The 72,089-nt window shown below is 42.1% G+C and overlaps 1 protein-coding gene across 2 annotated transcripts; it reads right to left on the bottom strand.

Moving 5' to 3' along the window:
• Positions 1-14,343: 14,343 nt before the first annotated feature.
• On the bottom strand, positions 14,344-67,777 carry UMODL1 (uromodulin like 1). Of its 2 annotated transcripts, XM_074929312.1 has the most exons (22): positions 67,689-67,777; positions 62,662-62,904; positions 56,969-57,130; positions 56,454-56,560; positions 54,332-54,524; positions 53,261-53,398; positions 52,344-52,454; positions 50,380-50,634; positions 48,835-48,947; positions 46,510-46,729; positions 42,467-42,604; positions 41,181-41,915; positions 37,961-38,073; positions 30,848-31,061; positions 29,195-29,332; positions 27,132-27,589; positions 26,291-26,433; positions 24,894-25,130; positions 23,889-24,048; positions 20,746-20,830; positions 17,833-18,040; positions 14,344-16,260 (listed from the first exon to the last, which is right to left on the bottom strand). In XM_074929312.1, exons 1-21 carry the CDS (start codon positions 67,762-67,764, stop codon positions 17,853-17,855), a joined length of 4,227 nt encoding a protein of 1,408 aa, XP_074785413.1. In that variant the 5' UTR covers positions 67,765-67,777; the 3' UTR covers positions 14,344-16,260; positions 17,833-17,852. The 2 variants fall into 2 exon arrangements, with proteins under 2 accessions (XP_074785413.1, XP_074785423.1); XM_074929322.1 differs by lacking the exon at positions 29,195-29,332.
• Between the last annotated feature and the right edge of the window lie 4,312 nt (positions 67,778-72,089).

The raw sequence follows: 72,089 nt of genomic DNA, 5'->3' as shown, positions 1-72,089 counted from the left end.
TGCCCTAGCTCATCCAATTAATTACGTAAAGAGAGCAGGTGAGGGGGGAGTTTGGGCAGGCCCAGATAAGCAGTTTTGAACTGCCAAAAACGTGAAGCTCCTCTTCAAAAAACAGTAAGGAAGAGGATCCAGAGAACTTCAGGCTGGTCAGCTGCTTTTCAGTTTCTAGGAAGTTTATGGACCAAACCCCCCTGGATATCTTTTATTCCAGACATATGAAGGAAAAGAAAGTGATTGGGAATAGCCAGCATGGATTTACTGTTTAGGTTGCAGACTGTGCCTGACCAGCCTGAATGCCTTCTATAATGAAATATCTGGCTCTGTAGACAGGGAGAGAAGAGCAAATGTCATTAACCTGAGCCTCAGCAAGGCTTTTGACAATTTCTTTCACAGCATCCTTGTACCCAGCCTGGGGATGTATGGACAAGACGCATCAAGACAAGCAACTTTTTCCTCTAACTGGAAGTTGTGAGGCCATGGTAGGAGTCTTGTGTTCAGTTTCAGAACTCACAAATAAAAAAAGAGATATTTTGAGACGGAAGAAAGTTCAGCAAAAGGTTACCAAAACAGTTAAAAGGCTGTGCACATGACATTTTGGGGGCTTGAGAGTGTCCCTGGTCAGTATGCACAGAGTCCTCCCAACAGTCTGTCAATAAATTAGTTGTTAGTATAATATATTTACACACTGTCCCAAGGTGCTTTCCCCACAGGTCTGTAGACAGTGCTTTGATTTGGGTGCTTCAGGCAGGGAAAGGGAGATGGAAACCGTGTCCTCCTGTGCTGCTAGAAGACATTGGCCTAGTCCATGCTTTGTTCTTATACTGGTAAATGATGCCAACTCAAGGTGTCTCCTTTTTCACCAGGAGAGATGTACGCGAGTAGCCTACAGTGCAAGTGGTTAGAAGAACATGAAGGTGCCTTAAGCCGGAAAAGTTTCTGCCCTTTCCCATAGACCTCACTAATTCTAGTTTGAGTGCCTCCTGCTCAGTGGACTTCTGCTTTCACTACTTCAATACAATGAAAGATGACAATACTAGTATATAGGAAAAGGGCATTTTTGTGTTTAAGGAAGCCTTAGTGAGTGTCTTCACTAAGACCATTAAAAGTTCCAGGAAATGAGTGATTGCTATTCAGAAACAACTACGTTGTTTGCCAAACACCATTACTCTCCAATTGGACATGTTTTTGTGAGATCCACTACCCCTTCCTTCCTCCCTGTTCCCCCATGTTCACCTGGGACTGACATCAGAATGGAAGTCATACTTACTCACACAAAGAGCCTATGAGAAGAGATGTCACCAGCATGAAGATTAGGTATGACTCAGCAAAAAAAAAAGTCTGTTTTTCTGGATCAGTCAGTGCACACATGAATCAAACTTATAAATATGTACTCATATTTCTTCTTTATTTGTTCACAAACTGGCTATTTGATTTGGTGTGTTAAAGCAGATAGCTTAATCCACACTGGCACTACTTAGTCCATGCCAATTTGTGTTCATGTTTACATATAAATTTATTCTTTACAGGACAATTAACTGTCTATATCTATAGACAGGCTTCTGGTTTTGCTTGGTTCCTGCATAATAACCCTGGTAAGCAACACTTCACAAAACCTTGTTTGACTTGTGTCACTTGAAATTAATGATTATTAATACTGTTGCCAATACAGAAATAGAAGGAAATGGGCAGGGGGGAGGGGCAGTTTCTGACTGAAAAAGCATGTTTTCTTTCTTGGGCTGGTCTCCTCTCTGTAAGTTATTCACCCAAAGACATCTTTCATAGGATCCAAGAAAGGACCCACTCTTATGCCACAAAGCCTGAGATTTGACTCATTTTGATTGGCTCCCCAAACTCTTAACATCCCAAAGCTTTCCCCCCTTTCTCCAAGTAAACAAAACCTTTGCTTCTCCAAGAGTGTCTCTATGGATAAGAGAACAAAATCATGGAGAGTTCTGGTGAGATTTACCACCCAGATCGTCATTTCTTCCCACCACGAGTGGGTTCATTTGGTTGGTGTAGTGAATTTACCTGCCACATTCCAGCATTGCCAGAAGCTCAGTATACTAGCTTTTCAAAGTATTTTCATCCCAACTATTGTTGGCTGAAAGGAGAGATGAGTTGGTCCACTCCAAGAGAAAGGGGGGGGGAGAAAGTGAAGAGCTTTGAATCAGGAATAAAAAAGCAGTTTTCAACAGTGATACAATCACACAGCAAGACATCTCAAAAAGGTAGGACTATAAATGCATTCCAGTTTTAATTAAGAAATTTCCTGCTCACCTTCTAGTTGGTCAAAACCAGGAAAAAAAAAAAAAAAAAAAAGAACAGGTGTAGGACAGAACTAACATCACACCCAATGTTGATGTTGGCTCATTCATACCTCTCCTTGGCTTGTCCTCTTAACCTGGGGAAATTCCCTGTATCAGTGTGAGTAGACAGTTAACAGCTTTGCCAGATGGTTATCAACAGAGAAGTGAAACTATAAAATGAATCATTTCATCGTTTCTAAAGATCAGTGACAAATAAATGTTTTATTGCATATATAAATATGGGAACATGCAAAATACACTCTCATCCACTTACGTGAATGAAGTTGTTGGAAAAGCTAAAATATTGCATACATACATCAGGCCTCAAACCCTCTTTAGGCCATGGGATTGCTTTCCAGAGAGGTCATGGGCAGATGAGCAGGAAATACATTTAAGAGCACAGCAGAGGCAAAGCTAGATGAAGGAAAGCTCACACTACCCCTGCCCTCCAAAATTTGGGCCTTCACTTCTAACAGAGGTCATACTGCGTGCTACAGAGGGCTGCATCCCCTCTTTGATTTCAACCCATCTGACCATAAATGCTCAAATCATGCCACTGGCTGCAGTAAGAGTTATTTGAGTGACTTAAAGCTACAGGGTCTGTATTATGGAAGCTATTTCTGTAATATTTGAAGAAGCATAGAAATAACTCAATATCCAGTTCCGTAAACAAGTGATACAGACTTTGATCTGTATAGAATCTGCCATTTGCCACAGGGAAAAAAAAAAAAAAAAAAGGCATAATATATGCCTTGTGTATTTATCAGACAAAAGTACACAGCAAGCAGCAACAAACTGCTAACAACTAAGTTATGGTATCTGTTAATATTTTAAGGGAGAGGTTGAGAAAGGTGTGGAGGAATGAGTGAGAAAATTCTTTCCTGAGGCACAGACTTAATAGGTAGTTACAGGTCAGGTAGCTAGAGGAAGAAGCTCTTTACATGTCTTGTGTGTGACCTCTGTATCACACTTGGACTATCAATAATGAGTTTCTTGTGTGTGGCTCTGCAAATCTCTTTGACAGCTAAAAACCACACATTGGGAGTTTACATATAACTGTGGTACAAAAAACCCATGACATATATTATGCAGTAATAAATTCACCCTGCCAAGACATACCAAGACATTAAGCTTTAAAATCTACCAGAAAAATATAACACTTCAAGTGGTTTGTATTGGAAATATTAAACATGTTCACAGCAGAAAAAACAATTTCTTGTTTACCTGTAAAGAATGTGGTAACCTGTGGTATTTTTAGCATTTATATCTAGCACCTACTCAGGAATATGCATGTAGGGGCTAAGCACTTCCTAGAATCTAAATCAATGTAAAGATTGTGAGAACACTCACAGTTGCCCTGTCAGCAATTACCAAGTGAGCTTTAGAAGTAACTGGCATTGGTTTTGACAGTCTTCTTCCATGTCTTTTAGGATTAATTAGCAAACATCTCATTAAGAATGGGGCCCATTTTTCCAGGCCATACAAAGGCAGAGCAGATAGTCCCTTTCTAGTAAGTATGGATGTATCTAGCAGCCAGAGCTTTTAATAGGTGTGCAGCTTTCTCACAAGTATAAGAATTCTTCCATGCTCAGCCTTGGTGATTGTTAAGTGTAATGCAAAAAGTGACTCAGAAATGGGAAGATCAGTTTCTCCAGCAAAGGTCTGATGTGCTTAGTATTAAGTGTTACAATGTTTATATTAATTTATTTATCCACTATCCACATCCTCTAGTCATGAAATAAAACTAAAACATGTATTGGCTGATATATTTAGGGCATGCTTTCAAACTACTTTGAACAGTTGCTTATACATCATCTTCTTCTTAGCAGATAAACATGAATAATGTGCCAAATCACTACACAGTTCTCACTACAAAATGAAATACTGTAGTGAGAATAAAACGATACCTTCATTTCAGATACTGAACAGCTTCCACCTTCTACTAGGAAGTAAAATCCACCAGTGCAAAAATTACACGGCAAGGAATTAATGTGACAAAGGACTTTCCCCACACATAACTCATCATTAGCTTACCTTCACAGTTGTCTCACCCTGGTTTTGTAATTATGAAACCTGGAAAAGAAAAGGAAGTAACTGACTTTTGTTGCAGTGTTACACAGTAGGGCAAGAATTAAACATAATAGATGAGCTTTAGGACTTGTTTATGCTCCTGCTGATATGAAAGGGCAATTTAAATGTTTTCCACATCAGCCTTTCACAGCTGAAGAGATTTATCTTTCTAATGCAAGGTTACTACTTCAACAGTTGCTACTTTAACTACAACGTTGAGTCAATATAGCCTCACATATGTCCCCTTACTAACTTGTTTTAAACAAACAGGCTTATTAGGGTATCCTGCAGGTGGGATTAGTCATAGTGGTTAGAACCATCATCACTACCTCCTCCTTCTTGTCTGGCCACTTTCTGTGAAAAGTGGCATGATCAGATCAGAGATACTTAGCTGCAATTAGAGACTCCAGGGTCTGCATGCTAAGCAAAGAGAGGATCCTCATACTAAGTGCTAACACAAATAAGCAAGATACAGAGGGCAGGAGCTTATACCAGTTTCTTTATATTACTTGGCTGCAAGCTCTAGGCCTTGCTCAGCATATCAACTTCTTGCATGTTCCTCTAAAGGGACTGCAGAGGGTATTTAAGACCTGCCAGAGGTGGTATGGTGTGATTTATCCTGCCAGTGATGCATATGTGCATTTTATGACTTGTGACAATAAAACCAAACACCTGGGCAGTTCACATCTTCTGCTGATAAATCATAATGAGCACCAGTAAAATCTGTCCCTGGAATGAAGAAGTTGTTGACAAAGTAAGGGGATGTAAGATACAAAATCCTACACGGGATCCCATGCTGTAAATTTCACACTTCTGTGAGCACGGCACTGACAAGTTATAGCATTCATGGTGGAGCAGATGGTTGAAAAGAGAAACTCGAGTTCAGAGGGAACCTCATAGAGCTTCAAGGCTGCCTTCACCCTGCCTGCGATCTTGGACCTCTTGCCATCCCCACCTCTCAGCAAGGTGGGTGATTCCTGCTACAAAACCCTTGCTACACTTCTCCTCCATTAGCCATGCCTCCTGCAAGGGTTGATGTCCCCAAAAATGTCTGCCAGGTCCTTGGAAGGGGGACAGAAAAGACTCTTTTGTGTCCATCCTGCCCCAGCCCAGCAACCCTCACATTTCCTACTCCAAGCCTCTACAGGCACTTCCCATCCACCTCTCCACCATGGCAAGAAGTAAGCAGACGCCCTCCAAACAATCTGGCAGAGCCAACTGGCCAGCCATCGGCCTCCCCAGCTGCTCACTCACCCTCTCTGCCCACCTTGGGTGCTCCGCCACCAGTGCATCACAAAGTGAGGGCAGGACTTGGGCAAAAAACAAACCCAACACTGCTGGCAGGAGTTCAAAAAACATCAGATGTGGGAAGGCAGAGGAGGGGTTGCTCTCTGTCTTCAGCAGGAGGAGCTGGTCCCTGCTGGATGAGTGTAGGGGGTCTCCAGGCAGCTGGAGCACCCCCTGGGCCCCGGGCAGTGGTCTCAGCCCCTGCAGCAGGCCCGATGATGGCTGCTGCAGGAAGAGCCCGAGGGCAGAGCTCAGCAGGGACATTGGCCCCTGCTGCTGGTTGGGAGGGCCCCTTCTTGGGGTGAGGCATCTCCCACACCCTCTGAGGAGGATGGGCCACCCCAGGCTCAGGGCTGGGCCCTAAGGCCACTGACTGCCATCAGTGCTCTGGGCAGGGCTGGAAGGCCAGTGCGAGCTGAAGAGGCGGGAGGGCAGCTGTGCTACTGCCAGTGTTGGCTTTGGGGTGGGCAACAGGTTGGGGTGAGGCCACAGGCAGGGACACCAGTGTGGTGTGAATCGTCTGCCAGTGCCTGGCCTTCCTCCAGACACAGTGGTGAGGGGGAGCAGCTGCTTGTCAGACCTGGCCACTGTATGGCCCACATCCAGGCAAGCTCTTGTCAGCCAGTCTCCTTGTCCTTCTGCTACGTGTCCAGTGACTGGCACCAAACCACTCAGCTTGTCTGGCAAGACGATGCTCTGTAAAGCAAATCAGGGTTTTCTACCTCCATTTTCAGAGCAAGATGTATCAGCTGCCAGACTCATGGTCTATGCCCATTCAAACACCTCTGTGCATCTTATGTTCGAAACAGATGCATACAACTGTACAGCTGTACAGCTCCAGGAGCTGCTTCTTGCAACTGTGAAATCATCACCTAGCGAAGCAGAGGCCAAAGACACCACCATGTATCCCTGGGAGAGCACACAGAGAAACGGGAAACAGGTACAAAACATTAACTCACCCAGTTGTGCTGAGTGAAATTCTTAACTACAGCAGCTGTACTTGCAGATTTTGTGTGTAACTAGATACATGCAAGTAACTAAACCTGTGCCATTAAATGTGAAGAGTGTGGCTAAGTGATTCTGTCAGAAATAGGTTAGCAAGGTCCATCTTACTGAGGAAGCTCTAAAAGAAAAGTCTGTTCTGTTTGTATCTTTATGGGAACTGGGGAAGAGGACAACCTTCTAGCAAGTGTGCTTAGAGATGCATTTTGTTCAACTGACAGTCATCAACACATGTTCCTTAACAAAGGAAAAATAAGCCATATAATCACAAAAAGAATTTAAGGCCTTGTTCCATCCTTTATCAGATTTCCTGCTTCATCCGTCATCTGCCAAATACAGCAGGAACTCCGCTAAGAAGCTTACATGACGACTTACCTCAAGTATCAGGAAGGTGCAAAAAGGGAGGTTATATTTTTCCTCAGCATCTCACTTTCAAAAAGCTCAGGCACCATCACATTTTCAACTGCATTTCTTACTCATCATTTCAAATTTCATTTGTCCCCGTGAAATCATTGAACAGATGCCTACATAGGCCTGAATGAAGGTTTCTGTGAGGCAATGTATGTCACGTTTTGCTCTCAGTGACAAATGGCTGAAGCAGCCACAGCAGTTGAATGAATATGAATGGCACTGGTGCTTCGCTGGGGAATTGAAAGCAGTAAAAGCAAAGAAGTGCTGTACCAAGACATGGTACAAATATCAGTTGCTCATATTAATGGGAAGATGCTACCATTATGGTTATGACATAGGAAGGCAGTAAATCAATAGTATAGGCCATCTCAGGTGTTCCTTTCTCTGACGTGTATGGCTTTACTTCATGAAAATACCAGTATCAGTTTAAAAAACAAATTTGGAGGGAGATGCTAGAAATCACAGACTTGGAAGTTACTGAACATGTATCTTCCCAGGGAGGCAATGCAGCCTCCAATGTTTTATTACATATTAGGGAGTACCAGAAGAGGGATAGTATGTTATCTTCAATAGTACTGTATCATAAAAGAAGATCAGGATATAGGACATCCAGGATATAGGACAAGGACCACAGCCTGGACATCCTGACTTTGGCTTTCATAGAACTCAGGAGAGAATTAGATGCCATTTCAGGGGTGAGACTAAGCTTTATAAGGTGGTACTTATACACCTGTAAGACAAAAGAGGTGCCTTCCTTCTGTTTAAGAATAAGATGTCACAACTGTAGCCAAACAAGTGAAAATGAGAAGAATAGGCAGTCAAATAAATGCTGAGAAATTCAGGAAACTGGCAGTAGTATCTAGTATCTCCTGAGAATAAGTCATCTGACTTTTAAACGGACTGCAAAATTTAGCTTTAAACAACCTATCAGCTGAAAACACCTCTAGAATCCAATAGCGCCTTGTTCAACTGTTATTTCTGACTTATGCCTTACTGACATAGATAAGAGCTGTGGCATTTGGTTTGGTCCTGTGCTCCACCAAGCTGTTCTGTAAAAATTAAAGTTGGATTCAGTAAACATCCCATTCCAAATTCCAGTTCAGTCATATTTTCCTATTCTTTCCTGAGTAACTCAGTGGACAATGTTACGTTCTCACTAAGCAGGTATGATACAGTGCACAATTAAATATATTAGTCTAAACTTAAGAAAGCTATTCATATATAACACTCAGAAATTAGTCTCTCAAGATTGGCACTAGAACAAACACAAGACCCTTCTATCTCCATGTACTAGTAATAGCCACATTTGTTCAGAATACTGATGTGAAGCACTTCCTTCATCCTTTCAAACTGCCACATGCCAAAGGCAGCTAACAAATGGGGTCATTGTTTTCAGCTGGTATTTCGTATCAAAGCTCTAGGCAGTACAAGAGGCAAACCCAGACATTTCCTGAGTGGATTTGAAGAGTTTAAGTTTTATTGAACATAAGGCATGAAGAACCCACACTGTTACTAGCTGCCAACACATTCCCAAGGATATAGTGATATTGTTTGCTGGAAAGAATTTACCTAAATGAAACTTCTGCCCAAATGTCTCCATCAGAAAGGCAGTCGCTTTGCGGAATTCAGTCACCTTCAGAATCCTGGAGCGAGCAATGTTTCCTGGTGCTTTGGGAAGGACTTGCATCAGCCTGTTAAGAATACTACCACCCCATAACCCACTGCATCATGCCTGATACACTTCCAAATACCAGTGAAAGTAACGCCATACTGCCACCATACTTGCAGTTCCCCAACACTCCTCAATCTTATATCAAGCTTTCCTATTTTTCCCTTGGATTTTCCCAAAGGCTCCATCCAGGTGAGGAAAGAGCAAAATGAACTATGGAGCAAGGTGTCAAATATACACTGCACCATCAGTAAACTAACATGGGCATATTTTCTCTTCTCATTGTCCTTCTGCTCTGCTCTGCAGGATAACTCTGCTACAGAGTTATCTGTAGCAAAAGCAGACACAAAACAGTGAAAGAAAAGCAACTCTCAGGAGATTGTGTTCTTTATGGGATTAAACAGAAAGATCATGGAAGAAAAATGCCACTTTTCTTTTGAAACTGATTACTTCCATAGTAAAGCAGAAAAAGGAGAAAATTACTGTTTAAATACGGGTTTATTACTTCATCTATGCCTACAAATACTTCCAATTTTCCAGAATTTATCAAATATTTTTATATGTAAGAAACTTGTACAATGAAAAACACTTCTACTAATACTTTCTCTGAAAGTACAGGGAGAGCAAAAGGCAAAAAAAGTGGGATCAAATCAAGCTCCCTGCACTGTATAATTGCAGCATTTCTAAACATGCTGAATTTTGTTTAACACACACCCAAACACACCCAAAGGTAGGTTGAAAAAACTACTGTATTTTTTCATTTCTTACAGTTATTATTTCAACAAATCCAGTTTCTAGGCAGCAACATGCTTTTCCCTTAACCATCCCAATACTTTTATAGTCTTTATTATAGGTAGGGCTGAGAACCAGCTGATTTAAAGAGAATAGTGTGAGTGGACATTTCAGGATCCATTGCAAGCACTACACCAGTGACTTCCATACAGCATTTGAACTTCATTGTTTTGGTCCTTTGTTGCTCTTTTCCTTGCCATCTCCAAATGTTCTGGCTTTTTCTCCATTCGTTTTATACTCGTGTTATGATTATTTTTAGTGTACAAGTCTTCATGTCTGTGTTAATTCTCTGAAACTCTTCTGTCTGCGGATTTCATAGGAAAAATCTCTGTTTTGGAAGAGAAGGGCAGGAGAGAGCAGAGAGCACTTTCTGGGGAATTTCCTGCACATGGAAAAGGTGCTGCACTGACAAGTCTCCTGTGTCACTCCCTAGCAGACACTGTCACATCCAGACTATGTACCTAAGAGTGTCTAGCACAAGGTGATAGCTGTCCACACAGCCAGAAGGAGGTGAGCTGAAGAAACAGGCAGAGATTCCCTGAAAACTCAAGGTTGAAGTACTCTCAGCAGTGGGCCTGATACGATCAGGAGATAGCAAGGAGAGAAGAGAAATCTGGGGGGAAAAAAAAAAAAAAGAGAGTGGTCTTGAAGAAAGGTAGTACCTCTACAGAGAGAATACTACTCAGCTGTAGGTTTGCCACAAGCCTTGCTGGACAGACCCCTAGGCAGAGTAGAGGTTATGGAGCAAATCAAAGAAGCCATTAGGCAGCTCTGTGCTTTAAGTTTTCTACCAGACTGTAGCCAACATCATGTTTTTAAATCAATTGCAGTTAAACATTTTCAGTTCCTTGAACTTGTTTCCTTCCACAGCCTGCAAGAAAACTTTCCAAACAGGTATTAAAAATTCAGTTTCTTTATATTTTAATGGACAAGGAAAATTTCCAATTATCTCAGCTTTTTCCCAGCCCTGCTGGGACCAGAGCTTGGCAACATTATAATATGAGAGAAGAGAATAATGATGAGTGTTTTGCATCAGGTGTCAGCAGTGTTGTGTTCTCAATGAGCAGTAGGGACATCAGGCATGCATATCACTGGTCTAAAATGCAAACTAAATCTTCACTTCTACATATTTTTCATCCATCATCTCAAATAATTATCTAGAGACAGTTCTTCATTAACTGAAAAAAATGTGGGCAACACCAGACTGGAAAGAGGAGATGGTCAGTGCTGCTCCCCTAAATTTATCCTTGGTCACAGAACTACTTGTTTGGTAAAATTGCCTGATCACTCATGTGGGGAACTGACCACAGCAGTCTAGAATGAGCCTTCCAAAGCCATCAAAACTTGTCTGAGCACCAGATGGGATGAAGTGGTAGAGACAGAGGGACCTACTGCACCTCGTACATTTTCTCCTTAACAGGAGTCATCTGTGAAATTCCTCGAAGAAATTAGGGTGTGTTCCTCTAAAAAGGTGACACGGTCAATAGCCCAACTTACGTACCTCTATACCAATGCACACAGCAGGAGGAGTTGGAAGCCAATGTGAAGCTAGCAAGCTGCAACCTAATCAATATCACTGAAATGTGGTAGAACAAATCACATTGACTGGAGCACTGCAATTCATGGCTATAAAATGTTTATAAGAGACCAGCAAGGAAGGAGAGGCAAGGAGGTTTCCCTCTGTGTAAGAAAAATGATTGACTGCCCAGAGTTGCCTTTGAAAACAGTGCTGAACAGGTTGAGAGTTTATGGGTAAAAATTAGGGGCCAAATAATGAAGGAAACCTTGTGGTATTTACCACAGGCCACCCAGTCAAGGGGAGTCTGTTGACAAAGCGTTCTTACTTCATACTTGCAGGCTCTGATCCTGCCAGGAGACTTCAATCACCGTGACATCTGCTGGAAAAGCAACACAGCAAGCTGTAAGCAACCCAGAAGACTCCTGGAGTACACCAAGAATAAAAGACAGCCCAAGCATTACTAGACCTGTTGCTTATCAACATGGAAGTTCTAAATAGAGATGTCAAGATTGGCAACAGCCTGAGCTGCAGTGATCATGCCCTGGTGGAAATCACAATCTTGAGGTATATGGGCCAGGTGAAGAGTAGAGTCAGAACACTGAATTTTGTGAGAGCAAACTCTCAGTTGTTTAAGAAAATAGTGGACGGGACCCCCTAGGCAACTATCCTCAGGGATAAAGTATCTGAACAGAGCTGGCCAGTCTTTAAGGACATATAGAGCGCAAGAGCTCTCAATGCTCATGTGTAAGAAATCAGAAAAGGAAGGCAGGAGACCAGCATGGCTGAGTAAGGACCTCCTGGACAAACTAAAGTGTAAGAAGGAAATGTACAGGCAGTGGAACCAGGGACGTGTATCCTGGGAAGAATATAGGGATGCTGCCTAGATATGTAGGGATGAGATCAGGAAAGCTAAATCCCTCAGGCCCCTGAACTTCAGGTCAGGGACTGGGGGAATGAAGTCCCTCCCATTGAAAGTGATAATCAGGTTCAAGACCACCTAAGGAACCTGAATACACTAAGTCCATTGGACCTGACAAGATGCATCGGAGGGTCCTGAGGGAGTTGGCTGATGTAGTTGTGAAGCCACTCTCCATCATATTTGAAAAGTCATGGCAATCAGGTGAAGATGCCAGTTACTGCAGAAAGAGAAACATCACACCCATTTTTAGAAAGGGTACAAAAGAGGACCCTAGGAACTACCAACCAGTCAGCATCATCTCTGTGGCAAGTAAGATCACGGAACAGATCCTCCTGGAAGATATGTCAAAATATAGGAAAGACAGTGAGGTGATTAAAGATAGCCAACATGGCTTCATCAATGGCAAATCATGCCTGACTAACCTAGTGACCTTCTACAATGGAGTGGTTGCATCAGTGGACAAAGGAAGAGCTATGGATGTCATCTACCTGGATTTATGTAGGACCTTTGGTACAGTCCCCCACAATATTCTTGCCCCTAAATTGGCAAGTTATGGGTTTGACGGATGGACTGTTAGATGCATACAGAATTGTCTGGATAGTCATGTCCAGTGAGTTACAGTCAATGTCTCAATGTCTGAGTGAAAATCAGTTATGAGTGGTGTCTCAAGGATCCTTACTGGGACCAATACTATTCATATCTTCATCAGTGACAAGGACAGTGGGATTGAGTGAAAGTTTGCAGATGACACCAAGCTGAGTGGCATGGTTGATTCACTAGGGGGAAGGGATACCTTCTGGAGGGACCTTAACAGGCTTGAGAACTGGGGCCACATGAACCTCATGAAGTCCAACAAGGCTGAGTGTAAACCCCTACTCCTGGATCAGAACAATCCCCAGTACCAATACACACTGGGGTATGAAGGGATTGAGAGCAGACCTGCAGAGAAGGACTTGAGGATACAGGTGGATGAAAAATTGGATATGAGCTGGCAATGCACATTTGCAGCCTAGAAAGCCAACTGTATCCTGGGCTGTATCAAGAGAAGTGTGGCCAGCAGGTCAAGGGAGGTGATCCTCCCCCTCTACTCCACTCTCATGAGACCCAACCTGCAGTGCTGTGTCCAGCGCTGGGGCACCCAGTGTAAGAAGGACATGGACCTGCTTGAGTGGGTGCAGAGGACCACAAAAATGATCAGAAAGATGGAACACCTCTCCTATGAAGAAAGGCTGAGAGAAATGTGTTTGTTCAGCCTGGAGAAGAAAAGGCTTCAGGGACACCTTATTGTAGTCTTTCAATATATGAAGGAGGCTTATAAGAAAGACTGAGAGAGACTTTTTACCAAGGCCTATAGTAACAGCATAAGGCACAATGGTTTTAGAATGAAAGAGAATTTTTAAGATTGACTATAAGGAAGACAATTTTTACAGTGAGGGTGGTTAACCAATGGAACAGATTGCCCAGGGAAGTTCTAGATACCTCATCATTGCAAGTGCTTAAGGTCAAGTTGTATGGGACTTTGAAATGGTCTCGTGAAAGATGTCCCTGCCCATGGACTAAATGATCTTTAAAGACCTTTTCCAACCCAAACCATTCTGTGATTCTATGATGCCTCAACTGAACCATTTGTTCTGTGCCTCAGCATGAAAAGGAGACATAACAGGACACAGCACTGAGAAAACAGTGACTGCTAGCCAATGAAACCTAGCACAGAAAAAAAATTACAAACAAAATGTGTGGCAGCTGTGCAACACTTTTGCACAGGAATGAGAAAGGAAGCATTGGGAGCCAGTGCAGGTGCTCTTCCTTGCTTTTCACACTTTAGTCCAGACAAATCCACTAATGCCCTCAGGGTATTTGCTTCACTGAGCATAAGCTCTGAATATGCTGCTTTTGGAGCAGCTGTCAGACCTGTACAAATCAAATGCCCATGGCATCTGGTGTGACACTAGTTTCAGACTGGATCACCACATTGCTGCAATAATATTATTGGACTGGGAATGTTCAATACTGTTTTGGCTGTCTTTGCTTTAAAGAATAAATCTAAAAATATGTTTGTCCTTTGTAATGTTGAAAAAAGAGACCCAAAACCACAACACCTTAGTAAATGCACGTACGTAGTTGTTAGTAATTGCAGTCCATTGGTGTTTGGATAATGTCACGTATTGTGTTTTGAGTGATGTTTGAATGTTATACTGATACTTGAACAGTTCTTCAGAAGTTGCCACATCCACATGCACAGCTTAATGCCTGTGACTAAATCATAAAAGGAAAATACAACCGTACAAAAGTCAACAGTAAGTTACAAGAGTGCTTTTATTAAGACACCAAAACTCCACTAAACAGACTCAGATAGTCACAACAGCTGTTTCTGCTGAGCATGCAAGGTATCAAACACTAGCTACTGGTTTGCATTTCACACTGAAGACTAGTGCTCAGCTTTTCTAAATGGCATAGCTCCACTGAAATCAATAGGCAAATCTCTAGTCCTGTCACTTTCAAGCAGTTCAGGACTGTAAGTACTAAAATCTAGAAAAATATTTATAGTAAAATAGCTTATCCTTTCACTGTGTGCAGAAGGCAAACACATTATGTATTTGAGAGCAAACTGAGCAAAAGTTAAGAGACTCCTACGTAATAAAAACTAATGGTTATGTTCATCAGACTCTAAGACTGCAAAGATAATTTGCAGTTTCACTAATGCATTGTAACCAAATGGATCTTTTTTTATATCAGGATTTGGTACCTGATATTTCAGCAAGGAAAAGACAGGTCAAAGATTTTTACTCCTTATAGATTCACTTGAACAAAAAGCAGAATGCAGATGATTATTCTGAATTTTACTGATGTATTTAAAAGGGGTATATATATAATCTTTAAGATCAATCAGTATGATCTTTTGCAAAATGTAGAAATCCTATACCCAATAGTCTTATTACCTAACAGAAATTGGACTAGTGGGATATAAAAGCAGCTTTCCAATGCTATTCTGTACCAAATATCAGTACCTAAATGCTATGGCTACTAAGAGTATTTCTGAGTTCAAGTTAATGACCAGTTTCCACTAATGGTGTCCATTGAGTTTAAAGAGGAATTGGCTTGTTCACTGCAAATTACTGAATTACGTGTGACCCAGACACAGCAGGCTCTATCACTGTGTAGGAGCACATGCAGCAATCAGAACCAAGGGGTGGTGGGGACAAGTTACCACACTGCTTTACTCCGCATCTTCTAACATGCTCACTGAATTGGAGGCTTGGGGCAGCAGCGTGAAGAAGACCACCCTGAGAAAGAGTCCTGCAGGAGATGCTGACTGCGGAAAATGGTTTTGTTCCACTTTATCCAGTTGAACAGACTGTTGTATCCAATGGAGCACACAAGCTAAACCTTTGCTGCTGCACCACCAGTAGGGTCTTGCAGTCAAGCAAAATTCAGCTCGAATTTGTAACTATACTGTTGTAATTGGAGTGCCATCACTTAGGTGGGCAGCACATTCTGTGGCTTGATTGCACAATCATTGTGGTCTAATTAAACAAAATATGGAGGTCCCAATTGACTTATCTAGAAAAACATGGGCTGCCAGTAGCAAAATTAGTTTCTTTTTTCTTTTTTTCTTTTTTTTCACGGAGTCCTTGTCAATTAAAGAATTTACAATCAAACCTTAAAACTCATGCTGAAAACCACTCTGAGTAGGTTAAGCCCCAGATTCATGGTGCCTTTTCTTTATTCGGTGGCAAATCCAATACTTGTTCTCCAACTTCTGTATACTTAAGGCGTTGCACAATTAGGTCTTCAACGTTGCTGCAGCTCAAAGTTTCAACCTCACCTTAAGTAAATAGTGAATTACAAACTGAAAAGGAGACCTCTCTAAGGGTTTGCTGATCTATTTCCTGGAATATTTATGGAAACATGCACCTTGTCAATAGTAATGGCACAGGTGATGCTAAGATGGGCACATATCAACATGTCACAGTGAGAGAGCCAAATCTTGGAACTGGAATAGAGAACTATGAAGTCTTCCTTCTTTCCCTTCTCTTTTATTTATGGAAAAAAATGCTAAAATTTACTTCAACCTGGAGCTGCAGTTGCAAATAGTTCTCAGGACACCGGGGAAGAGTGAGATTGCTAAAAAAAAATAAATAAGAGGGGGGATAGAAGCCTTTTATATGCGGCATTAATTTGGAAGAGTCAGTATTGCAACATGACCACCATTGTGAAGAGTAACGAAAGCCAAATGCTGAGTGAAGACAAGCTTCAGTTCTCCATCTGATGAGATATGATCCAACTAGAAAAAATAAAAAGCAAACTAATTATGATTGAGAAAGGTAATTAACTATCTTCCAAAGAAAGTAAATACACAGGAAAGAAGAGCTGAGTAGTTCCAGCATCTAAAAGGAGCCATAAGCCAAGATTCCAACATGATGTATAAGTGTTACGAGCCTGACAATATCCTTTATGCTACAAACTCACTGCACAACTCCAGAATTCCGATTACTATCAAGTATTGCAGTCACCCATGACTACTCATGAGAGCAGAAGGATGAATGAAGACAAGACATTCTTTGCTCTGTGGAGAGACTCGGAGTCTTCATATATAGGTTTTAATTTAATGGACCTAGATACGCCCTTTATGATGGATTATGGCTCCCTAGTGGGACCTGTACCACTGATGGAACTGTACAGAAGCCCCAGGTACCTTCCCTTTGAGCTCCCAACAGGCAGCCCTGCCCAGCCTGTGGGAAGCAATCACCCTCACCTACAGTGATCTCCTAGGAGCCTCCCATAGATGACTACAGAGGTTGGTCTCCATAATATAAGATTAAGGGAAATAGAGCTAATAATGACTACTCAAGAATTTACAAGCAGATACATGGGATACAGTCTTCCCTATCCTTTCTCCGTGATATGTATTAAGCGTTATTGTACTCAGTGAAGCAAACTAACTTATCCACAAATACCATCATGATAAATCTAGTGAATTTACTGTGGTCATGGCAGCTGCATTGACATGTATGAGGCCTCCATCAGGAATGAGTTACTGAATAACTCTGGTAATAATGTCAGACAAACCAGCTGCCAGGAACAGAATTTGATCTGCAGTAAACATCCTTGAGTTGCGAAGCAATGCTAGGTGTTCTTTTTCAGCAACCAGCTTTCTCACCTATCTCTCCTCCTCTTAAAGGCACAAACATACACATGGCAGTGAGAAGCTAGAACACACTTATTTTACAGAAAAAGTGCTGAATCTTGTGGTATTCTGGAAAAGTGTAAAATTCCCAGGCTGCAGAGGCAGAATGTGTGGTAGTAGTTAACACACCTCAGGGCTGTCTTTTCAGACTCTCTCCAGGCACTTGTAAGCACTGTTTATGCATTATCAATATTTCAAGCTCTTTATGTCTAACATTGTACTATTTTCTTGAAAAACACGCCCTTCAGAAAAAAAAAAAAAAAATAAACACAAGCTTTTGCAGAAAGGGATAACTTCTGAAGCAGATTTATAGAGAGTGGTAAAGTTTATCTCCCTTATTATTAGTAATCCATGACCCGGAACTAAAAGTGATATGCTTTTTGTGGAAATGGTTATTGGTGTTCTAAAATGGTGTGTCATTTACTCTGACTGAGACAGAAGCCTTGAAGGCAGATGGAGAAGGCTGTCTTCCTCCTCTGTAGTGTGCAGCATTTGAAAACAGGCAAGAATAGTAAGAATTTTATTCTTACTTCTATAACCTTCTCCTGCAGCAAACAGAACAGGAGGATTAAATACCCTTAAACAGAGGATGCTTTTCTGCAAGTATTCAACCATTTTAGGAAGAGATAAACAACTAAAAAACGTGACTGATCATAATTCAGTACTTACATGTGGTAACCTGGAAATTGCTAGTCGTAGAACACTTGGTAGCTGAAGTTGTCAGACTTGATTCTGAAGTTGTATCTTCCCGTCTTTCGCTGGTACTGGAAAATGAGAAGGCTCAAAACTCCCAGCACAAAACCAAACACGGCAAAGGCAATGAGGATGATGTATCCAATTCCCATCCCAGCCTCCTTCTCTCTCTTCAAATCAGATGCTGAAACAAACAAGAGGTGAAAGAAAAAAGCTTTGACGTTCCTGAATCTTTTCCTGGGATGGGAAAGAAACCTTGCCTACAAATTAGCCAACACACATGTTGAAGCACAGAGCTGTGATATGGAAGTGAATCAGCCTTCTGGGGAGGGTGATTCTCATGGAAAGGTCCATGAGCCACAGTCCAAGTTCTCTTTTTACGTACAAGTATCGAGTGCCTGCAGACATGAGTATAATGTGTCTTTGGAATTTTCTATTAAAATAAGAATTAAAGGATCAGCATTGGTGACTTTTTTAAATGCTGCCTTACTTTCAGAATAACCCTAAAGGCGAAGCATTCTCCCATCTTAATCCTGCCCCCATTCATCTATGATTATTAAACCCCGCTTTATTTGCTTTTATCTCATATGTAACATTTCTTTAAACGCAAAGTATTTAGGAAAGGATTCTCCATGTGTGCTGTGTCTCTAAGCTCCCCTTCTAGTCAGCAGCAATCTGGCCAGGGCAGTCAGTGGAGGCAGTCAGGTGAGTGAGTCACACTGATGTGGTCACTGTGTGCTCAACTCTGTAGCCTGAACATAAGCATCTAGTGCCACCTGAGAAGCCCAAGGGTGTCTAGAATGTCTGCACAGGTCTGGCAGACATGACATGGGACCTGCAGAAGACCTATAGTCTTTTGGAATAGTACCCAGACACCAAGGGGAAGGAAAGGATGGGGCACCATGGGTCATGAGCACTAAATGCCTATGTGTGGGCAAGAGTCAAGTCCCTTGTTGCCAGCTGTCTCCCTAGGCTCGATTGACCATCAGCAGAACGTGTTCACCTGGTTCACACATAGACACTTCCATGTATTTGTCCAAATCTGCAAGCAGAATCCCCTGTCCCTTTAATATCGTGCCTCTATTAATGTTTGTACATGTATTCTTACATACTTCTAAGTAAATCTTGTAAATGCTTGATGCACCCACAAGAACATCTATTTGCACACATTTTCAGGACAGTGTTTATTCATCCAAGCACTTGTACAGTACCTGAGCTGTACAGAAGACAAATTCCTATGCATCCATGCCTGTAATTAGAGACAAGATCTTTGGCCAAAGGGCACAGCCACAGAGGTATGCAGTAGCAGTGTCTGGGCTATGTAACATCCAGGGCATCACTCCAACACACACCAAAGCAGTGTTGCATAATCTAGCTAGCTTGTTTCTGAATTTCAGTATGAAACAAAAGTATAAAAAAGAAGATGCACAGTGGAAATGGCAGCCTGTAGCCAGACACAGACAGGACAGGTTTTCCTGAGGATAAGTATCAGTGTTCCTTGCTATAGCATGTGGCCAGGCAGTACAGGCAAAGAGCAGTTAAATCTTTTTTCATGCTTCACTGCAGCAGCTTACCTGACATCGTAATTCATGTTGTCTCCTTCAACACACAGAGATGCACGTAACTGTCAAGGTCTAGCCTCACACTTAAAATGCAATGTGAGTATCCATACTGGAAATAGGAGAAGACATCTAGTAATGCCACCTTTGCCTAAGAATCGAAGTAGTACAGTCCAAACACAGCCCCCCTCACCAGAGTTCCTTTTGTGTAATGACCATTTTTCAATATTAGAAATGTACTGGGGTCTCCAGTGAAAATGGGAGTGAGATCTATTTGATGTAAGTAAGTGCTGTACAAAGAAAGTTGTATTAATTGCTAAGTTTTAAAAAAAGAACTAATTCAGAAATCAGCACAGAAGGCCCATTCTAACAGACTAATACTTCATATAATGGAAGAAAAATACAACATGCGAAGTCAGAGCCAGTTTCTAGGTCCAGAAGAACATTGTGATCATCATGGCAGAGAAAAAGATACCCTGAACCCAGAAACAGTCCAGCATTAACTTGTCTCCACGGTCGGAAGAGTGTTAAGTGACTGGCAAAACAGGCAACCAGCAGGAGGAAAGGGGGTGACTTCTGTCTATTCACAGTAGTCATGTGTTAAAACTCTGATATTGGTGTATACAAATATTCTCAATGAGTGTTTTATGCTAATAAGGTATGAATGCAAGCATATGGCTGGAGGAGGCCAAACGATCAGAAATGCTAGAGGCCACACGTGCCCTGGAAAACATCACTGGGGTAAACGCAGAAGAGGCAGATGCATAACGAATTAGACCTTGCTTGTACACAGTGCTGGTGTTCACTCTCTATTAACCTGTACTCTACCATTCCACCATATTAACCAAGGTGCTGTGCATCAGCTGTGCTCTGCCACTTTTCCTCACGGTAGTAAAGAAGTCAATACCAGGGAGTCTAAGGAAACACAATACAATCTCTTATCATCTCTGATTTTGGACTTCAGAGCTCAGTATAATTGTAGTCTGATGAGAGGGTAAACACTTGACAACCTGATTGCAATCTAAAAGATCCAAGCTGCTTTCACACTTCGCTGTTGTTATAATGGTTTGATTTTGTGGCTGCTGTACTCTTTGTGCAAAAAGCTACACAAAGCACTTTATCCTCTCCCTTTCTACATTCCCTTGACAGTATGAGTCACTTCACCGAGGAGGGCACATGATTTTCCAGACTGTCACACAGCATCAGTAAGAACTCCTGCTCCTCAAAGATATGCAGAAGGGCAGGAAAACCTTGCATCACATTCATTTGCCAGTGAAAAAGAATCTTGAAATGATAGTTACTCTTTTTGTAAGCACCTATTGTAACTCACCAGCTGATTTACAGAGGGGTCCCCAGGATGTTCTGTGCATTGCGATGGTTTCACCACTCTTCAGGGATCGAACTGCATGGCATCTCTGCAACAATCAATTCAAGCTCCGACAAGTAATATGGCTTACTAATTAAAAATACAAGTATTTGTATTGAGTATGTGAAAGTCCAGTGCTATTCTCACTCACTGGGGTTTTTGTTTCTTAATGTTATGCTTTGTTAAACTGAAATGAGCACCAAATGGAGGTTCAAAAGAAATGGCATTAGGGAAACATCAGTATAAAATCTGTAATTAGTCACACTGGAAAACACTCCTGTGAACAGACATTTACCACAGGCGATCTCTTTCTTTTTATTAACTTTCAGTTTGTTTTAGAGAAACCTTATGGGAGAATAAACTTCTCACTATTTCTATATGCCAGGGTTTTGCAAACATTTTTGTTTGGATGTTTCTGCTGCCCATGGCAAGCACAGCAGCTACTACAACCAGCACCAGCAAAAGCAGCAGCAACTTTGAGCCCCTGCCAAGCTGTGTGTCATTCTGAAGCAACGCACAACTCTTCAGTGACATGTGAACTACTAATCTGGGAACCTCTAGTCTGAAAGCCCTGACCTGTGAAATGCTGCTTTAGCTTTGTGTGACCAGCAGTTGCAGAATGCACAGCACACTAATCTTCTGCACGCTTCCTCGGTAGCACCGTTCGGTTTTGTTTACTACATTTTTCTCTTAAGTTGCAACCTAAAGGTCTCTGATGGGAACCATAGCCTGCTGAGGTTATTCAAAAGATACAGTGGCTCTCCTGGAAGTGCACATAAAAACAGAGAAACTGCAGTACTATACTATAATCAGCAAAAGAAAGCAGAGAAGTGCAAGGGTGTCTTACCAGCTTGTCTACATAAGAATGTCTCGCCAGTGTTATCAGCCTGGTTACACTGAAAAAACCTCTACAATCCACTGTCAGCAACAGTGTCTTTAGCTGGGTTATCCCCCAGAAAAATACCTACTTTGGCCTACCCTCGAATAGCTTTTCAAGCTAGGCGGATCCACTGGAGGATATAGCTACACAGAGGCTCCCTGATGTCAATGATATTTCGGTTCCACGTGGCCATGTAACAGCCACATTCCATCAAACATATGCCTGCTGGTGGCAGCACATCGCTTCTCTTCCCATTCAAAGTCATGTTTCTTACTCATTTCTTACTACATTGTTCCCCAGTCTGTCTATTTTTTTTCTACTCTAAACTTTAGAGCACCTTACTCTCTCCACCAAGAAAACAAGGAATAAAAAGACTGGGTAAGAAAAAATAATACAAGATGTAAGTGTCAATTTTGTGGGCAAAGAGCTGAAGTAAACCTGCCCTGGAGCAAGTCAGTGTTCTCCAGAGTAGCAGACAGATCAGAGGATCAGATCCCTGACCTGGGCACTTTCCCAACCATCTCACATTATTTCCAAACATACTCTGTTCTTGCTCCAGTTTTCCTTGATCTTTACATTTCCTGCAGCTCCCTCTCCTTTCTTTGTAAAAGCCATTGTCATCCTGTGTAAATGTGCCTACTGTTTGTTTTCTCCACCTAACATTTTAATTTCAATCTAAGATACTGAACTCACTAACTTTTCATACGTAGTAAATTTTGCATAGGAGAAAGAGCAATATATCTCATATATATATATATATGTATGAATAATATAGAATATATGAAAGAAGGCCTTGCTGATTAACTCTGTTGCGCCTTGTTTACTGCAGATGTCAATCATCTCAATCAAACCTCATCTTGGGCTAGCAGAATTACCCCATCACAGAGCTCTGTAACTCAGATCAAAGCCAGTCCTTTAGTTAACTGTCTTCCTAAACTTTAATCCATACAGCTAAAGCCTGTTCTAACAGCAAACCTAGCAGCTCCTAGCAAAGCAACTCTCTGATACCTTACAGGAGCCATAAGGGTCCATGCAGCCCCTGTCCTGCCCATCCCTCTTATTCCCCTGCCTTGCACCCACCACCATGTCCCTCCTCAGCTGTGCAGGACACACAGTGAACTCGGGGATGGCACTACCTCCTCCAAAGGTAAAGCACTGATTTTTAACCCACAAATTCAGCTGTGAACACTGGAGCCATCTTTTTATGTGTCAGACGTGTTTCCTGTCCCTACTTTTTTTTTTTTTTTTTAAATCTGGAGGAAGCGTATGCTTTGAGAAAGGAAACTAGTATCTTCTGCTAACCATTTTTAATCTTTTAGGAAGAGATCGTTTGCTTTATAATGGTCTTAAACAGAGTTATTTAGAGCTAGAGGAAAGTGTTAAACAATGGAGGAACACCAATCTGCTAATGAAAACATCCTTGATAGAAAAAGAGCCAGGAAGGTTGGCAGAAGGAGAGGAAAATTCCTGTGTGTTTGCTATAAAGAAGAAAAAAAGTAATCAGCAAAACCTATTTTTTCTTATTTCTATGGTAGCAACACATTTTTAGATGAGGCAGTGTGTATCAGTTACTTATAAATAAAAAGAAACAAAGCAATGCTTTCGAGCACAGGCAATTAGAAACTGAAGTTCTTATCAGAATATTGCTTGGTTTATTGCTTTATAAAGCAATAGGACTTTAAAAAAGCCATAATAAATGCTATTAGAGTCACAGCCCTAGAAACTTAATGCCACTGAGCTTCCTTTCCTGGCACCTAAACTCTCACCTGAAGAAGCAAATCTCTAGGGGGGAAAAAAAAGGACAGAAAAACATCCAAAATCAATTTACTCAGACTTTTCTGCTGACACTGTCAATATGGGTGCTTGCTTTTTTGTGACATGTCCATCTGAGTTGACAGATTTCTGAACAGTCTATCTCATTGTGACTTCTGTTCACTGCCTCCCAGCCACTCCTATGCAGAGGTGAAAGGTTCAGTTCTCAGGTTCCCCAACTTTGATTTCCCCATTTCTATGCAAGTTCCATGCTTTTAACTACAAAGATGAGGAACAGGAAGAAAGGCTGACACTTCCATATGATTGTAGTTCTTCCTCACTCCTCTCTGTTCTCGGCAGACAATGAAGAAAAACTTCAAGAGCTATTTTAAACCTTGTTTGGAAACATTACTCCTTCAATTCCATAGCACATGGCACGTCAGTGAAAAATAGCACATTGGAGCAAAATACTTACCGTCCTGCAGGTGCTTCCTGGTTTCTCCATACAAATACGAATTTTGCAGTGTAAGTAGACCACAGAATTGTTGACAAAGGAAAAAATTTTCATCTTAAACTGTGCTTTGCTTGAATTCCCATTCTCTAACACTGTGGTATATGTATTTGGGATGGGACAGCTGAACAGGAAGAGAAAAAACATACATAGCAACTCAGTCTATAGAAGGCATGTTGTGGTTATATCACATAACTGAGGTTGTAAGGCTCCTTTAGAAAGCCACAGCCAGACCCTCCTTGAAGCAACTCTCCAGCAGTACAGGGATGATAAGGGGCTATTTGCTACTCTACTCTGACAGTAACTGAATAGGAGATTCAAGATGTGATTGGAAAGTTGGAAAAGAAGGGAGTGACAGAAAAAAGGATTTAAACTTGGCTTCACCAAAACCAAATTGAAAGAATATCATATTAAAAGGGGTATCTTTTGTTACTGAACAAAAGTACTATCCTGTATTTTAAGGTGCTGGGTGAGCCCAAGGAATACGACATTGGGGTGAGATTAGGGCTTGAGGCAGCAACAAACCTCCTCTTTTACCAGAGGCTGCATTAATACTGTGTGTGAGTCACAACACATAGGCACCAACTAAACTATGTCTTCACTGATGAGAGGCACGTAAGCTCTTGGTAAAGCTGAGCCACAGAGAAATATATAAAGCACACCCTTTTCAAATGTTCTTTCACTACTGACTGCCGAAACCACCTATTTCTTCAGGTCAAAAGTACAGTTCCTTTACAAAACTGTGGGGAAGACAACCAAACTCAAACAACTACCACATTACCCTTTCAAAACATTTTCTTTTCATACCCACCTCTCTTGTTCAAAAGTGTGACCAGTGTACATGGTAAGGGACTGTGTATATGAATGATGAGAACACACATAAAAGGCACTTAAAATACAACACAGTAGTCAGTGCCACTGGAAGATCTAAGGTATGGCACATGATATTTGCAAGTGGCATTGCTGTACCTGTTGCTGATAAAAACAAATGAGAGGGGATCCACTGAATTATTAGTTGGAGTTGCCCAGCAGTCAGTGAGGACCACCTTGAGCTTGCTGTCTGCTCTCTGGATCCCCACTTCAATCAGCACATTGTCACTGGCAGAGACGCTGAAATTTTTTGGCAATGGGGAGTTTCCAATAAACAACTGCATTTCTGTTCTGAAGTGTCCAGATTCATGCAAATCCTCAAAGATGGTGTAGAGTCTGAAACATCAATTAAAAGACCACAGATCTGACTGTATGTTTCTATAAATCATAAAGCGGTGCCTGTTTCTCCACCTTTTGCACATTTAAGAAGTGAAGAGTTATCCGCACTCCAGGAGGTTAGGACACTGTTCAAGAGGAAAGAGTGAAAATGCATCAAGTTTTTAGTTGGGTACATAGGGATCATGGAAACACAAGTGGGAAAATCCAAAGGGTGGAATGTCTTGACAATAGAAGAAGAGCAGAAAGATTTGAGTGGAGCAGAAAGGGAACAAGATTATGAGCTGTCTTAAAGTTCAAAATAAGGAAAGTAAAAGCTTAGTGCAGAAGAGAAGAGCCAAAAAAAATGAGACAGGACAAATCTGAACTTACTGAAGTAAGTGAGGGACATAAGAAAATTATAGAGCTCAGAGAGAGGGGGCCTGACAAAGACTTTACAGGGGGATAGAGAGGAATATACAATGTCTGAACAGGTTTAGGAAACAGAAAGTGGATTTGGTGATGATAGCTTAAGCATGGAGCTAGGCAAAAGAGAGGAGGTGCATTTGTATGAAGGGAGAACATTCACCATCAGAGCAAAGCTTGTGCTTCTGCCTTTTTGGTGCGTGTGGGCTTGATTTTCTGTGAACAGTGGATTTGATTCCATCTTACTTGAAGATGGGACCTTCTGTAAAAATGTATTTGCATTACAAATCTTCTCTTTTTCCAAGTTGATCAAATAAGGATTTGTGAGGATTAAAAATTGCCATCCTCAGCACCCACATAGCAGTCTACATGCCTACCTCAGTTGAAAAGAGACATGATTTTTATGTTCCAAAAGCAGGAAAGTACTGTTATTGCTGCACATGATTTCCCAGGAAGGCAAAGAGATGTCAGGAATTCTGACTCCCAAACCTGCACCAGTAGCTCCCATTTATTTTCATCTGTGGTTTAGCCAGGCAGTGGCCAGACTTGTTGGGTGTTGGATCTATTGACACATTAGATGGAGGAGGAGAGAAGCACATAGCAGGGATCACCTGAGCACAAGACTTGTAGGATCGAAGAGTCCTTAGCATAGCAAGTACTGTCACTGGAAACAGCTAAGGTCCCTGGGGATTTTTCCAATGCAGCAGCGCCCAACCACACAACAGCATTTCAAAGTAGAGAGGGTTGTTACTTACCCTTCTGCAATGTAGCCAGAGGAAGTCAAGAGGTCATTTTGAAACACACAGTGAATGGGACTGGCAACTTTTAAGTGGTGAATTACTCCCTGAGCAGAAACATCATTCCGAAGGATGGTTTTCACTACAGTATTAGTCATGTTCTGTAACACAGAAGGAAGAAAGCACGACTTGTGAACATCAGTGTTTCTAGGGGTATAGCAGAGCTGCAGGCTTACCAGCTTCAAGTGCTTAGGTATTCTCCATTCTCCTGGCTGCAAAAATCAAACAGATTAAACCTCTAGTATCTTAGTTGATGTACAGTGAGACAATGAAACTCCATCAGTCTTGCCCCTCTTCCTTAGTCTGCAATGATCATTGTTCCACAACAGAATTTCTGTACTTTGGCATGACCTGAGCACAGCCTTTGGTCTGGGATCCAGAGAGACAGCCATTACTTTTTGCCCCCACTACTGGTAGCAGTTGGAGTATTCGTCTAAATATGATTATGAAATTGCTCTTAAGAAAAGAGAAGCTTCTGACAGCTGCATAGGGAACTCAGAGAGGCATGGAAAGTGATTGTCATTTTGGAGAGGCCCTTACCTTTTGTTGCCTGACATCAAAGGTTCCCCTTCTTTTCTGCCTGCCCACCCTCCCAAACAGAGGTAACTTTCCATCACAGGAAGAGGATTTCTTTCTCCAAAGAAATTTCTTAGTCCAACATTTCAACAACTAAGAGACTGTACTCCTAGCTAAGGATCTGCCATCAGCGCTTCCCTCACACCCCAGCCTCCTACCTCCCACCACAAGAAAAAAAAAATGCTCCAGGGTTTCTTCACATTCACCAACTCAGGGGACTTACAGTCTCAACTTCAGTGCCACAGTCACTCCAGCCTGCCTGCAGCTCCACGTGAGTGCCATTGCTGATGCTCACATTGCAGCGAGGCTCCCCCAGGTACAGGGAGGTTTCCGGGATAGACTCCTGCTGTAAAAATCTTTTCTGGATGGCAAGGACAATCTTCTCGATTTCACAAAACACTCTCACTGCATCTTTAATGGAAACCTCCTGGGCAGGTTTAAAGAGGGGAACAGGAGATGCTTGAGGAGAAACGTCGGGAATTGACACAGGATCTATGGTGAGAGGAGGCAGCACCATGCTGGAGAACGTGGTGTCCTCCAAAGCTTTGTGCACAGTAGTAAGTAAGTCCAGTGAAGCAGGGGAAGAAACATGAGTTGAAGTTTGCAAAGATGTTGCAGGTAGAACTGTGTTGTGTACAGATTTCTTCTCCATCACTGTTGCCTCCTGGCTGATAGGTAATGCTGAAGAGTGCCAAAAATAAAGGTACTGTTACAATTTACAGGTTCAGATTGACTTCATAAGGTAAAAGCAAACTCCTACAAGGAAACTAACAGTGACTGGCAGGAAACTAGCTTCTTTTGGTTTTTTAACCTGCTCTCCTTACTGCCAAAGCTATGGCCTTTTTTAAGAAAGATACATAAAATGCCTGTGAGTAAAGCTGAAGTGCTTTATTTCCTCAGAGCTGCAATAATTAGTGTGCTTGAGTAGAACATATACACAGATTTTGGAAGATCGGTGCTTGCAAGAAATCCCCAACTGCAAGCAGTTCAGCAAGTATTCATATGTTTTTGCCTAGTACTATAGGAGACTGCACACTTCCAGATGTGAGGTATAAACAGGAGAGGAGTCTGTTAAAAAACTTGGCCTCATCTGTGGCCAGTTGGAACCCAAAAGATAAGTCGCTGAGCACTTTGGAAAACCTATTTTGGGGCAAGTGCAGGACAAACCTCACATAGCAGGCCCACATCGCACATATGTGTCCTGAGAGACACAGTGGGGAGTTGAACAAATGTGTTAGCAGCAATATTTAATGGTTTCAGGAAGAAAGCAAGCAGGGGAAAAGGGGAAGCACAGGTTGAGGTCAATGTATATGTCAAACACTTGACATCCAGCACAGGCTTCGGGGTTACTCCATGGCTCTTTGCTGGTAGAAACAACCTAAGGATTCATCCACCACTGACTTGGAGAATAAGCTTAATTTGCAGTGAAACACAAAGGATGTGTCTCATTGCAAAAAAATTCTCTTCAATAATTTTAATGGGTTGTACGTACAAAATAGCATCTATTTCCCAAACAATTTATAAAATCTGTACATGTATATATATATGGAACTCCTCAGCTTTCAGAAATGCTCCAAATTTAAAAGCTGCTGATTTGAAGGTAAGAGTAAGAAAAAGAAAAGTCTGAGCTCCTTCAGAACTGATATTCCCAGAAGCTCATTATCATAAATATCTTGGTTAAACAAAACTGAGCAAAGGTTGGTATCAGTTGACTTCAGGCAAAGAGTAGCTTGTCAATGTGGTTATAAAGACAAATATAAATTAGTGAAGAAGCCTAAAAGAATTTAGGAGCTTAGAGTCACATCATACATCAGCTAACAAATGATTTAAGGAGAGAGAAGCTAGATGAATTGACTCATGCAAAAAAGTACTTTGTAATACTAACACTTCATCCCTGCTGCCATACAGAGGTCAAACCATGTACCTAGTCCTTTCTGTTACCTTCTCTATTATCTCTGCTACTGCTAAAGTAAACAGCTAACACTCTTGACAATCCTATCTAATTTTAATGGCAAATATGAGAAAACAGAACTGTTAAAAGAACTTTACAAAGACAGCATTAAATATTAATATAGTAAACTCTCATGACAGAATATTACAGTCAGAAACACTTAAAGCCCACTGCAAGACTTTTCTCATTAGGATTCAGATGAAAACAACAAACCAAATTAATCCCTGGCAAAATTTCAAGACCTATGGCAGGGGTGACCAAGTTCCAGTAAAGATCAGATCACTAAGCATTCAGTTAGCCATTACTATTACTTAATAATTTTTTTTTTTTTTTGCCTTCACATCTTCTTCCAGGCCTTTCTGGATGCACATCAGTGAATCCTTCATTGCAGCTGCACTGGTAAAACCCAAGTGTGTTATGGCATGATGCATTCAGGGAGCAGTCATCTTCTTTGGTTTTGCACTCATCGTAATCTGTTGAGTATATTTAAGCATAAGGGAAAAGGTGGAGAATATGTAAATGAAAATGTGATGGTTCTGAAATGGGAGCACAGTCGTATCATCATGATATCATGGTGGGATTACACCTCTTAGCTGTGATACTCTGCTGTACATGTTAAGCAGCTTCTGAGTCTAGAAGAGGTGGGACACTGGCTAATTGCAAGGCACTAACAAAACCCTCCAGGAGCTGTGCTACCAGTGATGCTCAGCAGATACTCACTGCAATGTAGGCACCCTGCTGCAGAGCTCCTATCCTCCTAACACTGACCGACAGCCCAAGGAGACACTTCTAACCTCAGGGGCTTCCTCAGCTGCATCCCCCATTTCACACTTCTGAAGAGATGGTTAGTAAATGCCCAGCATGAGTGAAGCAGGAGGGTGGTGTGACTGGTCCAAGTTGCAGTCTAGTTGCTGTCTTAATTTTTACCTGGCAAAAATTTTCACATTTGAAACGAAAAATATGCTTTACTTCCCTTTCTCTTCACAAAGTCTGATTGTAACTGTGCAAATAAAGACGTACCACCATAGGTAGGATTCAGAAAGCAGCACTAACCACCCGCTCTATAGGGACCTGTCCCTGAAACAAACCATTTGTTTTAGCACAGGTTCAAGGGGGGCAGGCACTCTGCAAAGCACTACCACAAGATAGTCATGATCTTACTAATTAACGGATATGTAACTTTCCAGATTCACAGCTGTGAGGGTAACAGGCAAAGAGAATGTTCAGGGCAGACCATATACATGTTTCTGAAGTCATTTTGTGAGAGATTCTAATTGACGTAACAATATTCTTTGAACAAATGTATCATGTTAAGAATATAGAATTTGGCATTTTTTTAAGAGATGGCACATTGACTTGTGAAACGGAATTCAACAGTGGTTAGTTATGAGACTAATGTTTCTTGTTATGGACTTCAATTACATATAGAGGAAAAGAAGTTGTACAATCAGCCATTGTGCTAGTCTTGATAAAGTGTGGACTTTCATCTGAACTCCTGACCCACAGATGTGTGAGGAAAACACATACTCCCAGTGCAGAAGAATTCACATGTTCATTCATCTCTTGGGGTTTACATCTCATGCAAAATTATCAGTGCAAAGCAGAGTGTAATATGTTTCAGAATTATTTTAAACAGTTAGTTATGTCCGTGTGCAGGGACCTGTTTCCCCAAGTATCTTACAGCACCCTCAGTTTGCGACCACTGTTTCTAATGTCTCCATATCTTCTTCTCTATAAAATTAATGCTAGATATAGGCAAAAAGACCAGTGGGTCTTTGGATCAGAAGTACCTCATTTCTTATTTCATCTTTTGATGGTCTCTGAAATAGCATTTTGGATGGATAAGCAGCAGCAATACAATGACTTTTAATAAGAGCTTTTCATCCATCTGTTTTACAGGCACTTTCACCTCAAAAAGTACAGATTAATAATAGTCTTTATCATTTTTCTAGTTCTGAAAAACTATTGAGATACTAGCTGCTCCTTACCATTTATGGAGAGACTGCTCTTTTCAACTGTGAAATAGGAGCTGTGTTCAAAGGCATCACGAAAAGTGGTGATGATGTAGTAGATATCCACATCTTCTGCAATCAGTAAATTGAAACTTACCACTGTGCTCCCATTAGTAATACCCGTTATCAACACTTTAATCAGACCAGCATCCATCTGCTGAAGAACCTCAAGGGGCAGAGATTTATGTACCTGGAATAAAAACAAAATGCATGTGGACGTGGACAGATTGAAGCAATTACATTTAAGGCTTTGTACACTGTCCAGAAGAGATCATTATGCATTACAATTGTGCTTCAAACTCTGGAGGAAGCAGCAGAAAATTGACCTTTTGCTTTATAATGTTTCCACTCTGTAGCAGCTGAAGGCTATGGTATATATTTAAGCATTAATATTAAACAAGCTTGTGGGAGACATTAGCCTGTCAGTCCTGCACAGCCTCTCAGAAGCAGCTAGGCTTTGATGAGAAACAGGCCTTGGAAGAGAGATGAGAAACTGTCAGGCTGTGCTAAGGTGGCAGGGAAAAACAACGGACAGCTGCAATGCTGAGCTGTGGAAAAGTACGGAACTGTCTGATGGAAGAGAGGGTTGATGTCTGTCTAGTAGCTGATTTGCTTGTAATGAAGTGGGAGATTGAATAAGAGCACAAGTATGTATTATTGCATAAGTATGTATTATTATAAAAAGAAAAAGAGATTAAAGAAAGAAAACAGCCTCTGCCCTGCAGGAAGAAATAACACTTTGACTCGTGATTTTGGCCGCTACACCAGCTAAGCAAATATCTCATCTGTCATTTGGCACAGGTCCTTGCCTCTGCAAGGGAAGGAAGAAACTACAGGGAATCTCCCGTGTTCTGCCTCTTAAGGTGTTTCCAGGGAGAAGGGGCAACCCAATACGAGGAGGAGCTGCTGATGGAAGTGGAGATACCTCCTGACACTCCACACTGTATATATGTCTCAGAGGGCTCCCTCAGCTTCAGGTATGTTACAGCTTAGAGCAGACCACCCTCAAGACTTTCTTCACAGGTGATTTCTCACCAGAGCCAAGCAAATAATGCTTCTTTTTAAATGCCCAGACCAGGGTAAAGAAAACAGAAAGGTGCTTCATTTTATCAACAATTCCACACAGTTCAACCTCCTGTTAAGCTAGTCTTCAATTTGATTTCAGAAATATTTCATTGAAGTCTTCCCTGAGGAGTATCATACCATTTCTGCAAATTCTGACTGTCATCAGGGCATACAGCCCTGACTCACAGTCCTCCTTGAGAGTCCAAGAGCTGGACTAGGAAATGACTCTGCACTATTTTGGTACCGCAGCACCAAATCTCAGCTGAACTTAGGTCAGCATAGAGAAATCAATAAAATAAACATTCACAGTCTGTACATAGTAACGTTGGCCTTCATTCGTGGCCTAAGAAAGAAAACATCACCTTTTTCAAAGCACACTGAGCACCCAGAAGCTGCCTCCTTTACCACACTGGAGAGCAGGATGGTCAGTTTTTTGTGGGATGGGGAAACACAACCCTGTGTGAGGCTTTGCACCAGCTGAGCTGCTCAGCCTCTTCACTGTCCCGCTCAGATGGAGGCACCAACCCCTCTCAAAAAATAAACAGACTGGACCTGCGTGTTCAGCCCCTTCCCTTTCCACCCTCCAAGGCTAGGTGCCTCTGGAGGGCAGCCACCCATGGGAACATCTCCTCCTCCCACAGGAGAGCAATCCATGGGGTAGGGCACCTGGACATACACAGGAGCCATGGCGGGGACGTACAACAGCATTTGCATTTCCAGCACCATTCTACTTCATCTCCAGGCCCAGCACCAGCCGCAGGAGGAGCAGACACAGGTCAGATGGCATCATCTCACAAGACCAACCCCAGACAAGACACAAGGCTAATAACTAATTCAGCTTTAAAGAACATGTTGAGAAAACATTATACACAGAAATACAGCAAATTTCTTTAAAACTCACCACAAAGAGAAACTGGTAAACATCCACAATTGCTTCCCTCAGTCCTTTTCCTCTAGTCACCCAAACAAGGGGCCCAGTAAGACTGCATGGGACTCCCTGTGTACCTGCATGTCCCAAGGGAAAGCAGGGTACACATACACACACACTGCAGACAAAATGCATACCTAAAGACCAGATGCCAGGGTAAGCCCAGGCTGAAACATACCATCCATCAATGTCCTGACTTTTTTCCATTAGAATCGTATATTTTCCTCTCTACTTTCTCCAGGAGATGCTCACAAGTCATCCGTGTTTCTTAAAATCTCATGTGTGTCTGGGAAGTCTTTTTACATTCTTCCACACTTACAAATAGAAAATGCAGTAACAGATAGCATGGGACATAACTTTCAAGCCTGCATCAGGGAGGTAGTACAGGCTGTTCTGAACTATTGATATTAAAGGTGCACCTAGAAACTGCCAGCAACAGTGCAACAGGAGACTGTCCACAGTAAGAGAGCAGGTCTCAGCAGCATGTGAAGGACAAATCCCATGCCATTCCTGTCAACCCTCCTGAGCCTGGGATACACGCAGCTTCCTTGTACCTAGCACCCACTAGCCTCAATGCAGGACACAGAGAGATGGAAACAGCCACAGAGACACCTACATTTTTGTGATTTCTTAGCATATTTGCTCTTTGACTTTGCCCTCAAGTGGCTGTCAGGCTCCCAGGAGCTGCCATCAGAGAGAAAAGCACAGAGCACCAGAGGGTGCTCATTTGCAGTTACTGCACTATAAGGGCCAGACCAGCAGTACTTGGCCCAGGTGAGACCTGGCACTTTGCTGCCCTGAGCAGGAGAGTCTCACATCTTTCCCAGCACCTTGCTCTGCCTTAGGCCTTCTCTTTAGGGAACATCGCTCACTTCCTTCCCTAGCTCAAATTTCCAGAGAATTAAAGGGGCAGGTGGGGGCTATGTTGCCGTCACCTCCGACCCATTCTTCCTCTACACGTCTTCTACAGGAAATGTCTGGAACAGTAGGGCTGGAATTCAGCCATGAGCTTAAGGCAGAGCTAATGTCAGTGGTGTAAGGAGAGCCTATGGAAGAGGCAGGGCAAGGGGCGGCGGTGGGAGCCAAGAGGAGAAGCAGCCTCGTTTCCCTTTCGCCCACAAATAGAGCTTGCACATTTTGGTTTTGGTTCTCCCAGGTGATCAGAGCTTTTGCACGCCTATGGGCTAAGCCTAACTTCCCTGCCTGATGTGTGTTATCCAGCCCTGACTTATTTGTACACTATGTATTATCCAGCCCTGCAGACTACCCCAAATTTTGCAGGCATGCTGCAGCCTTCTTCTGAGTCATCAGAGCTGATGCGTGTTGCATGAGCTTGGTGACAAGGTGACATTGCATGGAGCAAACCCCTTGGAGCAAGCCAGCCACCTGGAAAGGCCTCCCAAGTGCCTGGAAGTCCCAGACAGCAAACCCTGCAGTGTCCCATGGGGCATGCAGGCAAAGATGGGAGGATGGAAAGGGCTAACTTCCCCATGAAAGCCTGGGCAGACTGTAGGCTGTCCTCATTAGCCCCAAAATACCCTGTTTCACCAAGCCAGGGGACTCCTGGGTCCCTTTTCCTCTCTCTTTCTGCTGTTTCACAAGCATGTACTGAAAATTTGGGGGTCAGCCCTAAATTTTCATCTTTCATAGTTTTTGTTTGAACTTCTGGACATTAAAGACACACGCCTGTGACATCCTCTTAGCCCATCTCCAATTTCACCTATATTCCCTTCTCATCTATCCTGAAGATTTTATTTCATTAGTGCTTCTTTTTACCTAAGGCTTGGGAATTTTTTTTTGGCTGTTTTTCGTTTGATTGTTTGTTTCGTTTCTGTCCTTACTCATATTTTTCCTCACGAAGCAGGACTCAGAGTTTGAAACATGTCAGGGGACATTGACGGTATTTGTATTCAGCCACTAGGTGACACTACAAAACCCTTTATCCAGAAGGCTACGGTTTCACAACAGGTACCACACCCCAGGTTATCAAAATAATGGTTGATGAAATGGTGCTAGTAAAAAAGGAAAGAGCAAGCTTTTAGAAGAAAATATTCAATATATATTACCCTTGAATATAAAGTTTTCTTATTAGATAAATAAATTATATTGGGATCCATCATTGTATCTACAATTTCTGTAGCACACAGAGGAAATGTGAACAATGCAAAACCAGGAGAAATCAGTATGCCAGAAGACGAGCCACAAGTAAGGGAGAGAACATACGCAAAATTAACACCAGCATTGAGGAAAGGGAATGTCCCTTGCTCAGGCAAGAAAAACAGGGGGCAGAAAAAGTCCAAGTTCAGGGCCAGATGGAAGCCACACTAAAGCCAATTTAACAGGATGGAAAAGGCCAAAAGGTTTTTTGCACAAAAGGAAAGTGGCAGACCCAGGCATCCAGGCTCAACCCATGGGTGGCTGTGGCATGTCTGGTGGGTTTTCTGGGACTAGCCATCCATAAGTCCCAGGCAAAATGTCAGCAACTCGTTAGAACTATTGTGGGTACCTGCATAGGTGCCTGCATGGCCAGCAGAGCAGGGAACACACTGGCAGTTTGGAAACTGGAAATAACTAAATAAACAGCACATTAACTTCAACAGAATCCTGCATGTAGCCTGTTTTTTCACTCAAAGAGAAAAAAAAAAAAAAACCCTGCCCACTGTCCATGCTTTGGCTTCACCTTCAGAGAGAAGGTACTAGAGCACACATCTGCCCAGGCACCATTACCAGCACATTTAAGGTTGTCCCAGATTACAGATAAACTTAAATTAACAAAAGGAGTGAAATTTCACTGGAATAATCAAACTGCCTTAATCCCTGTATCAGCACTCATTCCACATATAGATAACTATAACTGCAATAATTTAAAATGCATTAAGCTACAACATACAAAGGTTATGTCACTTCAAATAAGGGGGTCACCTTGATAAGGCAATATCATTTGTTAGTTTCATACTTTTTGTCACTCAGTTAAGTTTAAAACACCCAAATTCAAAACAACCTTTCCACTCAGGAATGTAACGCACCTCAGTGAATAAATTTTCAATTCAAACCTTTTGTTTTCCTGACTCATTTCCTTGAGGACAAGCCCTAGCTGCCACAATATTCTTCTTGGCTGTGGCAAAAGAGCCTGAGCACAACCCAAGAAGACTAAAATGCACTCTCACCCTTAGCTATGTTGCTTTTCAGCAGCTTTGCAAGGAGGATGGTGAAACTAGCCTGGACAATGACAGTGGAAGTTGTCACATCATTGTTTTTACCTCGTTCTCATCTACACATTATTTTAAAGATGGTATTTCCATTTGCTGTGCTGCTAATTTAAGCACATGCCACTTATGTGTTGGGGCAGCTCTATATTAAAAAACATTATACACATTAGGATTTATAAATCCCCTGAACTGTAGACGGTGACTCCAAAGAGGTTTAAAAAAACCCGTCTCTGGCAAATTTTATTTACCTGGAACCTGATAGTGCTTTTAAAGCCCACAAAACTTTCCTCACTTACTTTAAAGGAGCAGTTTCTGGACTTTATAACCTGAAAAGAAAATATGAAGATCTTTCTGCTTTCCTAAACTTGCTTTTCTTTGGCATCTAGAAACACAACGCTTGTAATAAAACACTCGCAACATATTTTGCCATATACAGCAGCTATGCAACTGTAGCCTATGTACAGTGGCTCAGAAGTAGATGCAATCAACACCAGGACATCTCACCAGCTGATCCACAAAACCAATGCGCTGGAAAAAGGAGTTAGTTTCTTATAATCACAAGTGATCATCTTCTGCCTGAAACTTTGAGAACTGGGTAAACTTACTTTAGTTCCTTTATGCAATCATTTTACAAATTTTCTAAATATATTTGTATCCATGATTTTCTGGTTTAAGGTATCTGTCTGTGAGAAGAAAATATATTCATTTTAGTCCATTTGAATACCACACTATTCCAAAATAGCCTCAGATAGACAATGATGCTGAATGAGAGTGAGGTCAGTGAAGAATTGTTCCCTTTTTACTTTGTTAATCACACCACTCTTCATTCCATGACTGTTCTTCTGATGTGGCAGCTTGGAGCCAAAACAACTCAGAGAAAGCTGTGCTCTGCTAACACATCCAGAAAGGTGCAAACCGGTAACAACCAGTGGCAAACTTATTTGATATCCAAGAAAACATCATGCGCAGCTAAATGGATCATGCTTTTCCTTCCTTGCAGTTAGTTGTGTCTAACCCCACGCTGGCCTGACCTCTGCGCAAACACACGCTGCTGTCAGTGCACCCGCTGCGGACAGCTGTATTTCAGTGACAGGTTGTAACTCTGTACACAGTGAGAGTTTGGGGAAGCCTCTGCAGGATTTGAAAATTCATATGATTGTCAGCAATGGTTTTATCCTCACAGTTAACAAGGCCTCTAAAAACACAGACAGTTAAGGGGAAATAATGGAGGCAACAAAGCAGCCCAGCATAACCAGTGGTTTTCCAAGCACAGGTGTGTCTGAGTAAACACCAGCAGGAACAAATCTGTGATAAATTCACTAAGAAATTAGGAGAGTGAAACTGTCAAAGGCAATGCCTGAGAATTATGAGAGCGTTAAAGGTGCAGCTCTGATATCACAGTGTGTTTTGATATCCTGAGCTCTAATTAGAAGTGAGGGCAGAGGTGACTTATCAAGAAACCACTCCCTTTCCAGATAGGGGGCTACAAAAACAAGGATGATTATAAGAAATGTCAGCCTTAAGGTACTATGACAAAGGGTAATAACAATTATAGAGTTCATTAATACACCACTGTGCAGGGCAAGGATATCAGAACACTTTGCAAATATCCATTATCTTTTCACCACACCCCTGCAGGAAATCAATAAGCCAGTATAACCAGGTATGATAAGCAGAGGAAATGGAGGCACCAGAGAATCCCCAGATCCTGGTCTCACTCTAAAACACAGCTGCATGCTCATCCTCCAGTCTCAGAAAGTCAGGGGAACCCAGGCCTTACAGGTGTGTCAAGGGACACACATGTGGCATGCAGCCTTTGTGGGAAAAAGATCATACACGTGGTTTCATTGAGATCAGTAACAGGTCACATCTTTCTTAACCACTTACTTCATCAACAAATATCTGTGCAAAGGTTTGGTATTCCTCACCGCTTGTATTGCTAAAGCCTGGAGAGTATTTCACGTTTGTTATCCGTACTGTGCCACTAAGTTTCTGGACAGCTGTAAAGTAAGAAAAAGACAATTTAAATACATGTTCTGTGGTGGTAATCCATGGACAAGTGTGTGACAGTCACTGGCATGCCTGTGTATGAGGTACGCATTGACTGATAATGGCAGAAAATCAACCCTCTGAAATATAGCCAAAACCCCAAATGCCTAAACATAGGCATCCAGCACCTTAGCCTGCCCTCTCTGACCTCCAGGTGCCTCTCAGGAAAGGCACTGACCTCCTGTAGGTCTTATATCTGCCAGCTCTGTCTCTGATGCTCTGGGCCTGTGAAATGTTGCTCTGTGGCTGTGTTCAGGCACCTGATTTGCTCTCCTAGACTCAGATAGCTGTCCCAGCTTCCTCTACACGCAATGGGGGACAGCAGTCCCTCCAAAAGGCAAATCACTGCAGCACCAAGGTCCTACCTCCAACCTCAGAGGAAGGTCAGACACCTGCCTGAGGTTGGACATCTACACTTGCAACAGTTATTTTAAGATAAGATGAACTGCAACAGGGTGTACACTTCATCCCTGAAGTTGAATCTGCTGCCTCACATTAAGGCAGTTTCAAATGTTTCAGGTTATTTCTTGATACCACTGGTTTTGATATTGTTACTACAGACACGGAAGATGATCACAAGCAGAAGAGAAAGGGCTTCTCAAGACATGATTCATACCCCTATCATCCTTTTCGTGGCTAGCCAAGCAAGCTGACTGCCATCACCCAATACTGTGACCTTTGCCAGCCAATTGTCTTCACACTGCCTCCCAGCTGCTAACAGAGCATCACTCCCAGCATACAAAGATCTAGTGTTTCAATTTTTTATATGAATATAGGATAGTCTTCACCACAGACTTCAAGAACTCTATCATCTGGCTAAGGATTCAGTTTAAAATTGTTTCTGAATCAAGTTACCAGCCTTTACTTTCTGGTGTACCAGCTTGCTTTCCTCCCTACATACATCTGTCCTGACTTCAACAGTATATAACCACCAGCTTCCAGCTCTGAGACTGTCAGACTCCTATACTGAGTTTTAGTCTCCCATATTGGCTGTTTTTTTCTGAAGTAGCAAGAATTGAAAAGCCAGACTCTACATAAACTCAGTGGACCATGTTACACCAGAGTTCTTTCCAGTCACACTGGGGGCAATAATACCTTGAGCTGGGACAGGTACGAGAGGCAGAGAAATAGCCATCAAGTAAAGCTTTGCAGGGGAAAGGAGAAAGTTGTGCCTGCTTAAAGCAAGCCACCAAAGCAGGCCTCCTTTATCCAGCATACTTCTGATCCCAAAAGAACCCTCACCACCACCCATCACATCAAAGGATTTGGGCTTGCTTTTTGCTATGGTTTGTCCTGGCTTGTGAATATAGGTATTTAAGAGATAAACCACACTCGGTTATCTGATATGAGAGGGGAAAATGTTCTGAACAATTTTCAGGGGGGAAAAAAAAAAATCTATGTTTAAAAGACATGACAGCCTTTATGAAGAGTCGGCTGAGGTTGACCATCCAGATCAGAGATGTTGCCACAAGGAGGAGCTCTATATTAAACTTCACCAGATGCAGATTTTTGCCCTCTGAATTTCCTGCCCCGGGTTAGTGAGGTACTACTGTGGTGGCTCTTTCTCTTGTTCCCCAGGCATAATCCCTTCACAAGCTTCTTTCCCAGCACTTGGCTGAATATTCGATTCATCAGGAAAAGAAAACAAGTTTTTATAAACTGAACTTGTTTATGTGGAATTCTTTAATTTGTTTTCCAGCTGGAAGAAAAAGACCTTTGTTTTTTTGTCAGTTAAAATTAGCTATTTTGATTTTTTTTTAAAGAACATTTTTTATTTTAATTTTAAAAAAATTCAATGTTTTTTAACTCTTCCCTACATTGAAAGAAGTCAGGGGGAACACAAAGCAAAGCAGTAAATGGAGCTTTTCAATTCAGGTCAGCACGTTCAGGCCAAAATTATTTGTTTCATCCACTTGGCCACCAAGGTCCCAAATCAGTTATTCACCCGGCTCTGTTCCCAGATCTCACCCATGCCAGGCAGAGCAAAGAAGAGCATGAAGAAGAGAGAAGGCAAAAGCTGAATAGGGGCATTGGCATGGCTGCCCAGAACTTAGCAGGACTGGAGAAGTGGACAGTAGCACTGGTGGTCAGGACTGGTGGTACAAGAGAGGCTGGAGAAGCAGCAGAGCTGGCCTTACAGGGACGAAAAAAAAGGCTATACAGAGAGAAAGGAATGAGGAAGAACCAGAAGTGGGGCTGGATGAGTGGAGACCCCCAGGAACATGTGATCATATGGGAGGGGAAAAGAGCAGAGGGGCATGAGGTTTGGAATCGGAGAGATATGGAAGGCATGAGAGGCAGAAACAAAACTGAAATATCATTTACTAATACACTAAAACAAATACATGTAGTGATGTGCAGAGACAGCAGCATTCCTATTCCAAACAAAACCATAATTTAAAGACCAAATCTGACTCTAAGACTGAAATATGATTCAGCTCTAATCAACAGAAAAATCCCCTAATTAGCTGCAATGCACCTGCCCAGATCCAAACAGATTAAGCTCTCCATGCCAGCCTAGTTACTCTCAGTTACATCTCTTGAAAAAGTGGCTCACAGGTTTCCACAAAGCTCCTGCCCCACAGGGGATTTGCAGGGCTCTGCCTAATCCATCCTCTGCTGAGAGGAACAGGAAGGCAGGTTGTTTGCCTTCCCGGGTCTCTAAGGTGATTCTGTAGGAGGCTGCTGCTGCAGTACCCTGGTGCCAGAGCATGCAGGAGAAACCAAGATGTGTGGCAAAAGGACAAGCAGCATATGTTTTGATGAGCCATGCTCAGTGCACTCTATGATCTGCTTCGTCTGCTTTGAGATGAGGAAATGTAACATCTAGGGAACTAACTGCCAAATCACCAAAAGAGAAATTATTTTGACATGCTGATTTAGAAAAAAAGTGCCAGTTCCTGCAAGAAAATAATTTTGACATAGAAAAACTAGTTTCAGACACCTTCACCCCAGACCACTGACCCCAGCTGTGCACCTTTCCCAACTCTGAGTGAGGCTTTGCTTCTTATGCAACCAAATTACCACGCATGCAGGCCCCCACCAAACACATACTCACTGCGGTCCATGGTGGGGCCGGGCATCAGGCTGGTAGCTGGAGAAGCACCTGGCAGACCTGATGACCCCAGGTCTCCAGTGTATTTCTCAGACCAAGAGCTGTTCTCTCCTCCCATCTCTACATGTGCGCTGAGAGTGGTGTTGAGGGTGAAAACACTAGCATCCCCTGTGGCTGGCAGAGTTGCACCGGGGCCACCTTGAGAGTTGGCTTGAGGCACACCAAAAGCTGTGTGACTTCTGGTGGTAGCAGAGGCTGTTTGATTTGGAAACACCAGCACCAGCGAAGTGAGTTGCTCTTGCCTGGCTGTGCCCATGGGAGCGTTTGTGAGAGCAGCTGCTCGCTGCGATGCACCGGGGGAAGTCTCTGCCACAGAGCTTTGCTGTGATGGATTTATGGCCGCATGCCACTCTGAGCTCATGGCCAGTTCCTCGCTGGCTGCAACCCCTGTGGCCATGGTGCTGTTGTCCCTGCTGAAGCCCATCTGTGTTGCCAGGCCTTTTTCCCAAAGGGCCAGAGGAGCGCTGGTGGGAGATTGACTGTGGGGCACTTGCCTGTCACCCAGGGGCAGTGCCTCAGAGAGGTGTGCGGCAGTGCTCATCTCAGAGCCTACAGCAGGCAGCGTCTCAGTGGTGGCAGGGGAAGCAGGGCCTGCGGGGCTTACTACTTCAGGAGCAAACTCTGTGCTGTTTGTTATTTCAGGAGTCACTGTTTCAGTGAGAGGCTCCACAATCTCACCTGCAACACAGCAAATGCACATTGAAATGGGACCTCAAACTGGATGAGGAGGCACCAGGGTCTGACCTGAAAATGGGACTGAGACCACTCAGCCATGCATAATAGTGTTACAGAAACAGGTCTTGGATATTTCATTAACACAGTGTAGCATACGTGATTTTTATGGTGTTGAATCCTGTTTGTGTGTACACAAAGAAGCAGATTTGATTCCTGGGTCTCCCTGTCTGGTTAATAGGCCATGGATCATTACAGTGGGAGAAAATAAGTTGCAGACATGCCAAAAGAGGAAAAAGTACTCTTCATGTTGCTCAGCAGTCAGTTATTAGGCTAATCAAGAAGGATCTCAAGGAGATTTAATCTGAAAATATATATAAGGTTCACCTTCATGTTCAAAGACAGACCATGTATACTCCTTCAGCCAGAGGCTGCAAAGGTGCATCTATATACATGTTGTGTGCTATATAAACGGTTGCAGTAAAAACAGAAGTAAAAAACCACAACTTATTCCAACCTTTCATGGCAAAGGGAAACTATATGCCAGTCTTGCTCACCCTCACAGTTTCTTCCAGGTCGGGATGGATTAGTATCCATGGTTGTCTTGCATCTGCACAGGTATGAGCCCATCAAATTGATACACTCTGCAAACACAGAGCAGTCATTCTCGGTGTAAGAAGCACATTCATCCCAGTCTATAAGACCAAAACCAGAACATCAGTCAGCCTCCCTTCTGGCTGCATTAAGCTAGAAATAATCATAAAGTAGTCTTTTCTTCAGTTTTTGAACTTATTAATGTGTTCTTCCTTTTTCATCATTTAACTGATTTTTGTCATTTGACTGACAGCCAAGCTCTGAGTGATGCAGAACGCTATCTATGTTGTTATTCTCTCAAATAAAAATCAATCTTTGTCCTTGTACTCTGAAAAATATTTTCTTCAGGTAAAGAATTCTTTAATAATTTTTTTTTTTTTTAGAAATAAACAATTGAAGTGAAAAAAATATCATAGGCTTGCACTTTAGCTATATCAAAAGCATACATTATACCAAGTTCTGTGTACAGAACCTCCAGATACATCAGATAATGAATAGATCTGTTACCACTAGCTAACAGTAGATAGAATATTAAATAGAGACTTAATCCAAATAATCTTCTGCTTCAAATAAAAGGTAAATGCAAGTAACTCCCATGAGCACTCTTCAGTTCTTAACAGCGGAAGTGCTAAGGGCAAAAAACTCATTTTATGACAGATTTCTTCTCAAAAGGTACAACTTTCAAACTAGGTCACCTCTTTCTGGTAGTCTCAGAAAAAAAATCCTGGTTCATTAATGCATGAATGCACTCTAAGGGTGTTCCTTATATCTTATCATCTCAGCTGCTCTGAATCAGTTAGAGATGCTTCTTTCATGGAGTTGTAGATCTATTTTGCTGCCGAGTCTCTTCACTCTTGAAGGATTTAGATCTAGAGCCTTATATTACCATTCATACACTGTTTCAGCAAACATAGAATCATAGAGTCATAGAATGGTTTGGGTTGGAACCTTAAAGATCATCTGTCTTCAACTCCCTGCCACGGGCAGGGACATCTTCCACTAGACCAGGTTGCTCCAAGCCCCATCCAACCTGGCCTTGAACACTGCCAGGGAGGGGGCAGCCACAGCTTCTCTGGGCAACCTGTGCCAGTGTCTCAACACCCTCACAGCAAAGAATTTCTTCCTTACATCTAATCTAAATCTACCCTCTGTCAGTTCAAAACCATTACCCCTCATCTTCTCACTACACTTCCTCATAGAGTCCTTCACCATCTTTCCTGTAGACCCCTTTAAGTACTGGAAGGCCGCTATCAGGTCTCTCTGGAGCCTTCTTGGCCAAGTTTATACTTTGGACATTAACAATCTCAGTAAATCCCTTGTGCATACACCTTCACTGCCTCAGGACCGTAAGTGAGGGAGAGCAGAAGATTAGCCTGAAAACTGTGTCTTGGGACAAATAATCTGATCAGCAGCTATAAAATTGTTTTGAAAAATACATTAGCATTAGTGCTTGTTCTGCAAACATGCAGAGATTAATCACTGTGATTATTTCTCTGAAACAAAGGAAAGTCACATTCTAGAAACAGTGCAAGCGGGTGTGTGCATGTACATACATGCATTCATCTTTCTGCTTGCAGTCCTCCCCTTTTACTTTCTTCCAGCTAACAAATTACTTTTGCTTTCTTCATCTTTAGATAATTGTTTTATCCGTGACTGTTTCCATTAGACAATTTCAAGTGCCTGTGGCCAACATCTGCCTATTACGTTACAGCCTGAGCCACTCAGAGGGGATACAGGATTGACTAAAGCACCAGCAATGAAAGTGCTCTCATTAGTGCCTCGCTATGCTATGAAGTGATTGTGACTCCTGATGGTTTCAAACACCAAGAGATGCTCCCGAGCTAATTGGCAAATAACTTACATTCACTGGCTCCATTGTCTCTGAGGGTTTCCTTTCTCATCATTCAGCATGGCTTTTTATGCAAATTCCTTCACCTCTGATGGACACATTCAATCACTCATCAGGCCAAAACACGTATGTTCTCTTCTCCGTGCTCACAGGAACTAGTACATCACTCATGCGCATACATACACACACACACACTGCACTTTTTTCCTCTATAACCATGACATCTCAGCCAAGGTGTGCTCTGGGCTCTCTTTCTGCACTCTTGGCATCTCTCTGGCATTTCATGTTTGGCAACTGCCTTCCCTACACACACACTTCAGCCAACAGTCCTACTCCAAAAATTATAAAAAAACCACCTTTGTGTTCACTCTGATTACCCATTATACCTGTGAGATGTACATGCAGTGGGTAAAAATCTGTGAAATTCTTTGCCTAATGATGGTGCAGATGCTAAAGGTCTGCATGACTGCATGGGGAACATGGGAAACTCAAAGAAATCACTTTGGATTCAGTGAGTTCTGGAGCTGAAAACAAGCGGTGGCTAAGAGAGTATCAGTGAGAGGCATCGTCTACACTTGCTGTATTCTAACACTTCTCCAGGAATTGGCTCCTGGCTGCTACTGAGGACATGATATAGTGCTAGATGGATCTCAGGCCTGACTCAGCAGCACACATCCCTTTCTCTTTTCTTACCATGCCTCACACTACAGACAGACATTTTAGTGTCTCTGTTCATCATAGCAGTAAACATAATAATTTATGAGTCTTCAAAGAGAGATGCAATTGTTCCGCTCCCTTCAGTTGTGCTATCCCTTCTGACTTCTCATCCTTGCTGTTTCAAAGTTGAATTCCCTGCTCTGCCACTGTCAGTAAACCAAGCATATAGCCTTTTGGTGGTCAGGCTCCACAGTGGATCCAGGTGGCATTGCTCCACTGGTGCAGAGGATCCATGCAGGCTTACTGTCCAAGGACACGTCCCAGGGATCTCGGGGGTCAGGAAGCAAAACAGCCCATTATACAAATCTTTCCTTCATACGCTGTACTCCTTCGCCTTATTTTTCACATTTGACTTTAAGAAATATATGTCAAACCAATGCTTGTTTGGACAGAGCTGAGAAATAGATGCCTTTTCTCAACCCCTAAGGAGGAGTGGAGGAGTTGGCTGGGCTCCTGGCTAAGCATGGTGCTACTGGAAGCCACCTGGTTCTCTGCAATTAAACTAACAGTCCAGAGCTATTGCCTTCTTCCTCCCCACTCTTTTGCTCCTAGGATCAATAACACTTGTAAAACATTTTGGCACACATCAGAATCTTGCAATTCAGTATCTGCTACCACTGTGATATTTGTAGGCTTCAGGTGCAATTTGTCTCTTCTGTTTTTTTCCTGTCCTGTTCTCCTTAACATCCATATGCTTTACAACCCCAAAGGGAGTTTTCCCTCATTGCAGTACATAAGCTTTTAAGGGCTCAATACACTGAGAGAGAAGAATTACTCATTCTTTTGGCTTTGGAAACTTTTTGAACTCTGTGGCTCTGCCAGCTGGGAAACCTGAAGCCAGAACTTAGCCTTTGAAGATAAAAATGGTGATTACTGAAGATCAAAAAAAGGCCTAGTTTAACATAAATTCCACACATGTTTCTGTAGTCCTATTCACTGAGAGGACATTTGGGAATTACTCTGGCTGGATTTCTGTAGTGAAGATGTTAGATTTATTTTCTTAAACCCTGGCCCAAATACAGCCCCACAGTCTTGAAGCACAAAACTCCGTATAGGGCATGTGTATCTAAAGGCTACAAATATTCCACGGTAATCCTATCTGCAATTCAGGGCGAGGAAGATATGGCAAACTTCCAACTTCTCACAAAGAGGAGAGGTGAGGAAAAATAATAGGGAAACCAAGGAATCCACTCGTCCTTAAACACTGTGAAGGGAAGCAGTGCCTGCAGGTACCCGGGGAGAGCCAGTGCTCCTTCATCTGATCACTTTGGGATTTATGGATAAATGCCCATGGATGATTTTCCACATCATGGTTTTCCCTCCAACAAACCATAAACTTTGTCTCTCTGTAAAGTACTTTTCATGAATAATGGTGATATTGTGCGTGATCAAAATACAAACCCTGTTTTCATGCTTGAAAAAGAAAATAATAAAAATTACCTTCTATTGCAGTGTTTTGCTGATCCACCAAAAGCACAGAGCCATTGTGCATGTAAGAAAGCACTGGGGCAAATGTGGAGGCATCGACTGGGAACTCAGGATCCTGTACAGTGATTCTGAGCCTCACAATGATGCTTCCGGCTTGCAGGGATTCAGTCTGCACTTTCAGCTTCCCAGATTTGTATAAAGCAGAAATGTTGGGTGGAAATGAATTTTCAAGCTGAGCAAAGGGAGAGAAACATCGACAATTAACAGGAATAGCTCCTTTTAAAACTGAACTGTGGTGGCACCATTTTAAAGATTTATAGAAAATGTTGTAAAAATAAAAGTTTCAAAGTGTTTCAGAAATCTTACTTTTCAGTGATTATTGAGGCACAGAGAAGTGTGAGTCTCCTTGGTGCACCTAGGTACCCTCAAAAATGGTACCTATCTGACTACTGGTCTTACAAACCAAATTTCATTTTGGCTCAAGCAGAATTCCTTCTGCCCCTGTTTGCCTGCATCACAGCTGAACTGGCCCACTAAGTCTGCATGGATCAGACCCTTGATGTTAGCTCTGTATGTCACATAAGCTTTTTGCCCCAAACCTCCTATGTATTCACCTCTGCACTCTCAGACTCTGGAACCTGGTCATCTCCACTGTTGCTGGAGCAGACTCTGGCTTGATTTTGACTGCTACCAGCTAGCAGTCGCCCAGGCAGTACCCAGGCAGAGTTTGACACTTAGCTTTGGCCAGGGGCCAGTCCCAACAGGCTATCTGAATGTGACCGACATACTTTGGAAGACACAACTGTACAGATGCAGGCTGGTTTGTGCCAGCTGCTGTTAGTGCCAGAGAATGGTTCAGGGAATGTTTCATTTTCCAGTACGGACATAGCTTTAGCCCTCAGGGAGTACTTGAAACTCACCAGCCCAAGTCCAGCCTGCAGCCAAGTCCAATGACAAAGAAATCTCAGGATGAGAGACAAGAAAAATGGGGGTGGGTCACTCCAAGAAAATGTGTTTGAGACAGCCCAGCTTCAACGCAATATCACAATTACATCATAGATGATTACCAAACTGTACGTAGACACATCACTTGGACAAATGGTGTTACTCTGGACGTTAAAGCTGGCATACTGCTGTCAATATTTGAGCTGTGCAGGAACTGGCAGTTTTACCTTACATCTCTAGAAGGCATCTCCTTGCAAGAGCCTTTTGTTCCTACCTACACCTCAAAGCATGCCTTTGAGCACACAATGCAGCACCATAAATCAACACAGCTTTGTTCCCATTTAGTCAAGAGTTTGCTCCATAAATTCCTACAAACAAGCTGTTTAACTGGTCTAAGCTCACATCAGGGTGGGGAAGCAAAAAAAGAGAGGAGAAAGGATGTGACAGGGAGATGCGCTCCCAAACACCCAAGGAGGCAGAAGGAACACAGATGGGCAACACTCCTTTTCCTTCCCAATCCCATGATGCCAATTAGGTCTGCATTAGTCTCAGAGAAGATTCACTCACAAAAATCCACAACAAAAGCGAACGACTTGCAGCTATGGGAAATAAAACCATGTCAGGAGGTTCAATTTATAATTTCTCATGAGCAAACACATCTTCTGTGCTGCCTTTGAAAATATAGGTCCATTATTGCGTTTTTCCTCGTATTTATATTCACATATGTTTATGAGTCACCCTTTGTTTTGAGAAAGCCTTGTTCTGGATGGAGTTCCCAATTCCTCTCTATGGGCCCTGTTCTCTACAGCAAAACTGTAAGACATTGCTGCATCTGAAATGTCCCCCCTGTTTGGGAAGCTGAGTTGGTAGTAGACTTCACGACACAAGTTTTGTTTATGGCTGATTACACCTGAGCTTGGACAGTGACTACATGTGTGTATGCAATGAATGGGGCTGGAGAAGAAAACATGACCCCATAACTTTTCCTTAAAGAAGAAAGACCTTTGTGAGCAGTCAGACATTTATTGAGAGGGCAGCACTGAAATGAATGCCAGCAATGTCATTTCAATAATTCATTAAAAAGCCTCAACTCAGTTCAGTGTGAGTTTATTGCCAAGCCAAAGATCCAAGGAAAAGAGTTCCTGTTGCATGCCTGCATTTTTAATTCATTTACTCTTCTATAAGGGAAAATTCTCATTGGTTCCATTGCTAATAAGGCCAAGAGCTTAATCTGTCTAGTCAGTTGAATTTTTTTTTTTAATTATAAGAAAGGTCACATGAAACAGTATGATGATTTCCAAGGGATATTTCAGTTAGGCATAAAATCCTCTATTACATTAAATAAATTCTAAATTGAAAAAAAAATATCACCCACAGATATTCTAGCATTACCTGTTCAAGCAACAGTCTTGAAAATTCTTCATATGCTGAACTGCTGACATTATGGAAATCATCAGTGAAATTGTAGTTGAGAATCCTCATAGTAACACCAAATACCTTGGCCTCTGTATGACACAATATTAAAATACACACTCACAAATCAGAAGAGTAAAAGATTCAATCAAAACTGATGTACCCAGACCAAAATTTCAGATGATGGAGGGAGAAGGGGAGGAGAAGGTTGAAAGAATTGTTATTAAACCAAGAAAATAAAGTTGATATTCTGTTACAAGCTTCCTATACGTTGAAGAGATGCACTTAACATCAGGCCCATAAAGATATTTAGATACCTAATTACAGCTGCATGACAAGTGGTTATACACATATCCTTGTGGACCTGACCCTACACAACTCCTGCATTTGAGTTACTCCCAGGGTTGAAGTACCTGTGAGCTCATCTCTAGTCCACCAGTCACAATTATTTTTTTTTCCTGATCTTGAGAGCATAGATAATAAATATATTCTTAAACTGAAAATAACAAAAAGCAGTGCATGCACCTTCTCTGTCTGGTAAGCCCTGACGGATAATGTACAGAGCATGTGAGCCAAAACCAAGAGTCAAGGAATCTATAACCACTTTAACCTGTATAAGCAATCTGAAGCTGTTACTCTTTGGACTGATCTTTGGAAAACTTTTCTTTTTCTTGAGGTCTCCAACTTCATACTCTGAAATTCAGCCCCCTGTTGCTGTAACCACTAGACTTCCTACTTTCCTTCTACAAAGGGAGTAATTTCCTTCTGACCCAAACTGGAGTCATCCCTTGTCTGATCAAAGGGAAGGCTTTTATGGATAAACATAAACAGCAGCATTCTCACTGTGGCCAGTATTAAATAGTTCACTGCCTGCTTTTCAAAGAAAATGGGGAGTGATTTTTTTTTTTTATTTGCTTGAAGGCTTAGGAAATAATTTACAGAGAAAGGAAAAGCAAAAATATGTTTGTTCAACACCCTAGGGTCTCAGGGATCTATCATCACTAGTTAATTGAACAAAATTGTGCAGGTATTCTGCAAGCTTTCTTACACAGATCTTGTTACTCCCTTTAATCCTGTCATTCACAAATATTCAGCTGAATCTTGCCTTCCTCTGGGCACCTTTCTTATCTTAGCTGAGCCCTTGACAAACAAGTTGACTGAATTTCTCACTGGCCACAGTCATCAATCAAGAAAAATGGGGCCTGATGGGAGATGGGTGGCAGCAGAATGCAGTGCCAGGCACCAAAAAAAAAAAAAAAAAAAAAAAAAAGCTAGTTTAGCCTGTTATCTGTAATAGTCTGAGTCAGCTCTGGCACTGCTTTATCAACTAAGGCCAGAGCTCTGCTGCCTGATAGTCCGGGTTGCATAAATGCTGGGGTAGAGGAGAGAAAAGGTGCTGAAGGAGATGGGAAATGGAGTTCTGGGAGGGCCAAATGGATCATTGCTGAACCACAAGTGAATGAAGAGAGAGAGAGAGAGAGAGAAGGAGAAAGAATGTATATATATTTTAAAGTGGCTATTTACCTGTTTTTACATTTTGGCGGGAGGTGCTGGTTTTTCCACAGGTTTCATACCTGATCTCTACTGAATACATCACACCTGCTTCCAGCTGCGACACGTCCATTTTCATTTCCTTTGTCTTCAGGTTTTGTACAATCTCTTTGCCCTTGAACACTTGTACTTGGAAAGTATGGTTCAGAGTAGAAGTGACATGCCAGGACATTTCAAAACTGTTGTTCGTAACGCTGAAGATTTGGTGGTTTCTAATTGCAGAGGGATCTATTGCAGTCCCAGGAAGAGTCATCATAGAAAAAGAAACATTTCATCTTTTAAGCATTATGCTAGTCTAAATCCATTATAGACAAGCACTTTAACGATCAATAGGGGAAGCTCCTCTTTAAATTACACCAGGAGATAATCTGTCCCTCTCACACTAGCAGGTCCCCTCATCCATGAACCATTCCACTAAAGTGATTAATTGAGTGCTTACTCTTTTTATTTACTTTTACTATACATATTTGTGTTGACTCTCTAGTAACACTAATAATCAGCCAGTGAGCTACAGGTTCAAGCAACAGGAATGTTTGGAATAGTGAATCTGTATACTCCCCATAAGTTTTGCCTCTTGTCACTTTAATCATCAAAATGCACCTCCTCAAGAAAAGGCTGCCTTGATTTATGCCTGGACAAATGCCACAGACTCCAATTTATAGAGGCTGGGGGCGGAGTGGCAGGCAGCATTTCACCTATTTATGCCACTCTCATTCAGTGCAATCATTGTCATGTCAATGGGAAAAGACAGGGCCCTTCAGAGATGATTCCTCTCCTTGAAGGAGGAGTAGGTTTCCCTCCAGCAGGGCCTGTCTGTCTCCACTAACTAGGGTTCTAGCCCAGACTAGACACCTCTCCTGTAGACAGCTGGGGTCAGGTGAGATAAACATCCCACAGCAACCTAGAGACCATGGCATGCTGCTGCCACTTCAGTTCCTTCATGATAATGGTTAGCCTGAGAAAAAAAGTTTTCTTAAATTGTTTCAATAGGACACAACAGTTTCCAGGACTCTGAGCCAGGTGGCTGCCAAACACCCCCAAAGCCATACTACTGCTGCACTAGAGGGGCTTCAGTTTAATTCCTCTGGTTTCAGCTTGGATCAGAAGTTGTGGATGAAGATCAAGACTACCCAGCCTGTCACTCTGAACTAGGCAAAGAACTACTTCAAGCTATTTCCGCCCACAAGAAGACAGGATGTTGTTAAAAGGATGGTGATAACTCTTTCCTGAAAGGGCTGAAGTCACTTTGAAGAAAAAGCTACTGGGGTTTGTTCCCATCACAGTCCCACAGACAGCTATAATATATAGAAGGGAGAGTATTCACAAAGGCTAACTAACTCCAGTGTAGGGTAGCTGTGGCCAACCTCCCTGATTCATGTCCCCCACCAACATCTTCATGGACTCAAAAGCAAGAGGCCTGTATCCCAGTGGCTGTGGCCAGGAGAAGCTCCTATGGTCAGTAGCAGATCCTTCCATACCTTGTTCCAGGAAAAACCTGGGATATGCAGTGAGCTGGGTCCAGGGAGAGTTAAGTGATGCTGGCCTCACACATCTCTCACTGGCATAATTTGCGTGCTGGGGGATTATCCCACACAAACCCTGTGATGGGACCGGCACTTGAATGACACACCAGGCACAAGTGGCTCAAGAAGCCCAGTGCATCCACCTCCACTTCCAGAAGGCCAGTTCCCTTCAGTAGCCATGGGGATGACAGCAGAGCTTCTCCAGTGGCCACTTCACAGCACACCACTCCCTGATCTGAATGTCCCGTTGGGGAAGCCTCTCTCTTTCCATTTCCATAGGTGGAGATTCACTCCAAAACTATTATCAGCTTCTGTGAACACCCTCTTGTAACTCAAGCAGCCCCAGGAAAAAGGGATCAAAAAGTATCTGAATTAAAAACAAGACAGTATTCATTCAAATCCAAGGTTACTTACAGCACCCGGTGTCTTTAGTTATGGTCAAGAGACTTGAATTACTTATAGATGGAGAGCTATTGCTAGTGTTAACAGGATCTAATGCTGAACTTGGAGTAGATGCTGCCATGCCTAGGGTAAAAATAGTATTATCAAAGAGTTAAAGTATTCCTAACAAAGAAAATCCAAAATAATACTGTTCATGTTTTCCGCAGCTGAAAAGCAGCAATAGAAGTAATATAAATAGAAATTAAAATTAACGTATTATCGTATCACAAAAGCATAAAGTAATACATTATCTGAATTTTTGAGATTAAAGGATTGTAAAATTGTTTTCTAACTAAAGCATTGAATCTGCAAGCACTTCTTTATCTCATTAACTTAAAGCCTATTAGCAGGCCCATTGATGTCTGTGGGCTATAAGTACATGCCTCCATATTTTGCTGAACTTGTACCTCAAAGTATTATTTCACCCACTGCCGAACTCTGGCTGCCTCCAGCAGAGTGACAGTGCAGCAGCTCAGGGTGGGATTATACAACCACTGAGCCCTGGCTGCAGTCACGCAGTCAAAGTGGGAAGGATGCTTTGTGTACAAATATTGTCATAAACCGTATTTTCCCAGAAGGCTGGCAAGGTGTACTGACAGTGAATAACTTGCTCTGAGAAGCAGCCCGGGTCTAAAGCTAGAGGGTTTGTCAGGGGAATGAGGACAGTTAAGGGCAAGATAGGAGAAACAGCCAGGTATTGTGAAATAAATACACTGCATTTCAATCAGAAATAGCTAACAGCTGGCTTCTGTGGCATCCTCTACCAACAGGAGGAGAAGGGGCACCGTGTGCTCCAGAAATCTTTGCCTTGCAGGTGTCTCCTGCAACAAACCACAGAGTCCTGCAGAAACATTCTCAGTATTTCCCAAGGTGAGTCCTACATTACTTACCTTCCTTTCTTTGACTCAGCTGGTGAGGGATATCTGCGTGTTCATGCTGAGGATTGCAGCTGTAATAACCCTCTAGATTTACACAGGTGTTTTTCTCTGGACAAGCATTGAATTCAGCATAGGAACATTCATTGACATCTAAGAAAAGGAACACATCTTGCACAGATACTGAAAGCAGCATCAAGATTGGTCTGCAATGTGTGTAGACCAGGCTCTAGATATGATAGATTCACTGCAAATCTGCAGTAACTGATGAAGCAATTCTGGATGTATATGGGTGCAATGAAATCAGAATTCCGCCCTTCCCCGAAAGAGTTATAACCCAATCACTTTTTACTCCAGTTCTTTGGAATAAGAGGCCAGTTAGTGGCAGCTCCTGCTTACAGTTGCAGGATGTTATCCAAACCTAAGAGATGTCAGCGGCAAAAGGAAGGAGATCTACCCAGTGATTTCACTGGAAGTTGCACTGAGCTTTCAAAAGTAAACATGGAATAAGAAGTGATGACAACAGTACTTATGGATGCATTTCAGGAGTGAAAGTATTCAGATAACCACACAGTAATAAGTAGATTAAAGTAATTGAAACAATATATTTAAATACTTACCTAACATTAAAAAAGTAGGTAGTAATACGCTATAGTAAGTAACACACTATAAATATGAGTTATTTCTTGCAAGCTACTGAAAGTAACACATATCTATAAAAACAAAGTGTCTCTGCTGCCCAAGAAAACACTTTTTTTTAACAGCCTGTTTAATACAACTAATGACTGTGCTACAAATATGGACACCTTTGCTTTTTCATCTGCATTTTTCATGGGCTATGCTATTAGGAGAAAATAAATTTAACTGAGGAATCAGGAGTATTCCCCCCCCCCCAACTATTCACTTCAAAATATCAACTGCAACCCTCTCCATCCTATAATGGAAAGGTTAGGGCCATATCTGCAAAGTTTACAAGAACCACTATGCTATTTCTGAAAGCAAACTGGTAGTCATATAGATAAAATCCCAAGTGAAGAGGGATGAATCCCCCTAAAAAAGCTTCCCCAATGACAGGATTATAATAACCTTGCACTTCTGTGTCAATCACTTCATACACGCGCTTCACAATGTCCTTCAGGGACGAAGAAACCGCCGCTAGCGGAGCTGGCTGATGCAGTCCAACAAGAACCTGAGAAGCCACTGTCCCAGAATATACTTCTGCACCATTACTCTGGATATGGTGCACAGAGGCATTCAAGGGCTGTAATGCACCAGTAATCTGGAAAATAGGAGAACAAACACTTCGGTATCTCGTTCCTTTCTCAGCACAGCTGTATGCCAATGAGGCATAACTCATGCAATGATTATCATCATAATCTGAGTGTAGAAAGCACCAATTCAGAAACCATGGCAAAGTGGCAACGTTCAGGTCTGTATTTATGCAAGGTGAGTTCTTATTTTTACATTTCACAACAGAGTTACGTTATACTAATGCCAAGCTAAGGGGGATGTGGAGCTGCACATCAGATCTCAAACGCTTAGGCAGGAGGATGCAAACCAGGAAGGTATGGGAAAAGTCTCTTTGACTTGTAATGCTTAAACACCAAAATCTAAATAGACAGAATATACGTTAGAGATGCTTTTACAGTTCATCAGTGGTCCAACACTTTCTACTTTAAGCAACTAAAGAGACTGTTAGCAAAGGGAATAGAAAGAAAAAGAAGAAAAACAAGAAAAGCAATAGACTGAGGAAGAAGGCTGGGACTAAAAGTCACAGAGTGACCCTAGGACTGACCAAGTCATTGCAACGGTGAGTCAGAAATGAAAGGAGGGACATGGTGGTGGGCTGAGCATTACGAGCCAGTGAAGCGGACAGGGCCTGGAAGACATGCCTCTGAGTAGCAGCTTATTGCAAAGCTTCATTTTATATTTCCTAATTCTTGAGTGTTTGACTTTGCCATAGCTTGCTTTAGACCAAGATAAATATGTCTTGGCAGATCCTTGGCCTCTACTCCTTACTGCACAGTAACAGGACCAGGGTTTCTTGCTTTTTTAGGATATGAGTAGGGAGAATTCAGGTAGGAGGAAGAACTACACTCATGCAATATCCCCATGCTACTGCTACCATTTCGGTTCTCCTGCCCATCAGTCCTAGCTGATGATGGAAGAAGGGTTTCCTTTGTTACTTGCCCACACCCAGATGGAAGCTGGGGAGGAGTAGAAATAAAAATGGAGGGAAATAGGGACCTACACCCTTGGGTACCTTTTAAAGGCCACATGCAAGGCTGGTTTTCTCCATGGCATGGTATATGTACTAGGGAAATGCTTTGGATTTATGGCCTGGAGGGTCTTTGTCCTAGTTCATCAATCCATTTCCTAAATACCACTGAGAGGACAGAGAGAGCATGGCTTTAGTTTGTAGCCCGGTTCTTCCTGCAGACCATCCTTTTGGGAAGTGTGCCTCACACCTCTGCTAGGGCTGTGTTTTTCTTGGTTGCCTCAGATTATTCCTACCTGCCGTGTAAGGGATGGGGAGAGGCACACCGTGCTGCTGTCATGTGGCTGTGAATGCAGAGTTGCCATGGCTGCTGCTAAGCCATGCACAAGGCTGAGCCTTGGTCCTACAGCAAAAGCAACACCCTCCTGTCTCCCAGCCCTGCTTCTGCATCAAGAATGACAATGAAAACGCCCTTGACCCAGACCCAGTCCCCTGCCGTAATAATCCTGGGTTTTTGCAGCAAAACTTCTGGTGCTGCTGAGTCCACCTGCTGTGTAGGTCCCATTGCCATAGATCAGGTTTGTCTCTTGAAAGGTTTAATTCAAAACTCCTTCTCAGAAAACATCACCCTTGCAGCTCTTGAAATCTGGACCCAAAACTGAACTAAGGCAGAGCTGGCACAAGCATCGCTTAGGCAGGAAAAAAAACCTATATTTCATTATGTATTTAAATTGCCCTTGGAAGAGACCTGAAAAATTTGCTAAAGAAGGTGATAAATCAATGTTACTTCAGCTGCTTGAGGATTCAGCTGACATTCAGTAATTAGGAATAAATTAGGGACAGAAAAAACGATCTGGCAGAACAAAGGGGGAGCAACTGGCTGGCAAGGTTATGCCCAGCAGAGGGGACTATGAAGCAAGCGGTGGTTACTGAGTAACAGAAACGTGGGCGCAACGAGCAACACACAGGAGCATTCGTGTTTGTACATACCATGGAGTGCAAAAGGCGTGAATGATTCAGAAAGTGGGAATCCACTCTGATTAATTCATTAAAATCCATTTTCACAAGCACTGTCACATTGTACCAGAACGTTCTTCCTGAAGCATACAAAATAAAACAGCCAAGTCATCTGAGGTCTGATGCTATAGAAAGCAACAGAGTTACAGGAAGGCTCTGAGAAACCAAAGCAAGCTTTAACTTGGCAAACATGAAGGGCCCACATCACAGCCATCAGCTATAGCCTTGTTCACTACATGCCACAGACAGAGGCACCAGCAAAGGAGAAGAAGCCAAGGAAGGTCCACTGGACCCGCAGCACCCACACACTGTTCAGTGCTCACGGGTGCGAGTACTGAAGCCAAATATCCTGGAACTGATCCCAACCAGATTCCCGTATTTGTTTTATGAAGAGCTATGGTAACGGTTTTCCTGCCCAGTCCTACCCTCAGAAGGAAAAATTAAGCGTATTTCTATTAGAAGCAGTCTTGAATTTATCAGTAACATACCCTCTGGCATTGGATCCACACAGCCTGCTCCTTTGGATGAGTTGCAGCATTTTTTAAGCTCTGGACATTCAGTATCGAACGTGCAAGGATAATCAGATGTTTCCATATTCTCCATTGGACAAATACCAGGTCTTGAGGCAAATATACTGGATCTATTGAGTGCTAAGTAACAAAAACATTTCTGAGAACAAAAATATAGAAAACTGTTTCCATAAAATTGTGCTATTTAATTTATAGCAAACACCTCCTCCTTATTTTAGAAGCACGTCTGTTCAGAGGTTTTCATAGGGAGAAAATAGCAGCCTAAAATAACATTATTTCAAGAGTGTAAATGTTCTCAGATATTTCTCTTGTTCATGACATTTCTGTTACAGAAATTTTGAATTGATAGTTTTCCATTAATAATCATGGAAGGATGGATGAAAAGATAGATAGATAGATAGATAGATAGATAGATGGATAGTTTCTAAATGTGGAGACGCTGAAGCACTGCAAACCAGAAAATCTGTCTGATGTCAGCTATGACTAATCCAAACAATATATAATGATCAAAGGAAATAGGTAATGTCTAAGCTGAAAATCAGCAGTTTTCATTGAAACTTTTGTTGAGACAAAGTTAACATTTAGTTATGGTAATTGGAGATGTTACATGAGAGCAGAGACACAATGCTGTTCTCAGGTGCACGTTACACAGAGGTTACACAGAGGGACAGGAGAGCAGAACTGCTCCGTATCAGCCAGCCAGCCGCCCCAGGAGGTTGGCACCCCTCGCCGGACAGCCCTGCAGAGAGGGCAGCTAAAGCAGAAGGTTACCGCTCCCCAGGCCAAGGGCAGACAGTGGGCTCAGCACATACTCTTCTCCGGATGAAAAGAGAAAATATTTCTAAGGTTTACAAACATTACTTTCACCCATGCTCTCAAACATACCTCCAAGTAGCGCTCAGCTCTGGTCTTCCTAATCAACTGAAAAGACTTCTCTTTTCCATTCATTTCATGCCTACAGGTTTTTGATCCTACAAACTCCTGATCCATTACTGGGCTATGGGAACTACACAGCAGGTGGACTCAGCAGCACCAGAAGTTTTGCTGCAAAAACCCAGGATTATTACGGCAGGGGACTGTGTCTGGGTCAAGGGCGTTTTCATTGTCATTCTTGATGCAGAAACAGGGCTGGGAGACAGGAGGGTGTTAACTCTTGCTGTAGGACCAAGGCTCAGCCTTGTGCATGGCTTAGCAGCAGCCATGACAACCTGGATGCGACACCAGTATGACAGCTCCTCCAGGGGCTAATGCAGTCGGGAAAGGCACGAGGTGAATAACTGAAGGGAGGAGGTAACTTGCAAGAAAAAAAATACTAAAAAGGCTGTGACTTTTTGCTGTGAGAGAAGAAGGCTGAGGGGGGTGTGATCAAGGTTTACAAAACCCCAAAGGCAGGGGGGCTAAGGTGAAAGCAGAGCTGGTTATTAACCAGAGCCCACAACAATAAAATGGGTAAAAGCACATTTCTTCAAACAAATGAAAGTGAACTTCTGCAATTTGTCAGCACAGGAAGACGCAGAAGCTGGCCCTCAAAAAACTGTTTTGAGCTGGTGGGGTCAAAAAAGGGATAAGACAATTCCTGGACAGGAGGCCCATAAGCAGACAGCATGGGGAATAGGCAGGGATGTACCCTCAGATGCCCATAATCCCATTCCTGTGGATGCTGAGGACACACAAGGGACCCAAACTTCAGGGCAGCCAGAGGTGCCTGCTTCTGATGAGGACTTGTATGGCATTTTGGCACTTTTCCACCCCAGGCTGATGCTGAAATGCTGCCCACATGCCCCTGGTGACACAGCTGTCCCATGGAATTCTGGTAACAGCCCATGCAGAGTGGACAGCAGTGCCACAGCTCCCCACTGCTCTGGTTAGACTCAGCATGCCAACACCTGCATGCAGGCTCTGAAAAGTCCCAGCCCTGCCGAGGAGCTACCTGGACACCTAAAATGAACTTTTTTCCACTTTACAGTTGTTTTCTGAAAACTCCGGAAAGTTACACACACAGAGCATACTTTGATTAACACATGGACTTAACATTGCAAATAAATGCCCTCAAGTTAAGAAACTCCAGGATTAAAGTTGTCTGGGCCTTCTTATTTCTTTCTTATTTTGTACATTTGTGCTTAAAAACAAGCCTTCATCTCATGCCGATGCATTCTTTTGCTCCCTAGCTGGGGATCAAGCAGGGTTAGATGGCAGATAAGAAAGCTCTCTGGTTTCATCTCATGCGGTAAGGTGGAAGGTGGGAAGAAAAGCAAGTCACCGGGAGAAGTAACCGTACCATTGATTCAAGCAGCTGGAAGCTAGCCTGGAGAATTGGACCCTGTCTCTACCTAAAAAAGTCCTGCAAGATGCTAGGAAACTTTCATACAACAAACTCATAACAACCTTTCAGATACATGGGTTTTGCAGGTCTGGGAACCTGATCTGCAGACCTAGGACCTGCTTAGCAACTGGGGGACTGCTCGGAGTTATCATCAAGGATGTGAGGCTCTGCACTCCAACCACACAAGTTGTTAAAAGCAGTGCTAAGCACTCTGAAAATCAAGATCAAAATAAATTTAAGAAAAAATTAAACTTCACCCTAGGTGTCTGGGAGTGGGAACACAGAATGGTTTGATCTCAGTTTCTCTGCAGCTCAGTTGCCCATCTATGAAAGACAGGGAACCTCCCTCCCTTTCCTCAGGCTTTGTGAAGACAAATTGCTGTCTGTGAATCACCACAGGATATACCTTACAAGGTGATAAATAATTCTCTATGCAGAGAGAGGCTCAGCAGAGCACTGCACCACCACCAAATGCAGAGGCCAGGATGATGTTCTGCTGGGGATCTCCTTGGAGGGGCTCCATCATCCCTGAGTACCACAGGGAAACGTGGTCCTCAGGGCAAGGCAGCACCAGGTCACGTAACTAAGGTACTAATCTGCATGCATATGCACAAAGAGAAGAAGGAAAGGTTGTATTATTTAATTCTGCCTTTAGAATTAATTCTAGCACTTCCTAACTTTTAGATACTTAACTTTTTGATTTTTATTTTTAAGAAGTTTAGTATCTTGTGTGTGCATGTGTAATACTATCCTAATGGATTGACGGGCAACAAGTGAGAACTGCCAGAGCAACTTGACTAATGATCTAGACATTTGTTCCCAACAGTAAAGAAATAATAAAAGCAGGCCCTGCCATATCGAAGGCAGGGATAAATGTTTCCTTCTAGGAAGAAAAACTGGGGAGTGGCCAGGAGCAGGTTGCTGTGAAAGGTCATGGAGACCTTTCCGCTCCTAGCAGGATGGAGAGCGTGCCAGCATGGATAACGTCAAGAAGAAAATAACAGTAGTTCAACTGCATGCTGTGCGGTAATTTCAAGAGTTCCAGTTTCTCTCCTCATCATTTATTTAAGACTGTGTCTAGACAATGCATTACCATTCACAGAATTTATGACTAATGCCCTGAAAAGCAAAGATACCGGAACAATGCAAACACAGAAATCACCTAGAAGCCATACAAATCCTTTTATGGTTTAAAATATTCCCAAATTAACTCTGACAGGAAAAAGAGTCAAGGTGACCACAGTATTTCATGGATAAACCTGCCCAGCATGCCCATCAACAATGTGGCAAGGGCAGAGCGGAAATTCTGCATCTAACCTTTAGAAGAGATTTGCAGATTTGTTAACATTGGATGAAATAAGTTCATCAACAGCTCTCAAGCCTAAATTATCCCTAGAGATGCTTTTAAAAGGCATAGAATTATACTGGGAAAAAATATTTAAAGTGTCACCAGGATGCCTTTTTTTTCCACCCAAGAAGAAGGGACTTGATTTCAGAGGTTCTGGAACACCTTGAAAATCATGATCACTCACATATTTCTTGTAAAAATAGAGACAACCATAACTAGCTAGTGACTCTTCAACATTTAGCTGACACAGTTATTTCCTTGTACTACAGAATTAAAAAGCAGTTTTCTCCAACTGCTTCTCAGGCTTACCATTTGATACAAATGTGCACACATGTATGCATGTGCATGTATATCAAAAAGACCTTACTGAAGTAACTTTTCAACATTAATTATATCTACTGGAGATTTTCCCCAGAGCGGAACTGATACTTGAAAAATACAGATGATCAACAGTGGGTCCTTCACCCACCCAGACAAGACTGCCTGGACATACCGTAACCTGCAGGTCAAATTTTGCCTGGCTGACACTCCACAACAGCCACAGAGTCAAACAATGGCAGAATACAATAAATGAAGAATTATGTGTATCTAATTATGCTTTTGTTTCTCTTCTCTAGCAAATCGTTTTAAGAACAAGTAAAACAACATGACCACTTCTGTGTTCCCACCTTTCTCTTAAAAGCATTTTCCTGCTAGACACAATATTATACTAGTATCTATTGAGAAAACATCTGGCAAAAATTGTTTGGAAATTCATTTTCCAATGCTCTGAAGCGGCTTAAAACTAGGATGTACACATTGTTCTTGACAGATCCCATGAGAAGATATATGGCTCATACCCTCTCATGTCACGTTATATGATCCGATGCAAGAGCAGGTTCGGGGACATTCCCATAGATCTGAGTCACACAAGTCTTATGACCCAAAGCGAGGGCCAGGGTTGCAATAGGACCTTTCCTTTTCAATCTTCAGTTACAGTGTTGTGACTATGTAAATTCCCAGGGCCGTAACTTGAAAAGGGGAAATGGGAGAAAATGCAATGTTATACTAAAAATAGGAGACAAAATTATGTCCTGTAGAACTTTTCTGAATGCTGGAACAGTCCAGTGCTGGCCTAGCTAATCCAAGATGCCTATTCATCTTAAAAGCATGTGGCTTTATCCATTAAAAAAAAAAAAAAAAAAAGAAAAAAAGAAAAAAGTTCTTTTTCCCCAAGGAATCCCTTTCATCTGCGTCTCAAGTTCTGCTAAAATTGGAAATTTCTTGTTGACATCTGGTAGTCGTGATGTAGGAAAGGGAAAAAGCTTCCATCTTGAGTCAAAGATGATTAAGTCTTCCTGAGTAGAGTCTTGTTAGAACACAGAAGTCAGATCAGATCCAGAAAAACATTCACCAGTTTCCAGACCTCCAACATAGCTCTAGGTAACAAAGGAAGCCCTGAAAAAATGGGCCCTAATGTAGTTTTGACTGGAAAGCAGTTGCTACCAATTCATCCTGAGGCCACATCTTGTTTTAAATTAACACCAAAATTGGGTTTGCATCCTGGGAACTGACCCTGCTCCAAATCAAATGAGATGTTATCCTAACTGCATCCTGAATTACTTTTGAGAAGAAAGCTCTTACTGTAAATGCAAGCATGCTCAGAGCAGAGACAGCACCAGGCAAGGCTATGTGAGTTATTGCACTTGGCCAGGGATATCAGCCTGAATGAGAAATGAGCCCTTGTAGGGGTAGCAAGCAGGCGCGTTCTTCATGCTCACCTGGAACTTTAGTGGTTTTGTGACTAGGGGTGGCAAAGAGCAGGAACCAGGAGCATTAGTCTTTCACATCTACTCCTTACCATGTTGGGCCAAGTTAACTGGAGATTTTTGCAGAATCCCTGATTTCAGTGAACAGGAACTTATTGCCCAGAACTAAGTCTTTACATATCTCAGTTTAAGTGTAGCATTTATTTCAACTATTAATCTGACTAAAACTTACCTAAAGAGCAGTAGAGTCCAACTTGTTCATATCCTTCGCAGCAATCTGTAAGAGTGATGGTTTCAGGGACTTCAACAGTATGATACTGTGTTTTATAGTACGTCCGGGGACACACCATCCATGGTATCCACCCTCCACAGGAAGTGCTTTTCTCATAGGACTTTTGGTAGGCAACCACTTTAAACACATTTTTGGTCAGGCTATAGTTGCACAGATGGTACCCTAGCAAAGAGAGGCCTTTTTCTAGGGAGAAGGAAAAAAAAAAAAAAAAAAAGGAAAGAAAGGAATCAGCGCTAACTTGTAACTCCAGAGGATATGTTCCCTGCAGTATCTAGTTACAAATACTGTTATGAGAAAGCCAGAACCAACACAGGTGAATGATTTCCAAGAAGGCTGATGTTAGGAAGAATGTCACCTCAGAAAATGGACAGAAGAAAGAATTAGTAGTGACTGCTTGTCACTCTGGTGATAAAACAATGCAGACTGGCAGAAAATTCAAAGAGCTCTCAGTGCCTTCATGTGCAAAGCAGAAAAACAGCAATTTAACTCAGGTAAGTATAAAGGAAATGAATACATGTTAATAGAAAATAACAGTAGAGCAGAATAGGCACTCCCAGAGCAGAGTCATCCAAGTACTTTAGATGTCCACTCCAGGCTCATGTTGCCAAAGTGTTCATCTTTCTCCACTAAATATAAAGGGAACAAAGGGAAAGGAACTCATGGGTAGATGAGTCACAGTAGATGTCCGGAATAAGACATCCTTCAGACATCACTCTAGGCTAAAACTGGGTACTCATACATCACTGGGAAGGACTTTCAGGTACCTAACACAAAAGGTATTCCTGGAGCTCCTATGTTGCTTATCTGCATTTGTAGCAAATTATATTAGACCAGGCCCTTTGAGAGCTGCAGTGGTTCACCGACTGCAGTATAAATGAAGTCAGTGGTAAGTTCATTGACTACATAATTTCACACAGGTCTGGGAATGGGACTGTTTCTGGAGTTCTGAAATCAGTCATGATGAGGAGCAAACTTGTTACATGCTTTACTTAAAACATAAATACTTGAGCAGGAACGGGAGAAAAAAAAAAAAAAAAACAAAAAAAACAAATAACACAAAGAAACCCAAAGAACAGCAACAACAAAAACAGATGGAGTTTAAGAATTAGCAGTAAGGAACTTACAATCATGTCACAGACATCAGGCTGTCTCTTAGTGAGATGTTACAGAAGCCAGAGGGGCTGAGTCACCCTGCGCCCCATTTGGGAAATAGACAGGATAGAATTAAAATGCCTATATAATCCTTCAGGCAAAGCAAAATAAACTTTAATAAGGATAAATATGAATTAGCTTCGGAGATTCAAGTATCGCGGGATTGTTATTTCTGAGAGTTCTGAGGGGACCAAACCCAGCCAGCAGACAGACTGAAGCTGACATAGTATACACAACATTTTAAATATTTACAGCTTATCTTATTTGTACAACTTATCTCCTGGCTGAAAAGATGAAACATGTAAAAACAATTCAAGAAAAAAAGAATTGTCAGATTCTTAGGAATCATGTATTTTTACCATGTTTAGCTTTTCAGCTAAACAAAAGATGTATGTGCAATTTGAACAGGACTCGTAAAAGAGCTTTGAACAGAACAATCCATTTGTAGTGCAAGGACAGTCCAGAAGAAAGCATGGGATAGATACCATGGGCCACAATACATGCTTCAGGCTGGCTCAACCAAGTCACCCAGAAGGTATTCCTCCAGCCTTAATCTGAGCAGTGGCTCGAATAAGAACAGCCTGAAAGACTGTTTCAGATGTTCAAAAGGCCATGAAGAAAAATTGATTTGCTTGGTGCAGTTCTCAGAGGCACAGACACCTCCCTGCAGACAAAGGCACTTTGGAAGAGCAGAAGGAAGGAGAAGGGTCTGGGTCTGATCACAAACCACCCCCAAAATAAATAACTTGCATCTGACCAGACCCAGGGAGAGCATCAGGCCCCTGGGAGTCCAGTCCTGCTCTGCCTAACCCATCTGTGCCTTCCTCCTGCAGCAAAAGGCAGAGTCTGATGCCGGGGCATGATACAGAGAGCACATGTGAGAGCAAGAGACCTCCCAGCGGGCTGCAGGGACCCTCGTTCTGCTGCTTACAGTACGTCAGCAGAAAAACATTGAGAATAACGGCATATCTGGAAATCCCACTCCCTGTTTCTTCCTCCTTCCCAGGCTCAAGCAGAGCATCTCTGTGTAGGGTCCCTGAACCTAGCTCCAGAGACAGCAGCTGAAAGGTCTTCATGTCTCTGAAAAGCACCAGGGCTGTTCTTAGTCCTTAAGAAGAGAGTGAAGGAAGATGGTTACGAGGGGTAGGAAGACTCTCAAGCCGAGGACCTGAACCCCATACCCTGCCTGACCAAGGAGAGAATCCCAAAAGCCAGCATGGAGGTTTGACCAGGACCATGAAAGCCCCTACCCAGCAGGAGGGAACTGAAGGTGAAGTGGGCTGGAGAAAGTAAGGTGCCCTCCCTCCCCTGGTTAACTTCAGAAAAGATAACAAATGGGGGTTCTGGAGCAGAAATCAGAGGTCAAGGACTGCTTTTTATCCCATGCATTTGATCGATTACCACTTCACATCAGACACAAGTGCCTTACAAGAAACAGGTATCTATCATTACATTCTGTAAACTGTTCCCTTGCCACGTGATAAGAGTGCTCCAAGAATACCTGCCCCAGCAAATGCTTCTAGGCATGTAGGCATGGGGAAAAAAAAAAAAACAAAAAAAAAAACAAACTTGTTTCAGCTTTTTTTTTCATTAGTTTGGGACCTGAAAGGCTGAAATCCCAAAGTGGAATGGAAAGAATACCTAAACCATTTTGGAACTAGTCTTTACCTGGAGAAAGTACACAAACATCTGTTGGTGATCAGGGAAGGTGGGAGGAACTGGACAAATTTTGTCCTATGAAAACAAGAAAAATAAACTATTGTATTAAGGAATCATATTGTTATAGTATAAAATCATGTTAGAGGAGGGTAGGGCAGGTAAGGAAGAAGAGTTCAGCATGGTTCCTCATCACTGTGATCCTTTAATTTCTCCAGAGGTCATGTATTAGCATGGCTAGAGCAAAGCAGGGCCTGGAAGAGAACAACTGAGTAAGGAGAGCACTGAAGATTCATGTTGTCCGTGCAGAACTGAGGCGGCAGCAAGGACATAGCACTGGAAAGCTAAGAATTCCAGAGTCAGCTGAACTGGCTTAGGCTCTACAGCAATGTGCAACATAAATACAGGTATGAAACTGAGAATAAAACCGTGTAGAATTAGACACAGTTTATAATTAGAAGCTACAGCTGTCAGAGAAGATATGAAATCATATTTCATACTTAAACATTGATACTAGGTATAGAAGAGTCTGCCAAAGCCAAAAGAGGAGGTTTGAGATATGGCTATGGTGGTACAGATACCCTTGCTGGAAGAGGTTAGTCTGAAGGTGACAGGGAAGGGTGCAGGACCACCAACATCACCATCATCCAGCACTTCTATACGGTTTAAAACAAGCTTTGACACTCGCTGAGTTCTATTATTTGCTGACAACAGTTTCCTGCTGAGCAATGTGGCTTAGAACAATTTGGGCTCTTTAGTAAATTGGCTTTCTGTTCTTATAACCCCCATCTATGGGATTATGGCATTATTAAATGGAATTAAAGTGCACTGGCTATTGTTTCCAGCAACACACAGCTGAAGTCAGAAAGCAGAAGGCAGCAATCACCTGACATTAGTAGGGCTATGCTATGCCTATCATCTCTGGATTTTAGGTTTTTAATTTAGTAACCACCAGCTTTCAGCACTGTCAGGGAAAGTATAAATTTTATTATGTTAAACAAGAGCAGAAACAATGAAAGCAAATACTTTATTAACAGAAACAAATAACAAATACTGAGAGAAAAGGCTGAAAGGAAAGTCTGCGTAGGAGCAGGCTCCCTATAACTCAAGGTCAAACCCAGATCAGAACTGAGAGTGTGATCAAAAAATCAGCAATAAAAACCACTTGATAGCATTTACGCCACAGACTTAGATGCAATTCTGGAAGCTTCACTGTTCAAGTGCCAGAAAATCCACTGTGAGCTAGGATCTGCAAAATATTTTCTCACTGGAGAAAGCAAGAACCACCAAAGACAAGTCCCTTCCTTTTCTTGACACAACCTTGAAAGTAATCTGTTGGAACAGATTCACGGAGGGCAGATTCAAATTTGGTTTTAAAAACAAAGGCTCTGAAACATGAAGAAAAGTGGATTAAAGCCTCGATTTTTCTGGGTACTCCAAATTATTTTTAAAGTCAAACCCATTTATTTTAAATGGCTCTAGAATGGAGGTTTTGCTGACCCCTAATCTGTAGAAACATCTTTTTCAGCTGTGACTCTGAAAAAATAACAAAAGTCTGCAAGGCTTTAAGAAATATGATTTGTATTTTAACTGAGACTTGCAAAACCATCTAAGTAAAAAAATGCAACAACAGGCAGCCAAAAATCCCAATCTTTTCTTGTCTAAATAAATCAAACCAGAAATTAAGAGCAAATTAGGAATTAATTTAGCAGTTACAACCTAGCAGTTGGGTTAGGTTTTTCCAAATTACAGCCCACACCATAGATAAAAATTAAACATGTCTCCTACAGCTTCATTTTATGCATCTCTAGGAATTCGTCAGGTATATTACTACATATTATTCTCCAAAAGTTTATTTTAAAGACAATTTTCATCAAAATTTGCACATTACTAAAGACAAAGCAGCAATCCTACTCATTCATTTCTGGCACAAAGGAAATGAGAAGGCTTTTGCCTGGGCATGACGAGTTGGGGACAAAGGTGGTATTTTGGCTTGGTTAGATTTTCTTTGTTTAATTTCAATGGTCACTGAGACATTGCCAGTTCTCCAGAGAGTGGCCACCTTGACTGGTTTATTGCAAATAAAGAGATATCCCACATCCAAACTAAGATGCCCTACATAACAGCTGTGGTCTTCTGATCAGGTTTGCATCACTCACCTGTAATTTCATTTCCCCATCCCTGCTGCGTGGCTGCCCAGAGGATGAGAACAGAAATAAAAGTGGTCCTGACCATTGTATCACCCCTGGATAAGCCCTTCTTATCACTTTGTTTCCAAGGTGGTAGAGCTTGATCGTCCTTACATGTAGCCTTTAGGATTAGGGAAAAAGGTGCTCTGTTTTTTTACCTTTTGCAGTTGGATGATAATTACTGGCAACAGAAACAAAGAGGCTCCAGTGGGAATTTTGCCAGTTCTCTCTCCTTTGCGCTCTCCCTAGGGAACCTGCATCTTCTGCCTGCTTAGCCTGGCTTCTCCCCTGCCTGACTTTGAAAATGGCATTTCTAAATTGCTGGTTTAGCCCATGTTTATCCTTCTGAGTACCTATTCCCTCTCACACCTTGAACACCTGACAGCTAGGAGCCAGATTTACATACCTCAAATGTCAGATAAATGTATCTTGAATTTCATTTCTGTTCATACATCAGGTGATACTATTTTGTAGATCTTTAATTCTGTGCCTTGAAAACAAACTAAGAGTAAAAGCAAATGTCTATGTCAATGTTTTTTCCTGAATTTAAGCTATTTCACTAGCTGCCCTCACTGTGCTCCTCATTTCATTGCAATTTCAGCATCACATAAACCAGAGGAATGCTAGGCAAACAAAAACCTTATTAGGCAGGGCATGAACCAGGAGATTTGAGAAACCAAAATCCCTTTATTTTCATGGTGTAAATCATCGAGGCATGTTCCCAAGATAGATGTGCCTGCAGCTTTACAACGCAGGTCAGTAACTTCAGTGCAATATCACTTGGCTAATGCCAAGAAAAGGAGTAAACACAATATATTTTGTGAGGAGCTGACACTAAAGTATGAAAAATCACAGGTACAGTTCTTGGAGCTGAGGCAGTATGTTCACATCAGCACTTAAATACATATTACAGTATTGTAGATAATTTCATGTGGATGAAAGAGCCACATGTAAGGGAGCTGGAACCACAAACTCTCTCGTTTGTGTATGTTTAGAATATCAGTAATAAGGCCTCTGGGAAACACTGACAGGCAATCACTACGTTGGCATGCACAAGGTAGGGGAGTGGGGCCCTGGAGAACATAGAGGGGACAACAAGGGAGTCGCAGCACAGTTCAGATCCTCTGGCAGAGGGCAGAGCCAGAGGTCCATGTAGCATTGAGGCACTTGTGAGCTGTTCTTCTGGCTTGGAAATATCAAGCTCATCGGAAAAAAAAAAAAAAAAAAAAAAGGAAAAAAAAAAAAAGAAAGAAGAAGAATAAATAAAAGGAAAATTAAGGTTTACCCAGACTTCAGTTGAAAAATGTTTTTGCAGAAAATGGGAAAATGGGTAGAGGAGAACTTTTCAGCCAAAACACCAAAAACCAAAATATATTTTGGTTTGGAAACATTTTCACTATGTCTAAGGAGAATGTATACCTTAGCACTCCTCCTCCTGTACATACCAGGATGTCTAGTCAGGCTGTAACCCCCAGGTACACCATTTACATCTGTCTCCTGGCAGCACAGGGAGGCAACAGGGAGACCCTGGCTGTAAGCTGTACAGACGACACCATTTGACTTAAAACCCCCACTAAAAAATACAATTTTTTTTTAAAAAAAAAGAGGACTTGAGTCAGTGAAATTCAGTTTGCAAATAGAAATCTTCCTCTTCACAACCTATAGGGGTTTTTTCAACAATCTAAATTTTTTTGAAAAAGTGCCTTGATTGAAATTTTTCAGCTAGCACTCACTGAAAAGATCTTTAGCCCTTAGAAATTACTTGGCACCTTCTGTAAGAAGTGTGTGTTCCAGCCAAACTCAAATATAGGTAATGCCATACTGGCATCTGAATTGGATTGCATCTGGAGTCTCCCACTTGCAATCCTAAATCACTGGATAGGGTTGCCATATGTCTTAAACAGCAGCTGCTTTCTAGAGTTAGCTGTACAACAAATGTCATCATCTTCACCACTGAGGACTTTTATAACTGAAGTATGATCCTCCAAACTGCAGTAAAGGACTAACATCCCCATTCTACAAGACTTAAGAATACATGTTCATCTTTAGGACTATTAAAAAATATTAATAAAACTGTGCGTATTTACAGCTCAGTCTTATGGCTGGCAGCTGTAGCAGGTTTATGTTCAGGGTAAGGCAACTAACAGCAAGTTGCAACTATTGCAGGAGTGAATGAACTGTTTTCTAAATGCAGAATATTCAGAACCTCCTTTTTAAACAAAGTTGTAAGTAAAGTCAGTGGGTGTTTAATCTAAACAAGAAATGGATAGAGAAGTCGTGTATTTCAGGATTTACCTTGTAATTTTCAAATTCTTTGATTCATATTTGCATTATTTCTTCAGTTACAATCATTCAGGCACACAGCAACTTACTTTGTAGCAATGCAGGTACTGAAAGAGACCATTCAGGCAATTAAGCATCCATCCCGTGTTCTCTACAACCATTTTCACATCTTCCAGACATAATCTTGCACTGCATTAACGGCAGTAAATTTAAGATGATACTCTGCATCCCAGGCAGTAGCATGTGTTCCCCATATTACTGTAGTTGCTGCAATGAGTTGCACTTACTCAGCACAAATGAATAGAGTGTCTTGCAAGGAAATTCAATAGATTCATCAATCATTTTGGAAACCTGATCACCTGTACATGCATGGGTCTTTACACATATTTTTAGTAACCATTGGTGTATTTCATAGATAAATTTTTGGTCTTTCTTCCCTTATTCCTTTCAATTAGGTGTTATCTTAGGACCCCAGTAGGAAATTTGCTCACTCTTGCTTTGGTGGTGAGGAAGGTCAATGGAGAGAGGAACAAAGAATGTTTAGTGAAATAAAAGCCCTGGCTGTGTGGTGCTGGTAGCGAGCTGGACTCCACTCTAGAAGAAGCTCATCACAGTCTTTCTGGCCCAGTCATCTGGAGCTGATCAGGTCTCCTGGCTCTGTTGTTTATATTTTCTGCAGTTACATTTGTAATCTCTGAATTGATCTGAAGTATGCAATTTATACAAAGCAGGTCTGTGCCAATTAAAGCCATGTCAAAATCCATTCATGGATAATTTTACAGGATCAAGAAGCAGATATTTAGAGATGGGATTTGACTCTCCTAGACTGTACTACTAGTAATTGGAATATTGTGGCTGACAGCAGGCTTTCTCATCAGGCTTTCTCATCATACTTTTTAGGCATTTATTTCTTTATACAGATTCACTTCTGATTTAATTAGTCACTTAGAAGATCCTGATCTTCTTTAGGCTAGGAGTTTGACATAGAAAGGTCAGTTGCTGGAACATTTCTTTTTGCTTTGTATTATTTTGTCTATGAAGATAGATATTTTGTAACTATTCCAGATGGCCAAAATTGTCATGACATTTCAAGACAGACTGGTTTGCATGCAGGAAACAGAACTATGCATTTGAGCACCATGGGAATCTGACAAAAGCTGTTCAGTGCTCCAGAAACCAGCACACCTTCCTTTAGATGTATAGGACCTAAAGCTTGAGAACCATTAAATCATTTAACCTGACCTCTCAAAATCAGCTGTCAGTAATTTTCTCCCAGAGACCTCTTCCAGACTCTCACCACTTCAATGGGAATACAGCCTGTCAGTCTGACAAAACCCAGACTATGGCCACAGCAGACTGTGGGAATGGATAGAGATGCCACCAGTCCCAAGGATCTCACAGTGGAAATGAACTGATCCAGCTCAAGAATGCAAAGACAAAACCATGCTGCTAGCTGACAGTGAAGGTGACAAGAAGTTCAGATGAGACCTGATTTCCATCTCATTTCTGCCCCACAATTGTGTTCCCTGGTGCCTGTGACTTACAGTGATTTTTTTTTTCTCAACATCAGGGCATCCCTAAAACTGCCCCTGCCGTGACAATTCAGATGTTTGGTAAGGGTTAAACTCAAACCAGTCTTTCCCTTAGCGGGACAATGCTAAGGTTTCTTTTCTCTTCTCTACTCTTGATCTTTGTGAAGCCTGCAGAAACTTAATTGCCTTTGTGACTGCAGCTGATCTGTCAAAACTGGTTTAAATCAGTCAGCAAGGCCAAAAGGTGTTAGAAGAGAGGAACAGGCTGACTGAGCCAGAAGTAACCTTTTTGCAGTTAAAGACTAAACAAAATAAATCACCTCTTGCCATCAGGATACAGACATATTCCAGCTTCTGAAAATCAATACATATAATGGACACCTTAATGTCTACTCCCTACAGAGAAATTAACTTCTCAGAAATTTTAACCATTCAGCCCTCAGAGTTAAAATTCTGGTCGGTGATTCCAGGGACTTGAATAACCTGCCCCTGCCACGGACCTGCTGTGGAGACACAAGCAATTCACACAGGTCAAATTTGCCACTGCAATGAAGAC

Source organism: Athene noctua, chromosome 1 (genome assembly GCF_965140245.1).
Source record: "Athene noctua chromosome 1, bAthNoc1.hap1.1, whole genome shotgun sequence".
NCBI classification, from domain to species: domain Eukaryota; kingdom Metazoa; phylum Chordata; class Aves; order Strigiformes; family Strigidae; genus Athene; species Athene noctua.
Note: the sequence above shows the minus strand (reverse complement) of the source record. Positions and strands in the feature narration are given on the sequence as shown.

Bases quoted from the DNA above. Each gene is read 5' to 3' on its own strand.
- UMODL1 (XM_074929312.1), bottom strand. From the start codon at position 67,764: ATGGTCAGGACCACTTTTATTTCTGTTCTCATCCTCTGGGCAGCCACG. The intron at 56,561-56,968 runs GTATGTTACTGA...TGTATGCTTCAG, and splicing joins TGTGGATCCAATGCCAGAGG to GAAGAACGTTCTGGTACAAT. The intron at 26,434-27,131 runs GTAAGTCCCCTG...TCTGTGTTACAG, and splicing joins GTGGCACTGAAGTTGAGACT to AACATGACTAATACTGTAGT.